This window comes from Lactuca serriola, chromosome 5, assembly GCF_051521515.1.
Source record: "Lactuca serriola cultivar US96UC23 chromosome 5, Lser_US96UC23_V15, whole genome shotgun sequence".
NCBI lineage: Eukaryota > Viridiplantae > Streptophyta > Magnoliopsida > Asterales > Asteraceae > Lactuca > Lactuca serriola.
Window position 1 is genome coordinate 29,513,288 of NC_136412.1, and position 72,089 is coordinate 29,585,376.

Sequence of the window (72,089 nt, forward strand, 5' to 3'; positions counted from 1 at the left end):
TCCAGCAGCTGGGATTGTGTCTACGAGACTTTAGCAACGTGAGGTGAGTTACCTTCCAGTAGAAGTGGGTCTACGGCCATATTGCCGACCCACTAGAAGGAGTTGTTTGTTAGATGATTATCTTTGTGATAATTATCTGGCATGTCGTTATCTGTTATGTTTGTGTGCTAGGATTCTTTGTGATACATGTTACTAGTAATAGGGGTGAAATAGTCCCCGGATACCAGTTGAGAGATACCGAAGGGGTCGTCAGAACCCATGCATGCCTAGTAGTATGTTTATGATATGTTATATGTTATAGTGGTAGTAACAGGGGAATAGTCCCCAAGTTCAGTCATTAGGACCGAAGGGTAGGTCAGGCACCCCAGATATGCCTGACAGTATGATTATGATATGTTATTTGGTGGTAGTGGTAGGGGTGAAATAGTCCCCGTTGCCGGTTAAGATAGACCGGAGGGTAGGTCGACACCCTAGAATGTCCTGACATGAGTAGGTCAGCACCCCAGAATGGCTTGACATGGGTATGTGAGCACCCCAGAACGACTTGACATGGGTAGGTTAGGCACCCCAGAATTGCCCGACAGCATGTATGTTGTGTGGTATGTGGTATGATGGGGGAACTCACTAAGCTTTGTGCTTATGATTTTCAGTTTTGGTTTCTGGTACTTCGTTTTCAAAGGAAAGGAGCCGACTCGATCGCAGCGCATCACACTATGTTTTCGGCACATGAGATCCTTGGGATTACACTCTGATATGGTTTTATGATACTATGTTTTGGATTATTGACACTTGGATTTTGACATGATTCATTATTATGAATGTTTTTATACTGATGGTTTTATGTAATAACATAATTAAAACAAAATTTTTGGCCTGTATTTTTGGGATGTTACAAGTTGGTATCAGAGCCTTGGTTTGAGGGATTCGGGCGCACACTCTCAGGTGTGTCTAAACTCAAAATAAGGATTTGGTATGAAAATTTTCAAAAGAAAATCATTTTATAAAAAGAATTTGAAATGAATTTGGAAGGAGAAAAGAACTTTGAAAAGAAGAAGGTGTGTGATGCATGCAATCAGCCGAGCTCAAGTAAGTTTTCCCCAAGATACCCATACATGTTATCTTATGTTATTCTATGATATGATATGACTATGAGAACTGCATGCTAGATTAGGGTTGAGGATCTAGGAAGGATGCCTTATATGCCTATTGTATGTGCTTGTAGACTTGCATGCTAGTACTAACCAGTCAGTAACAGGATAGCTTGTTTAGGTTATGCCTGATTATATGAGCCTTTGAATTGCATGTACAGATCCCTAAGTAGAGGATAGAAAGGTTTGATTGGAATATGATGGTTAGATTTTCCATTGTCTGAATGTTGCTAGTTTTGTGTTTTGTGGGACTCTTAGTAATGTGAGCTAGCTATATTCATGAGGTAGCTAGTTGGCATTGCTGGTAATCTTTCAGCAGATGAGGACTGGGTGAGTTCGGGAACCTAGGAAAGCATAGGATACTTTTCAGTGGGTTAGTAGTGAGGTTCAGTGAGACTCGGGTGTACCGGTCTGAGGAAGTGACTTGGAGGATTCAGGAAGATTGCTGAGGAAAGTATGGATAGGTGTGGAAGGTACTATTAGGCCCATACTACTGAAAGCACATGATCCATACTCGAATCGGTGAGAGTCTTGGAGAATTCGAGAAGCTTCAGGGGGGAGTTTGTGACCCGGTTTGGGGACAGAGGATGTTCTCGTTGTTGCAGCTTAACCATTGGCAAGTGAGTTAGTGAGCGTGGGGGGGTGTGTGACCTTGAAGGGTATGAGTTCCACGAGGTTGCAAATGTGAGATCGATTTGGATCACTTCGAGAAGAGGGGTTCGTGCTAGGAGCATATAGTAAAGGGTCCCGGGAAGAGACCCATGAGTTCTGATCATTAGGTGAAAGGCCAGCAGGGCCGGAGTCAATGCAACACGTACGAGAAAGTGCACAAGGGAGTTTATCGCTCCAAGGGTTTAGGCTGCTACAAATGTGGCAGGGTTGTTCTTTTCAGCAAAAGGTGATAAGGATTTTTGGGTATATTCGGATCTTTAGAATGTTAGTTTGGTATGGTGTTAAGAACCCAAGAACAAAACTCAGATTCGAGTTTCGGATCAGGAGCAGAGTCTGAAGCAGTCGATGCGCGATCGCAGAAGTTCATCTCATCGGACATTAGTTACGAGTTATGGGAATGGACATTACTGGTCTTTTGTTTAGTCAGGGAAAGGACTTTGGGAGCCCTCTCCCTCGGTAGTCGTCTCGGGGCCTTTTGGGCCCGATTTTTCACCCGGGGGGGGGGGGGGGGAGTTACGGGTTCATTTGGGACCCAAGATCTGTGGATCTTCAGAATCTTTCGGGAAGGAAGATCCTATAGTTGGTCCCTGTCATCAAGATCAAGATTTCGTTAGATGTTCGCGGGTATGTCATCTTTTTCCACTTCAAGTAGATATTAGGAATCTGTACCGCTTCGGAATTTTGATTGAGTTTGGACAAGTTAGATATTAGGTCAGTTTCTGCTACTGTTTGGGTTATTAAGGATTGTCATATGCCAATCTGCATGTTAGAAGTCCTTGATGAACCTACATAGGGGTGTATCTTGCAGAGGGGATTCCGCGTGTACCGTTCTCATCCCGGATCTTTGTTGGGATCTGTGCTAGAGTATTATTCAGAGAATATTGGGTCTGGATTAGAGCGATAGTTCTACAGTGAATTCAGGGTTCAATGGTTCTATCATTGTTTGGGTATGGTCGTTAACTGTCTATGGAAGAACTTTGGAGTTCAAGGCACCACCGTTGCTAAGGAAGGATTGGTAGCATGAAGATTGTGGAGTCAGTTGCGAGTGTTAGACACATGGGTGTTCGGTCATTGGATGTTCAAGAGAATTGCATTTCTCGCATGGGTTGTGTTCAGTTAGAGTTTAGTGGTGCTGCAAGATTGGAAGTGAGAACGAGGATTCGTCAGCCAGGGTGAGAATTAAGGCCTCCAATGGTCAGCATGAGAGGTGGACTGAGGTGTCAGACTTGACCAGATTTCAAGAGTACTCTTCAAGATTTCAGAGGATGGGCGATCTTAGGGTGTAACAGGTGATTGATCGCTAGCATTAGTAAGCACATGTTATCACTAATGGGATATTAGAAACAAAGAAGGATTGGGAATCCTTCAATTCTTGCGTGCCGTGAAGACTTAGTTGAATCTAAGTGGGGGAGATACTTTTTATAAAGTTCTCCAAATATGAGTTCTGGTTGCACGAGGTGCAATCTCTTGGTCACCTTGTTAACCGAAAGGGTATCCTGGTCGAACCAGCCAAGATAGAGGCCGTGATGCAAAAGGAGATTTCAAGGTCTCCAATTGAGATTCAGAATTTCCTGGGTCTAGAGGGTTATTACCGGAGATTTATACGGGACTTCTTCGAGATTGCAGTCCCTATGACCCGACTGACCAAGAAGTTGGTGGCCTTTCTGTGGGGGCCTGAGCAGCAGATAACCTTCGAGACTCTCAGATAGCAGGTTTCAGGAACCAGTGTAGAGCTCCAGTTAGGATTCAAATTCAGTTGTGTGTTAGGTCGAGTGCGTGTTTGACCCAATATGGAATGTGTTGTAAGTCTGTGGGTGTAGCCGTAGCATTCACTAGCAGCCAAATAGTGTTAGAGTGTTGTAAGTCTACGGGTGTAGCCGTAGCATTCACTAGCTTCCAGATAGTGTTAGAGTGTTGTAAGTTTGCGGGTGTAGCCGTAGCATTCACTAGCAGCCAGATAGTGTTAGCGTGTTGTAAGTCTGTGGGTGTAGCCGTAGCATTCACTAGCTGCTAGATAGTGTTAGAGTGTTTTAAGTCTGCGGGTGTAGTCATACATTCACTAGCAGCCATATAGTGTTAGGGTTTTGTAAGTCTACGGGTGTAGCCGTAGCATTCACTAGCATCCAGATAGTGTTAGAGTGTTGTAAGTCTATGGGTGTAGCCGTAGCATTCACTAGCAGTCAGATAGTGTTAGAGTGTTGTAAGTCTGCGGGTGTAGTCGTAGCACTCACTAGCAACCCGATAGTGATAGAGTGTTGTAAGTCTGCGGGTATAGCCGTAGAATTCACTAGGTTGGTAGATAGCATGATTGCGTTGTTAGGACGCGGAAGGAATAGTAGTACCCACCAGTTCGGGTGTAGCAGTGAGGATATGGAAATCCACGGATTGGGTTTCAGAATTATCCAGATGGATTAGATCTGGTTGAGCCAGTGATAGGACTGTAGGAACGCCACTACAGTTCTGAGATCAAGAAGCAAGGAATGAATTAAGGTTGTTTGTGATATAAGTCTACCGTTGGTTGTCACAACTAGCATTCTAGCTTGTCGAATCACCCTTTAGTATAGTGAGGATAACTCACTTCACAATTCTCGAAATGAAGTGATAATCTCAAACTTGTCGAATCATAGCCATGAACTCCACCACCTATATTTATCATAAGACAATTTCCATAAGTTTCCAATTTACCAAAATACCCCCAGAAGTCAAACTGGTCAACCCTTGGTCAAAGTTAAAGTCAACGGTCAAGGTCAACAGTCCATGTTGACCCGACTCGTCAAGTGCAGATTACTGATTCGTCGAGTCCTTCCAGAAACCGAGAAGCCGTGAAAACCCTAATTGACTCGTCGAATTTCCAGGCAAATTGTCGAGTCCATGCATGTCCAAAAGTTGAGAAAACACTAAATGACTCGTCGAGTCATAATGCCGACTCGCCGAGTTCATGTAGAAACCCTCAAGGCAAATCTTCATCGGCCTCGTAGAGTTGGCCATGCAACTCGTTGAGTCCCTTTGGTCCTTTCTCTATTCAGATGCTCTTATGCCACCCCAAAGCTCTATATTGCATATCAAGGCATGTTTATTCCATAAAGAGTGCAAAATTTAGGTGCATGCAAGGCTCTAAATGCTTAGAATACCAAATCTAAGCTTATAATGAGGTTTAACTTAAAAGGGAAGGCATATACTTGCTAAAGCTGGAGACTTTATAGCTGTAGAGACCAAGATGAGTTTAGATCTGAAGTTGCAACTTCAAATCCTATCCCATACCCGAAAATCGTTAACATACATGCTAGAAAGCCGTAATCTTAAACATGGAGAGATCTAGATGGAGGAAAGTCAAGGTAGCGACTTCTTACCTTTAATATGATAACAATAAGCAGAAGAATCAGATCCACCAACTCCTCTATGCTCCAATCTTCTTATACTTCAATTCTTCTTCTCACAAATCACTTTCCAATCTTGAAAATCATACAAAATGGAGAGCACGTGTGAATTAGGGTTTCAGAGCTCAAGGGGACGGTGAGGGGAGGCCAAGGGAGGATAATGTTCTTTTAAATAGGGTGTTAGACCCTAGAAATTAGGGTTTCATCTACCAGCTCCAACTCGTCAATTCATGTCCTCCGAGTCATCGAGTTGGTCACTTAAGTTATGTGGCCAAATCAGTTCCTATTCGAAGAGTTAGGGTATCCAACTTGTCGAGTCAACCTTTCAAATGAAAAAAAATATAACTATACAATTTATACCTGAGAGCCGGGGTGTCACAATTCTCCCCCACTTGAACTATCCTCGAAGTCCGCTGTGATGAATAACTTTGGATAATGCTCCCGCATATCAGCCTACGGCTCCGAAGTCCATTCAGACCTTCTTTAGTGCTCCCCTTATACCTTCACCAAAGGCACCTCCTTGTTCCGTAGAACCTTCACTTTCCTCTCTAGTACGGCCACTGGCCTCTCTATGTAATTCAGACGCTCATCGACCTGTATGTCCTCCAAGGACACTATTGGTGCCTCATTTAATACGCACGTTCGCAATTGTGACACATGGAAAGTGATGTGGATGTGACTAAGATCCTATGGTAGCTCTAGTCTGTATGCCACCTTGCCAACCTTGGAAATGATCCTAAACGATCTGATGTATCGGGGACCCAATTTCCCCCTCTTCCTGAAGCGGATCACACCCTTCTAGGGCAAGAACTTCAGGGGCACCATGTTCGCCGACCTGAAACTCCAACTCAGAGCGGTGTCTATCGTCGTAACTCTTCTGCCAACTCTATGCGGTTTGTAACCCCTGTCTAATCTGATTACTCCTCTTGGTAGTTTGCAGGACTGCCTCGGTCCGACCCATCATCCTATGGCCGACCTCCCCCCAACAGACTGGGGTGCGACATATCTGTCTGTACAACAACTCATATGGTGGGGACCCAATACTGGTATGGATGCTATTATTGTAGGAGAACTCTACTAGAGTTAGGTAGGAGTCCCAACTCCCACTAAAATCAATGACGCAAGCTCTCAACATATCCTCGAGAGTCTGTATGGTCTGCTCACTCTGGCCATCAGTCCGCGGACGGTAAGCTGTACTAAAGTGTAGACAAGTGCCCAGTTCCTCATGGAACTTCTGCCAGAAACGGGAGGTGAACCGAACATCACGGTCTGAAACAATAGATATCGGTAGCCCATGGGGGGCAACAATCTCGCGAATATACAAGTCGGCCAGCTTCTCGACCAACGAACTCTCCCATATCGCTAATAAAGTGGGCGCTCTTGGTCAATCGATCCACAATGACCCAAATAGCGTCGAAGCCCTTCGTCGGCCTCGACAACTTGGTGATAAAATCCATCGTGATCTGTTCCCACTTCTACATGGGAATCTCCAGGGGCTATAGCTTACCATGTGGCCTCTAATGCTCGGCCACCATCCGCCACGTCAAACACCTCTCAACTTACCATGCGATCTCCCTCTTCATGCATGGCCACCAATAATTCTAACGCAAAGCGTGATACATCTTGGTAGCCCCCGAGATGAATAGAGAAACGAGACTTATTATCCTCCTCCAATACAATCTATCTGACCCCACCAGACATCGGAACCCAAACCCAACCGTAACGGGTCAATAGTCCCCGACTATCCTGCATGAACTAGGTGTCCTCACCATAAATATTCTGAAGCTTCCAATTCTCTTGATGCATACCCTCAACTTGAGCTTCTCTGATCCACCAACTAGTGGAGAATCCACTGATATCCTCATATATATTGCCGGAGTGTAGGATCCAGCTGACTTATGGCTTAGAGCGTCCGCCACCACGTTCGCTTTATCTGGGTGGTAAAGGATCTCACAGTCATAGTCCTTGACTAGATCTATCCACCTGCGCTGTCTCATGTTCAGATTCAACTGATCCATGATGTGTCCCAGGATCATGCAGGATGAGATTTCGGTGGATCCGGCCAAGGTAGAGGCCATCATGAGGTGGGAGGTTCCGAAGTCTTCATCCGAGATTCAGAGTTTTATGGGGTTAGAAAGGTACTATCGGAGATTCATCCAGGATTTCTCCAAGATAGTTGTACCCTTGACGCGGCTAACAAGGAAGGTCGTAGTCTTCCGATGGGGGCCTGAGCAGCAGAAGACGTTTGAGACGTTGAGACAGAGATTGTGTGAGGTGCCAATCTTAGCCCTGATAGAGGGCATAGAGGATTTTTTGTGTATTGCGATGCGTCCATCTCAGGTTTGGGTGCGGTGTTGATGCAGAGAGGACACGTTATTGCTTACGCGTCGAGGCAGCTGAAGCCTCACGAGGCGAATTACCCGACGCATGATTTGGAACTGGGGGCTGTGGTGTTCGCCCTCAAGATTTGGCGTCATTACCTCTATGGGGTTCGCTGTATGATTTACACGGACCACAAGAGCTTGAGGTACCTTATGGATCAGCCGAATCTGAACATGAGACAACGTCGGTGGCTTAATGTGGTAAAGGATTATGATTGTGAGATCCTTTACCATCTGGGGAAATCCAATGTGGTGGCTGACACGCTTAGCCGTAAGGTAGCGCCGATCCGAGATATTTGCCTGAGGATGACAGTGGTGACTCCGCTGTTGGAGCGGATTCGGGAGGCTCAGCAGGAGGCTATGAAGGAGGAACATCGGAAGAGTGAGCGGATTGTTGGGCAGGTTTCCTCCTTCGACTATGATAGCTGAGGGTTATTAACTCTTCACCGTAGGGTGTGGGTCCCTTATCATGGAGGCGTGCGTCAGGTTCTGATGGAGGAGGCGCAAAAATCCCGGTTCTCCATTCATCCCGGGGCGATGAAGATGTATAGGGATCTTCGTCTGGACTATTGGTGGCCCTGCATGAAGCAGGATGTGGCATGGTACGTGGAGCGGTGCTTGACCTGCAGGAAGTTCAAGGCCAAGCATCAGAGACCGCACGGTAATATGCAGCCGTTGGATATTCCGCTTTGGAAATGGGAAGACATCACGATGGATTTTATCACCAAGCTTCCCATGACCGCGCGGGGGGTGGATTCGATCTGGGTCATTGTCGATCGATTAACCAAGAGCGCCTACTTTATCCCGATTCAGGAGAGCATCTCGACCAAGAAATTGGCCGATATCTATATCATGGAGGTGGTGGCGCGGCACAGAGTGCCAGTTTCGGTGATTTCGGATAGGGATGTGCGGTTCACATCCAGATTTTGGAAGAAATTCCACGACGAGTTGGGTACTCGTCTGCATTTCAGCATCGCCTTTCACCCACAGACGGATGGCCAGAGCGAGCGGACCATCCAGACTATGGAGGACATGTTGCGGGCATGTGTTTTAGACTTCGTAGGTAGCTGGGATACCTACCTTCCGTTGGCGGAGTTCTCGTATAATAACAACTATCATGCGAGTATCGACCGTCCTCCCTTTGAGATGTTGTATGGGAGGAGGTGCAGGACCCCGATATGCTGGGGCGAGGTCCGGAGCAGGCTTCAGACTGCTCAGAGTCGGTAGAAAAGTTATGCCGATAAGCACCGATCAGACCTGGAGTTCCAGGTCGGGGATATGGTTCTCCTAAAGGTGTCGCCTTGGAAGGGCGTCATCTGATTCAGGAAGCGGGGTAAGTTGGGTCCCAGGTTTATTGGACCGTTTAGGGTTGTACCCCGGGTGGGAAACGTGGCGTACCGGCTAGATCTTCCAGCCGAACTATGTTAGATCCACAACACATTCCACGTCTCCCAGCTGCGGAAGTGCCTGGTGGACGACTCAGCGGTGATACCCTTGGAGGACATTCAGGTTGATGACAGCCTGAATTACATCAAGCGGCCTGTGGCTATCCTCGACAGGAAGTCGAAGGATCTGAGGAACAAGAGAGTGGAGTTGGTGAAAGTGCAATGGCAACACCAGAAGGGCTCAGAATGGACTTGGGAGCCGGTGGATGAAATGATGGAGCATTACCCGGAATTGTTCCAGGAATGGGCAGCAGACTTCGAGGACAAAGTCTAAGATAAGTGGGGGAGATTTGTAACACCGGATTCCTGGTACGATTCCTGTTTATGTATTTCTTTCATTTTGCCTTGGACTCGGCGAGCTGGAGGCCCGAATCGCCGAGTAGGAGCGATTTTTGGCACGGGATTTAAGTGAGGGACTCGGCGAGTCCATGCTGGATGAGTAAAACCCTAACACGGGTGTTTGCACCCTATTTAAACACTCTAACTCGGCCTCCCTTGTCCCTAACATTTCCAGAGAGCTGTAGAGCGAAACCCTAGCCCCCATATTGTTCTTGTGAGTGATTTTTGCTTGGTGAAGAAGTTTGGAGCTTAGAAGAAGAAGGAGGAGGTTGAAGAGTGAAAGGAGGGGAAGTAGATCCAAAATCTACACTGTGAGAAGCTTCCATTTAGGTAGAAAAGTTCCTACCTTGATCACTAATTCATTAGATCCACTTTTTGTCCCTAATTGATGGTTTTCAAGCCCCAAAACCTCAAACTCCATGGAGCTATGCTCTATGTTCTGAAAGGACTTCAGATCTGGACCTTATGGACACCTTATAAGTATAAATTCTCTGTGGTTGAAGTGATTGAGGTCCCTATTGAGTGTATGACCTCCTAAAGATCTTGGAACTGCCTTTTGGAGCTCTTAGGGCCATGCATGCACGTAAAGTTTGCAACTTTACGTGATAAGCATACCCTAGGATCTTAGATCTATGGTTTGGAACCGTTGCATGTCTCAGATTTGGTTTGTATGGGAGGAGGGTTGTAGGGACTCGGCGAGTTCTATGAAGATGGTCTTAGACTCGACGAGTTGGATGAACAACTCGGCGAGTCCTTTGAAGATTGCCTGGTACTCGACGAGTTGTTCTTCAAACTCGGTGAGTCATATGAACTGTTACTGAGTTAAGAGGGGTTTAAGTGTAGAAGGTTCAACCCTTCGTAGCTGCACGCGGGATGAGCAATTTAACGTGTAACAATCGTCCCAGAAACCCAATTCCTCGAGATGGATGCTCTGGTGAGGATTTGGAAGCGAGTAGGAGAGGGACTCGGCGAGTCTGTGCCATGACTCGGCGAGTCCAGTCAACTGGAAGTTGACTTTGACCAAGGAGTTGACCTTGGACCAGGGGTAGGTCAGTCATTTGACCTAAGGGTATTTAGGAGTAACTAATCTATCTTTATGGATTTATAGCCGGAGGATTTTGTGACAACCCAAAATTTATTCCGTTGTTATAACCCGTTTCCATTAATAGAATATTCTATTTTATAAAAGTTCCGTTAATTTGGGGTCGACAAATCAATAAATGTTTTATTTTATTTTCATTTTATGTTATTATCGTCGTAATGAAATAAATAAAAACACGTAAATTACCTTTCCATTTAGTTGGAAAAAGATTATTTTTAATTACGACCATTTAACCGGGTAAAACTTTAAACCTCGTTTAACATAAGTATCGGGTAGTCGTATACCGGGTACAACACCCAAGCCCTATATAAGGGTGGGTGGACACTCCTTAGGACTTTTTTACCACACTAGACACTCTTTCTCTCTCTACTCTCTCTCCTCAACTTCGATTTCATCCCAAAACCGCAAGTTTCCGCCTCCAAAACGTAAGTTCCCTTACCCTAACTTGTTCTAAACATCATTGCTTGTTGTTATAGCTGAAAAATCATTCAAGAAAGCCAAAGAAAAGAAGTCTACGGCCTAAGAACCTCCTTAGGCCGTAAACCCCTAAAAAGGTGCCAAAATGCCCAAATTCACCCCTTTAGGCTTAGAAACTAGTTTTGGCTTTAACCTAGGAGTGTTTGAGTCATGAATCAACAAGTTTGAGGGCTTGAAAGAGGGTTTACGGCCCAAGCATATGCTTAGACCGTAAAATCTCTCTAAACATGCAAATCAAGCCCAAAACCTTTCCAAACCACATTTAGGCTTAGATATGACTTAGGGACTTACAATTTCGGACTTAGAGCACCTAAATCTTGTTATTTGAAGGGTAAACTAGAGTTTACGGCCCAAGCATATGCTTAGACCGTAAACTCCCTTAAAACATGCCAAATGAACCTTTAACCCCCTAAAAAGCCTTATACCCTCACTAGAACTTGTTAGGAATGAGCCAAGGACCTCAAAATCGAAGATTTCAGGGTGTCCAAGAGTTCACGGCCTAAGCCATGGGGCTTACGACCGTAAACTCCCAAGGAGTGGTCCTAGGACCGTAAACTCCAAGGGAGTGCTCTTTTGGAACCTTAAGCACCCCTATAGCCTTGTATATTGCCTTGGAATCCCTTCTAGAACCACAAGAGGCTTGAAATCACTCAATTTCACTCCTCCCATGAGTTTACGGCCGTAAACTCATGGGGGAGGTGATCTCCTAGCCATAAACTCACCCAAGGTGGGTTTGTGAGGAGTAAACTCCATAGTGAGGCCTAAAACTCCTTCCTTGAAACCCATTAACCTTCTAGCACTCAACCATAGAGATTTTATTCACATTAGGATGTCTATATGTGTTTAATTAGAGTTTAAATAACTAATTACTTGTAAACATATGTCTTCATATGTTACTAGGGTCATAAAGGGTGTACAAGTCTTTACTTGACACCAAACGCTCATCCGACACTTCCACCCGATCTACTCATTTCAGGTGAGTTCATACCCCTTAATGAACCTTTTTAAATGTTTTTACATGTTTTAAGGGGGGGGGGGGGTAAAAGTATAATGCTACAAGTTTTATTATCAAATCATATGTGATTCATAACTTACCATCAAAAAGGGATTTTTCTATACTTTTAGCTACTTATCAATAAAACTGTTTTAAATAATTATCAAATGTGTTTTTAAGATTAAATTGTTGTTAAACTATTTTCAACTGTGTTTAAACTACTTTTCTTTAAAATATATCTACACTAATATATTTATATAAGTAAGACTTGAAGGACTTAGGACCGATAGCCCGCCTTATTTCCTGTTCTTGTTTGATGTGGTCTTAGGGTATCTGTTATCCGTCCGACTGTCGTTGATTTCTTAGTTATATATCATATATATTTGTGTTAGATATGTAAGTCTTCATCTTATTCAATACCTTTGTTATTCAAAGGCAGGAAATCATACACTCTAGTTAACTATAATAGGTATAGTTAAGACTACTGCTCGTTACCTCTATTGCTACTATACTCACTATAACTGCTATTATTACAAGTTAATACACGTATAAGAGAACACTCTATGAACTATACTAAAAGTCTACTATACTATAACACAAGAGAATACACTAATCCAGAGTATAACACACTATCCCTCTATAAGGCACTCTACCGCGCTTACACCATGTGACCAGGGCTTCCCGGAAGGAAAGCAACACTACATGTATAGATCTATATAGGACGGATGCTATTACATCCCGACTGTTAACTACAGTCCGAGCCGACTAGGCCCAGGGGTGGCACTACATCACTACACTACGCATGACCGGGAAGGTCATCGGGCACTCTATTATCATGCAGTTGGTTACATGAGGGGTTACACCTATATACAAATAAATACACTAATACTTAAAGTCTAAAATAACATCCCGAAGTAATTAAATATCTATTACTAACTGAAGTTGCACCACTACTACTGTTAGCAGGCATAACATTTCTTCAACTATGTTACTCAAATGAGATTTATTACTGTACTTTTATAACTGAAGGTTTCAATGATAATACTTTTACACACTCAAAAGATTTAACTTACAAATGTACATTTCTGAAAAATATAGGATTTTCTAGGGATTTCTACTACTCACAAACATAAGTTTCAGTTTTTATATTACATATTCGTAAAACTCTTTTACACAAACAACGACACTAAATTCTTATGAACTCACCAGCTTTATGCTGATACTCGTTTTCAAAATAACTTGTATCCTCAGGTCAAAGATAGACAGGTACTGGTGCAACTTTTGGAGAAGATGGAGCATATACAAGACCCATCTTTTATTTTTGTTATACTTTTGGTGTCTATTAAACTATACAGAACACGCTTGTAATTAAATTTACTATATAAATGCAATGGTTGTTGTCGCTTGTTTTTACTATTATGCAATTGTTATGATACTGTACATGACGTCCTCCACCCCAGAACGTATTCCGCCGTTCTCAGTTTTGGGGTGTGACAGATTGGTATCAGAGCATTTTTTATAGTGAATCAAGTATATCAACCTATAAAAGATATACGAACTATAAACACTTCGGGACAAAAACACTCTGACCAAGAATATATACTTATAAATACTAAAATATTTAATTAAGTGTATATATATATATATATATATATATATATATATATACATTCACCACTACAAAAGGGTCAGTATCATACTAGAACAAAACAAAAGTATTAAGATTGTTGAACAACACAATTAAGCTTAGAGACATATAGTAACATCTGGGGGGATGTAGCCTGATCAACTACATTTTTCCAGGAGTGACTAGCATGTGGCTAAGAGTGATTGTGGTGTTGCAACAAGTCTAAAACCTTACCAACACAACCACAAGAACGTTAGAACAAGAATACTATAGGAGTATTCTGCATTCTACTAACTACATATGTGATAACTAAAAGGGTCGTTACTGGTAGAACAATAGTTGTAAAGTGGATACACCACGGTTACATGTGACTAGGGCACTATAGACTCAAAATCTGTGACCTTTGCTTCATTTCCTGTTCTTGTTTGATTGGAGATCTGAAGTTAGGGTTGCTTATTCGAAGGACTATCTTGCTTCGGTTACATGTAATTGGTATGCACTACGCAAGTATTGGGTCGACTAATAACGATCTATCTCATAAGTATCCTAGATAAGTACGTCTATTAACCTTTCTTTCCCCATTCTCGCGTAGATAACATGGTTGGCTTCCACCATCCCGACGATCCGGATTATCCAAACCAAGGCAATGGAGGATGGCTCGATGAGGAGCCAGAAGATGATCACCCGATCCTTTTGGATGATCACCATGCAGAAGGCTTCTAGGATAGCTCCAGCTCCGAGCCAGAAGTTAACAACCTACCCCCTGTAGCTCCAAACCCCAACCCCCGTCCGACATTTCAAGGTCCTACTCCCATGTGGGCAATAACCTTGAATCGATGGAGCGAGGAGCAGGGTAAGCCTTTACCTTACAATGGAGACCGAAGCTTCTACAACATAAGTGAGGGAGGATCAGCGGACCGAGTTCTGCCCATCATGGTCCGAAGGATTGCCAGGAACGTCGAGCAAGGTCAAGTAGCCATTAGCTGAGTTGTAGAAGTGGATGCCAAATCAAATCTCAACACTGTTCGCATCCGCCAACTTGAAGAAGCTATGGTTAGGACGAGGAGGACCAACGAGGCTCTGCAGCAACAGCTAGCTGCATCCCAAGCCGAAGTTAGGGAACTCCGAGCACATCAGAGGGCTCATGAACGACATCTTCAAGAAGTTATGTGCCAACTAGCTGATCTGAGGGTTCGCCCAATGGGGACCCGTCGCCAGTAGAAGATGTCGAAACATCTCACTCTTTCGTTTAAGGACTAGCCTTTTCTTTTCTATGCTCAGTAGAGCACTTGTCTATAAACATTCCTAACTTTGAAAGTACTCTAATTAGGCCTCTAGACTGCCAACATTTTCCTTATGGTTTGATGTAAGACCTACTGTTAGGTTACTTTTCCCGAACTTGTATTACATCATTAATACCAGTAAATTGGCAGTTAACTACTCTTTTGCTATGACTCTCTCTCTCTCTCTCTCTCTCTCTCTCTGATTATAGGTCTATGTTGATTTAGTCCATGAAACACTCTTATCATACTTGCAATAGACTCTTACTATTGTCATCATCTCTATGAAATTTCAGTGAAAGATGCCTCCTCGCAAGCGCCCAAATAGAGGCAGACCGGCAACTCAAACTCCACCTCCACCGACTCCTCCTCCGCAGTTCGATCCAGTGCTACTTCAAATAGCTGTGACCGCAGCTGTGACGACAGCCATGGCACAAATGAATTTTGGCGATGCTAGTAGAGCCTTTGGGCCCAATTTGGAAAATTGGGCCATATGTTGGGCTTTGATTCGTATTTTAAGTTTTGGGCCTTAAGTTGAATCATGCTAAGATAAGGGTAAAGTAGTCTTTTACCCCGAGCTTGGACTTATGATTTTTGCGTTGGAACCCAATTATCAATTGGGTGATATTTTGATATTGACAGTTCGGGAATCTGTCATCCAGCAGTTGGGATTGTGTATGCGGGACTTCAGCAGTGCCAGGTGAGTCTCCTTACCATACCAATGGGTATAAGGCACCAATGTCGACCAATTTTATGATATGTGATACACTAGCTGAAGTTGTATTATGTGGCATGTTAACTGGTTATGTGATAGGGAGTATGCTAGTGATTATGTGGTATGCTAATTTATTTTGTGGTGTGTGATATGCTAATGGTCTTTGTGATACTTGCATGGAAGACCTCGGTGGGTTCCCGGGGAACTTAGGTGTAAGACCTTGGAGGGTTTCCTTGGCATCCTAGGTCAAGACCTCGGGGGGTTCCCAAGGCACTTAGGTGTAAGAGCTTGGAGGGTTTCCTTGGCATCCTAGGTCAGAGACATTTAGGGGTTCCCGAGGCATTGGGCTAAGACCATGTGGGGGTTCCCATGGTACCTGGTGTAAGATCCTGGGGGGGTTCCAAGGCTTCCCTATATGTTTATATGCATAGATGGTGTAGTTGATATGATTTACGTGAGTATGTGAATAAGACCTTAGAGGATTTCCATGGCATCTTTATATGTGTATATGCATGCTTATGTGATTATTACTGTTTATGTAGTTGTTATAGCTAATATGGGTTATGTGGATTGTGTGGGGTATGCTCTGGGGAACACTAAGCTTCGTGCTTACAGTTTTGTTTATGGTTTCAGGTACTTCATTTTCAAAGGAAAGGAGCTAGCTCGATCGCAGCGCATCACACTATGTTTTCTGTACGAGAGGTCTTTGGGATTAAACTCTGATATTATTTTATGACGACATGCTTAATTATTGATAAATTGGTTTTGACATGAGATATTTTTATGAATGTTTTATACTGATGGTTTTATGTAATAACTTAACTAAAACAAAAATTTTGGTTTGAAAATTTGGGTCGTTACAAGTTGGTATCAGAGCCTTGGTTTGAGGGATTCAGACACACTCTCGGGTGTATCTGAACTCAGACCGAGGACTTGGTATGAAATTTTCCAAAAGAAAATCATTTTTATAAAAAGGAATTTAAAGAAGAGGCTAAAAAGGGAAAAGAACTTTGAAAAGAACGATGTGTGTGATGCGTGCAATCAGCCGAGCTCAAGTAAGTTTCCCCAGAATACCCACATATGTTGTCTGTTATCACTTGGTTTATGAATATGTGACTCACATGCTAGTTAGGGCTAGGAGAGATGCCTGTATATGTTATATGAGCTGGTAGACTTGCATGCTAGTGTTGAGTAGTCAGTAATAGGTTGGCCTGATATGTGATGCTTGTAGCCTTGGAATATTGGATGCCATGATGGAATGAGAATGATAATTGGTATTTGTAACTGCTATGTGTATGCTTTTAAAATTGTATACGTTTAGGATCTTATAGCCTTAGAACAATAGATTTGGCCTTATTTCATGTTCCTTGTTTGGTTGTGGTCCTAGGGTAGAGTATTATTCGACAGTCTATCGGATCCTGTTCTGTGTATAATTTGCATGCATAAGGAAGCTGATGGTGAGGATTGATGGATGTGGATAGCGCGAGCTGCGATATGTGGACTGAATGTTTTATGGCGGTTCTTTGGGTCGGAGTGTAACTGCAGGAATGCTACTTGCTTTGTGCTTTGTGGAACTCTTATGTGATGGGAGTCACCTAATAAGTGGATGTGATGATATCCAGGACGTAAATGGTTGGCATCATGGGGAGTTCTTCAGCAGGTGATGGCAGGGCGAGGTTGGGAACCTAGGAAAGCCTAGGATATGCTCCAGTGAGTTAGTGGGACGATTTAGTGAGGTTAGAAACCTAGGGGGAGCCTAGGAGTTGCTTCGGTGAGTATCGTCCTGCTGTTTAGTGGATATTCGGTGTACCAATGGGGTAGGTGACTTAGAGGACTCAGGAGGATTGCTAAGGAAAGTATGGAGAGGTGTGGAAGGTAGTATGAGTCCGTACTACTGGAAGCCCATGATCCATACTCGAATAAGTGAGATTCTTGGAGAATCTAAGAAGCCTGGGAAGGAGAATCCTTGATTATGATTGGACCGTGAGGATAGCTGCTATGCATAATGCGGATGAGCACGCAAGGAGAAGGACCAGGGTTTGGTCCCGACTCCGGTGGTGAGCCCGACATCGGAAGGACTGCCAGGAGTTTGAGTTCGCCTTGGATCTCTTGTATCAAGCGGAAAGGATTGATTATGCGATCTATTTCACTTTCGATATTGGATACTATGTCTTGGGGATAGTTAGTATCCAGATGTAGAGCAGAGGTTGCTCTAACTATTGAAGTTCAGCCATTGACATATGATATGGTGAGTATGCCAGGGTGTGAGACCCTGATTGACATGCTTTCTAGAGCTCGAGAGCAGGGATCGGTTTGGAGCACGTCAGGAAGAGGGGACCAGATCGGGTGCATATATTGGAGGGTCTCGGGAAGAGACCCAAGAGTTTGAGTTAGTTTTGATGGGCCAGCATGGCCAGATTTTGTGCGGTACTTGCGGGAAACTGCACAATGGAGTTTTTGTTTCGAGGATTTTAGTGAGTGCATCTCTGGGTTGTTTCCCTACTTGTGTTTGGACCATCTATTTAAGCATTCTTCGTATGCCGATTACATACCGTGAGTTATGGGGTGGTTAGTAAAAGTTGCTTCCCTCTTTGCTAGCTTGGAGCATTCAGGGTAATCTGGGTCTAGGGTCGAGATCGGTTCACGAACATGATGCGGAAGGCCTACGGATAGGATTGATGACTCGGCCATTATGCTCGAGTCAGTTTTTAGAAGCGCCAGGGGAATTGGTTTACTGTTGAGGCCTTGGCCTGGACATCGGTTAGTCGAACCTCAAGATGTAGGTGGAGCATCATTTCAAGGCGTTTGAGATTATTAGTCTCACTGGGATTCAGGAAGTTTTGTCTGGTCTTTAGGAGTATATGGTCCTTGGGGATTTGGACCCGTAATAGAGCACTCGCACAGACGAGAAACAGGTTGTCAGCAATTGGTTATTAAAGAGTAAGGAGGATCGGGAATCCTTCAAATCTCATGTATTGCGAAAACTTAGTCGAATCTAAGTGGAGGAGAACCACGTAGGTATTCAGGACAGGGACAGATATGTGAGATCGGGATGGGCTTCTTGTCCTCATCGAGGGAAAATAGCATCCCAAGTGGCTATTTGGTTGAGGTTTGTGCGAGTTGGAGTCCGATAAGACTCCCCGTCATGTGAATCGCATCTTCTTGGGGGGTTGATAACAAAATTTGGGGAGACGAGTTGGGGCTCCAGTCACAAATTGAGTTCAGTTTGGGTGTTCGGTCGAGTGTGTGATTCACTCTGCATGCGTTTTGAATTGATAGATTAGGGGTAAGGTATTGGGCTACGGTTGTGTTAGGATGGAAGTGTTGTAAGACTATGGGGGAGTCGTAGCATTCACTAATGGTCAGTTAGTATGGAAGAGTTGTAAGACTACGGGGGAGTCATAGCATTCACTAATGGTCAGTTGGTATGGAAGTGTTGTAAGACTACGCGGGAGCCGTAGCATTCACTAATGGTTAGTTAGGGTGAAAGTGTTGTAAGACTACGGCGGAGCTGTAGCGTCCACAACGGCCATATAGTGTGAGAGATACAGACAAACGGCAGGGTAGCTGTGACATTCACAGATTTTTTCGGAGGACTTAGGCCAGTGTGGGCCATTTCACAAGGTTGTAATTAGGTCACAACATAATTAAATCAGGAAACGGTAGGTCGAAGGAAACCGGGTATGATGTAAGACTACAGTTATTCTGGTAGCATCCACATTTTCGTGCGTCAGATTCAGGGGCAACAAATTGTCAGCCTATCATGATCAGATGGATCAGAAGGATTAGATGAGCCATGAGTGGCGGTATAGTTAGGGTAGTTATTGGCAAACGAGGTATCCTTCAGAGGTCGCGTGGGACTGTTGAGTGTGTTTTGGCTCAGCAATCGGTTAGATGTCCGTTGTTTCGAGGGATTATCTGAGCTTCAGTTAGATATAAGTGTACTGCAGGGAAATTTGGTCTGTGACTCTATTCTCTAGTGGGAACCTCAGGTTATCAGAAGTTGCATATCTAGTTGGGAGATAAGTGTAATAAATTCGACGACAGTTCGGTGCGGACGGTCTGTTAGGGAGACAGACCCTCTCGAGACTGCGGAAATTCGTTCATCTTCAGGTTCTAGAACCTTGCGAAGGTTGGTCATGGTTACCCTGGGTAGGCTAGGGTGTACCCAGTATTGTGACCATGTCACCAAAGTTTTCGGGCGTGTAACGGATGGTAAGGAATGATTTTAAGGACGCAATCTAATTTAAGTGGGGGAGAGTTGTAACATCATGTTTAATTAATAAATAAATAGATAAAATTTGATGAACGAATAGTCGCAATAAATTCATATTATTTAGCGGGGGCGTAGGTTTCTGGGAGCCAAATGAATTAATTTTACATGTTGGGGGTTAAAAGCGTAAGTTTTGGATTTAATTTGAAAACGATTTTAAAAGTCATGGCCTGCTTGGTAATTATTGGACTTAGATTGAAAGGATTTTGGTATGTTGGTGGTCAAGTGGTAACTTCTGGGACTAGAATTGTAATGAACTATTATAGAAGGGGTTTAATTGGTAAATAATGTATTGAAGTTGAAAAGAATATAGGGGGGCTGGAAGTCGATGAAGGATAATGTTTGCATATGGAATGGTATATACCCGTCACTTTGTTCGTAACCCTAACCCTAGACTTTCATATCCTCAACCGCCACCTTCATGTATCCTTCCTCCAGCCGCTGCCATCTCTTCCATAGTCACCTTGCACCACCAAGACATTGTGGTGCCGTCTGGTTGAAGACAAAATCCGATGTTAGACATCATGGAAGCGGATGATCGAATGGAGCACACCCGAGATGTCGCTGCTTCTGTTTTCGGTGGAAGCCGACACCCTCTTCGCATCTTCTTCCGTTCCGCCACCTCCCCGTCATGTTCTTCTCTTCCCCGTTCTCCTGTAGCTCCTTCTCAGTCATGACCATTGCCGTTTGGATCGTTGCTGCTGCTCCAACGTGATTCACTTGTAGAGATCGGGAGACCCACTGCTGCATCTTTGTCGATAGTCGTTGCTGCCTTATCTCGTCACCACCTGCCAACATGGGAGGTTGCTGTGAGTTTGTGTGGGTGTACAGTTCTGTTTCAAGTTCTTGTGGTGTGGGGATGCCTGACCGAGAACCGAAAGAAATCACCGCCACCACTGTGAGGTGGTGGCTGCCATCATGAAACCGTTGCTACCGCCACTTTGCGCCACCAGGTGGGTGGTTGGATCCGTTTACAAGAAAGAAAGCATGTGGGTGTTATTTTGCTTTAGTGTGTGTATGTGTGTAGTTTGGTTGGCTGGAAAATCAAGAACAACCACCACTACCACCGTGAGGTGGTGGCTGCCGCCACGTACGACCGCCGGCCACCACTAGGGTGATTGTGTGTGTATGTGTGTTTATCTTAGTGTAGTGTGTGTGTTTATTTTTGGGATTTCATTGTAAAAAATGTAATCATGACAGATAATGAAAAAGGAAACTCAAACCACCACCATAGGGTGGTGGCTGCCGCCTCCTGCTGCCATCGGCCGCCGTGTCGGGTGGCGGTGTACCCCATTGTGTTGTGAGTCGCTGGGATGTTTGGACAAGAGACTAAAACCCTAATGGGCCTTGTAAGCCCTAATGGGCCCAATGAAGCTTAATGGACCTAAAAGCCCAAGCATGTGACTAATGGGGTTAGTGAAACCCTAATGGGTCTAATAGACCCTAATTGACCTAAGGAAAACCTTAATGGGTTTAAGGACTTGGTTTTGGACCCATTGGGCTAAGATGGGTTGGAAAACCCTAATGTCATGAAACCCTAATTTGGGACATATTGGGAGCGCATCGGGATTATTTAATTAACTTGAAATATTAATTAACAAATAATGACAAATTAACTTAAAGGAAATATCAGACCTATTGGATTAAGTCCTTAATGGGTTAAGTAGGGACGCTTAACCCTAATCGACATATATATGAAAAACCTTAATTGGAATTGGGTTCTTATTGAGCCACTTATTGAACTAAGTTGTTGTGGGCCTTAATGGGCCACTTGGGAACATGTTATGGACTTAGGAAATCATTGGGCCTTAGAATAAGATCCGTTAGAGAGGCTTGGGCCCAATTGGGAAAATTAGGCCATAAGTGGGCCACAACTGAGCCCTAAGGATTATGAGAGGTTGGGCCACAGGAATGCCTAATGTTTGGACTAGAATGATTGGTTGGGCCTTAAATCAGTCCATATGGAGGTTTGAGCCCAATTTGGAAAATTGGGCCATATGTTGGGCTTTGATTCGTAATTTAACTTTCGGGGATTTGGATTTGGGCCTTGAGTTGAATCAAGCTAAGATAAGGGTAAAACAGTCTTTTACCCTAAGCTTGGACTTATGATTTTTGCGTTGGAACCCAATTATTAAGTTGGAGATATTTTTATATTGACAGTTTGGGAATCTGTCATCCAACAGTTGGGATTATGTATGCGGGACTTCAGCAGTGCCAGGTTAGTCTCCTCACCATACCAATGGGTCTAAGGCACCAATGCCTGCCCATTTTATGATATGTAATATACTAGCTGAAGTTGTATTATGTGGCATGTTAGCTAGTTATGTGATAGGGAGTATGCTAGTGATTATGTGGTATGCTAATTGATTTTGTGGTACGTGATATGTTAGTGGTCTTTGTGATACTTGCATGGAAGACCTCGGAGGTTTCCCGAGGCACTTAGGTGTAAGACTTTGGAGGGATTCCTTGGCATCCTAGGTCAAGACCTCGAGGGGTTCCCGAGGCACTTAGGTGTAAGACCTTGGAGGGTTTCCTTGGCATCCTAGGTCAAAGACCTCGGGGGGTTCCCGAGGCATTGGACTAAGACCATGTGGGGGTTCCCATGGCACCCGGTGTAAGACCTTGGAGGGTTTCCAGGGCTTCCCTATATGTTTATATGCAAGCCTAGTGCAGCTGATATGATTTACGTGAGTATGTGAATAAGACCTTGTAGGATTTCCATGGAATCTTTATATGTGTATATGCATGCTTATGCGATTGTTACGGTTTATGTAGCTGTTATAGCTGATATGGGCTGTGTGGTTACGTGGATTGTGTAGGGTATGCTCTGGGGAACTCACTAAGCTTCGTGCTTACAGTTTTGTTTATGGTTTCAGGTACTTCATTTTCAAAGGAAATGAGCCGGCTCGATCGCAGCGCATCACATTATGTTTTCCGTACAGGAGGTTTTTGGGATTAAACTCTGATATTATTTTATGACGATATGCTTAATTATTGATACACTGGTTTTGACATGAGATATTATTATGAATGTTTTATACTAATGGTTTTATGTAATAACTTAATGAGTAAATTACACAAATCGTCCCTCATGCAGGTGTTAAAAAGCACGTTCAATCCCTATTTTTCATAATTAACTCGGACCGTCCCTCGTTTGGTCAAATGTTACGTGTTTTATCCCTCGTTAGTTTAAATATACATGCTTAATCCCTTGCAGGACATAAAATGACAATAATGCCCTTTTTAATTTTATTTTTCATTTATTTTTAACATTTCTGATTATTTTTAATTATTAAAAAATATATTTTAATTGAAAAAAAGTATACCCATACCCTTCCCTCCCAGCATATCTATCTCTCTATCACTTTTGTTTCTCTCTCATTCACAAACAAGAACAAAACTCAAGAACTCATGTTTTTATTTTTCTTTTTTCTCTTTCCTTTATTCTTTTCATAACCAATAACATAAGAACTCAATAATTAAACCTCAAGACATCGATCTATATTTAACCCTAGAACTCGAGGTCTGAAAATCACTTTTTAGGAAAGGGTTTGTTCTTTCTCTCTGATGAAAAACACAAAAATGAGAGATTTTTTCTCGAGTCTAGAAACAAACACACACTTTTCTGGGAATCTTTTATTTTTTCTTTCCTTCCTAGATCGAATCCATTTCCAGCGACGTATGAAGTCGCTGCCTTGCCGGAGAAGGTGATTCCCAGATCTGCACTCCGTCGCCTCGTCTTCTTAGTATTTTTGGGTAAATTGCACAAATCAAACCTCTACAGGACCACCACTGATTTGTTCTGAATCAAAACTGAAGTTGTAGGTGAAGAAGATGGCCGAAATCTGACGCTGATTCCACTTCTTCTCCCATATGAATCTTCTTCTTCTCTAATTTCCATATCTATAGTAATCCCTACTCTGACGAAATATCAGTTTGAGTTTCAGATCTAAATGCAGATCTGATATGGTGGTGGTGGTGGTGGTAGAGATCATGTCTATTCTGCCTAAACTACCAACACTATTTTTATGATTGACCCCTGAAGCATTTTTGTGGCGTAGTGAGTTTTGAAAGAAACCCTCTATGATTTTGGTTTACCGATTTAGGGTGAAGGTGAAGAGGGCATGATGGAGGCTCGCCGGTGTTGGGAATGGTTGATAATAAGGAAGACAAAAGTAGAGGAAGTCGGGGAAAGGGAAGGGGGTTATGGATATTTATTGTTTTTTTCTTTTCTTTTAAATCTAAAAATAATAAACAAATAAAATAAAAATAAAAAATAAATAAATGAGGGAAAAATGGTATTTTTATGTCTGGAGTGATGAAGCGTGTAAATTTTAAAATAACGAGGGACGGTCCGAGTAAATTTTTGAAAAATAAGAACTAAACGTGCATTTTGGTCCCCACACGAGGGACGATTCGTGTAATTTACTCTAACTTAATTAAAACGAAATTTTTGGTCTGAAATTTTGGGTCGTTACAAAGTTGGTCCCCCGACTCGTCGAGTAGATCACTAAAGTTCCCGTGAAATGTCGAGTCTAATCGGCGAGTTGGGCCTCCAACTCACCAAGTCCTAGAGTAAAACACAAATTTCTGAATTTAAATACGTACCAGGAACCGGGTGTTACATCTTGAAAGGCCAACAACTACAAGCTAAAAATAAGAGGTATTCTTCTAACTAGTTTTATGTTTCATGTACCAAATTTGTATGCTAGTTAGAGGTTTCATGCTTTGGATAATTTTTTGTTGCATGTATAACTAGAGAAAACTTACATCCAAAGCATTACGGTTGTATGTGCACCATAGGAGTGTTATAGTACACAAAACCCAAGAGTGTAGTACCCATTTCTTGCTTGCATGAGCTAGTTAGCTGTTGACTACGTTGTGAGGTGATTTCTTTCACTATACTATGTATGATGCTAGTTTTCTTTGTGATACTTAAATGTAAGATCAAGGTTAAACCGTTGGCATTTATATGAAAGACCAAGGTTTGGCCCCTGGTATTTGCATGTAAGATCAGGGTTTGGCCCCTAACGATTGTTTGGAAGACCAGGATATGGTCCTTGGAACTTGTACAAGTAAGGAAAATGATTTGGTCCATGGAAGGGGGTAAGACTATGATTTTCCCCATCACTACTAGAAAACAACCCTTTAATGACGAGGAAACAATGACACGCGGTGATTTACGATACTCAAAAGCTTGTGCCCTAAAAATAATATCATATCTTCTAAAATCTGAAGGATAGAGGACACGCTTTTGTACATGCCCTACAATTAATGTCCAACAAAAAAAAGAAAAAAAAACGGAGGGCACTTATTTAAAAATGGGTGTCGTCTAGAAATGTCGCTTTATATTTTTTTTTAATAAAAGGCGTGTTCTCTTCTTTTGCATCGGGGGAAACGAAAATCCCAAAAGTTTGAAAGGCCGCCATTGTTATCCTCTACCTTATTTCCACCGTTCCTTTCTATATATCTCTCTCTCTATATATATATTTCTCTCACTCTAATACCCAAAAAAACCCTAATATCATCACCAATCCTCTTTTCTCCCACAACAAAATCGCAATATCACCAAACTCTGATCTCGTCTTTTGAACAGATCAAACCCTCAGGGTTATCGATTTCTCTATGCTGATGTGTGGTGACACAAACAAAGAGTGTAGCGCCTCTACCTTTCAATTTCATTTGTCGGTTGCTACTTCACCTTCTTGCTCCGCCGTCCTTTCGTTCAAAACTGTGTGCTCACCGGAAACCCCGCAAACGTTCATCATATCCTCAAGACTAAATTCTCAACATACCAAAAAGGCGATATTTTCCGGTCAACCCCCTTCGATCTGCTTGGAGATGGAATCTTTAACGTTGATGTGGACGAATGGAAGTTCCAGAGACAACTTTCCATCCATGAAGTTAACACAAAGTCTCTTCGCCATTTTGTCGAAAATGTTGTCGATGATCAACTCAACAAATGTTTAATCCCAATATTAACCACTGTTGCTACTAATGATACGATTCTTGATCTCCAAGACATTCTTCAAAGATTTGCACTGGATAATATTTGCAGAATCGCTTTTAGGTATGATCCTGCTTACTTAACTCCATCGCTTCCAAAAGACAAATTTGCAGTTGCTCCAAATCGACTCTTGCTTTCTCTCTCACGGGGGGTTTCTTTGTGCGTTCCCTTCACCTCCGTTGATGTTGTTTTTCAAGGCCAGTCTGGATAATCAGCATCATCAGTGGAGATCTCAATGTAAAAAGGTAGCGACTTTTTTGGGTTCCTGTTTGTAAGTAACTTATTTGGCAACAATAAGGTCAACAAGTGATATTATCTCAAAATGGTCAAATTTTGCATTTGCTTTGGTGAGGGTTCATGGATTTGAGTATTTTTGCTTCATGTTTTCTTGGATTTACCTTTTAAATTTGTAAATTTCAAAGCTTACTAAGATATTTGCTATCTATATTTCTATCAGGAACATGGTGGAGATCTCAATGTAGCTTTTAATGCACATTTCACTGAAGGAGATAGAAACATGTTAGTTTTCTTCACCATTTAATAAGCTCTCAACTTCCATCTTACTTTCTGACTCATATTTCACTTATATTGTTATAGTAGACAGGAAACCTCCATTGGTGCTCCACCTGAGGATTTCATGGACATAGATGATCCGACTCTTCCATCTCTGAGACCTCCTCTCTCCCTCTTTCCTTCTGCAAGAGATATCAACATCAACCCATTCTCTCTTCTTAATCCAAACTTCACAAGAAGTATATTCGATAGTGAGTCAGGGTTCAGGGGCAGTGAACCATTTGTGTCTCATCCAAGAGAAGTGAGGCAGATTCTAATTGAGGTCAAGGATGGTCCAAGTACAGAATCAAATCATTCTGGACATGCTCCAAGAATCGAAGATGTCACAGAGACAACAACAAAAAATGTCCCAGAAACTCGTGCACATGTGATAATCGATGATGATGATGATGATGAAGACTTTCCAACTTCTCTTCCATCACATGCAGGTGTAAACACTCATTTGACAGCAACTGTTCATTGAAGAAGAGATGATTCGAGCTGCAATTGAGGCTTCCAAACAGGATTCCCAGATGAGTCAAAGGGATGTTGTTGTACCTAATCTATGGCAATTGGAAGATCCTGATTTAGCACAAGTAGTTTCTCTATCTTTAAAGGTTTGTTTCTAATCTAATCTCATTTTATGTTCTTTCCTTCATCCTTAACATTGATCTTTTCCCCTTTGCAGACTGCTGAGCAAGAAAAAGCCTTACGCCAGCTAGGATCTGAAGTGGGACCATTAGAACCTCTTCTAAGTTTGAGCTGGAAGAAGTGGATACATTGGCAGCATCAAATGGAAGGTAAGTAATAAGTTTCTGAACTAGTGTTTGGTATGTAGTAACCGAAAAGGGAATGGAATGGAATGGAACATTGTGTTGGGACCCACAAATAGTTTATTTGAAACATATTGGAATGTAAAATATGTATCCAGATGAAGTTGAAGATGTAGAAGATCAACCTTTGGTTAGAAACAGGATTTTCTTTAATTTTAACAAGAATATAAATATTTGAAATATTTTATAACTATAAAACATATTTTCTTTAATTTTAACAAGAATATAAATAAGATAAAGGTACAAATTTTGTAACTGTTAGAAATATATAAAATGTATTTTTATTTGTTGTTCTGTAGTAAAAAAATATACTATCTATTTAGTTTAATCTAATCTCAACTCCCAAGTATGTGTATTTTTACAATAAGAATAATTAGATTAAAATTAAAATTTGTATGTACTAATTTTCTTGTCTATAATGAGAAACTACATAGTTATTTACATTTGATTTCAGTTATATGGATTCATATCAAAAAATGATATAACTTGAAATTGAGAGATGAAGCTAGAAATATTATTTGAACACTATAACCCCCACATCGGATGCCAATGCTACCGACACAAACGCCTTTCACATTGCTTAGCCTAAGAAATCCACCATATCATTATCAGAAGTAAACACGTTGTTGATTGATACACATATCCTCTTCACACAATTCATCTTTCTAAAATATTAGTAATTTATACGTTTCTTGCTGATATAGGTGTAAAATCAGAGCATAAACAGAGCAAAAATGTAAGCCGTTTTGAAATGTCCTGCTATTGTAATGCATACCATTTCCTGGTGATATAGGTGTCAAATCAGAGCATAAATAGAGCAAACATGAATACCATAATGACTTTGAGGTTTTTGAGACGAGAATTTAATATATAAATGTTTAGTAATGTGAAATATGTGCCCCGCCCATTCGTTGTTCTTCGGTAATTTATCAAATATTCCTTATTCCATTTCCAAATTTTTTTGATACAGAGGCGAGCTTTATGTCATATATCAAAGGCTTTTACTAGTGCAGGCTCAAGATTGGAGAAGATTGGGCATGGTAAGCTTAGCATATAAATAAGACATTTTCATATTTGAGGCATTTTTTTACCATATTTATTGTGATAATTTGCTTACTAATGTGTATGATGTATTAGACTCGGAGAAGGAGAGTATTCCCCTTGAACCGAAGGTTGCGGAGGAGCCTATTGATACCATTCTTGCCTCGTTACAACGCAAGGCAAACCACACTCTTTTTTATCTTTATTTTTCTACATAAGTATGTCTTTTCAAAAGGCTCCTTTTTGTTAATCTTTACTTGTTCCTTCCAAATATTATTGCTCTAATGGTGTTCACTTAGATCATGTTTCCTTTTCTTCCCTGAAAATGTAATCATATTCAATTACACAGCAAAAGGAAATGTTACAATCGGTCGTTTTACCAAATTATTGACATTAAGACCTTTCAACCCTTCATTTTTCGTTGCTTTTATATTGTTATTGTTAAATTGACAATTTTGCCCTTACTTTTATATTTTTGCTGCAAATGAACTTTTTTCACCTACTTTTATATATTTAGTTTTATTTTAAAATAACCATTTTGTCTTTGCTACCTGTGTAGATAAAGAACCCGAAGTTGATTAAAGAATTACCCTTGCATGCACAACCCAAAGCTGATGAAATCCACGGGGTGATGTTCTAATCAGAAAAATAAACTTCAGTATTCTAAGAAGTAAAATAAACTTCAGTATTCCAGAGAAGATATATATATATATATATATATATATATATATATATATATATATATATATATATAAATTACTCTCATCCACTGACTATTTACTCATTCACTCTCCAAAGGGAAAGCTCTCATTAAGACGCATTGACCGGATTTACGTTGTTGGTCAACGGGTTTGACCTATATCTTTCCTTCGCTTTTTTCCATCTGTATATTTATTTAAAATGTGTAATGTAAATAGGAGCCTCACATGGAGGTGATGTCCCCTGTATCAAAAGGTGTTCAGATGTATAATATGAATAGGCTTCTGGTGTTCATGTATCGTGAGTTTCGTGCTCTTCAAAAACGTGGCTTGACATCTGCCATTCGTGCCAATGAGTAATCTGCATAGTTTGCAAATGTAGCTGAAGTTTCTTTAAGAAAGAGGTTAAAGTTATTTTGTGATTTTCAGGTGAAATTTTACTCTTTACTTTACCTTTTTACCCATAATACCAATATATTAACAGTTTGTTTTATATTTATGGAACCAATCACCAGAGGGGTTCATGGGTTATGAAGCGAAATTTTCGTATTCCATTAGAGGAGGAGCTTAGAAGAATGGTGACACTAGAAAATGTATGTTTTTCACTTTTCTTCATTCTTTATCTTTATCTTCCTTTTCTTTTATCTTATTTTTTTTGTGTGTTAGGCGTGTGCTTTTGAAAGCATGCTAGCTGGAATGTACAGAGTGAAACTTCTAGGAATCAACATGACTCATCCATGTGGTCTCTCCTCTGCAATGAATCAGCTCCCTAGCTACTGAAGCAATAGCTTTAGCTGCTGCTTCCCACATCGAGCGAGAATTACAAATAACTCCCTGGAATTTAAGCAACAACTTTGTTGTACAAATCAGGTAAAAAAACAAAACAGGGACTTAATACTTAACTGGATATGATTTATTGGTTTGGAGTCTTAAATATTGTTGTTTAGGATAGAGGAAACATTGAAAGATTGGAGATTAATGGTGTTGGTGATCCATCTGGTAGAGGAATATGATTTAGCTATGTTTGAACTGCTCCCCAAGGCTCCAGTTTCAAATAACATTGCAAAGAAAAAAAGTTGTTATAAATCTCAAGGCTCCAGTTTCAAATAACATTGCAAAAAAAAAGTTGCTATAAATCTTGTTTACATTGAGACACACATTAGGCTATTAGAACTATTAGTTTGTAAATTTCTATTACAACTTCTATTGATTTGTTTTATCTTTCCATGGAACGATTATTTTTATGACATTAAATTTTATGTAATGGATTGAATTTTTCGTATATGATATTTTATTTTCTATTATGAGACATTGAATCCAAACTTAATTTGAAAATTAGTAAATCTATAAATAATATTTTTTTTAAACATTTAAAATTACGATACGCAAAAATGTGTGTCATCTTCATTTATGACATGGCCTTTCTTGACAGGGGCTTTAATGATACGTAATGCGTGTCGTAAACACGCGCGTCGTAAGGTTACGACACACGAATGCGAGTCGTCTTCCTTTATGACAGAGCCTTCCTTGATACGCATTTGCGCGTCGTCTGAGCCTTTTACGACGCGCAATGAGCGTCGTAAGAGCCTGTTTTTCTAGTAGTGCATAACACCTTCTAGAGGTTGAAATAGATTTGTTATGTATGTATGATATGTTTTATTTTGGGGAACTCACTAAGCTTTGTGCTTACAATTTTGTGTTTTAAATATTTCAGGTACTTCTGGTTCCTAGAGGAAGAGTCTAACATGATTACATCGCATCCACAATCGATTTCATACTATGATTTTTGTTGCCACTCTGATGTTATTGGAAATACTTTTGATAATCTCTATTTTTGAAAGTAATGAATGAATCTTTTGGTTGATTTAAAAACAAATTTTTTTTCTAGTACTTTTGGTATGTTACAAACACTGTTCCATAAACTCAACATGCGAGTTCGGTGGCCTAACTCGACAAGTGTGTACCGATGAGAGAGGAAGAGAAAAAAAATTCAAATTTAAAAAAAAAATATATCATTTTTTAACTTATTTTCGTTTCTTATTAAAGGATTCAAAATCTTAACCATTTTTCAACCTTTATAAATACTAACAACTACCTTATTTTATAACACACAACAACCTTCAATCTCTCACTCAAACACTCTCCATATTTTATGGAAAAAATGGGTACTATCTATTCTCAATCCAACCCAAAACACAACCACTTCAAACCCTCCATCACATACCTTTTTCCCAAATCAAATTGATTGTCCTATATATTGAACTAATAGTTTTCATTATCTCGGTACATACTACACTTAATATCCTATTCATACCCAACCCTAATTCCAATCTCAATCTCAATCTCAACCCCAATTCCAATTCCAATCTTAAGTGTAATCCCAACCTAAAGATGACTTCAACCCATTTGACAACCTTTTTGACTCTCAATTCCAATTCCAACCCCCAATCCAAAGCCAATTCTAAACTCACTCTCAACCCGAAACCGTACCTGAAACGGAGTTTGAGCATGAAGAGATTTCAACCTCAATCAGAACCCAATAAAAAAAAGGAAAAGCACCTTCTAAGAATTGAACAATGGAGGAAGAAGTAGTGTTGGCTCGTGCTTAGGTAGATGTTTCTGAAAACCCAAAAGTCGGGAACAACCAAGATGCCCCAACTTTTAACACAACATTACTAGGTGTTTTCTCTTAGAAATGAAGCTTGGAGATTACATAAAAAAAAAAAGATCAAGTTTGCTTGAAGTGGAGAAACACCAACAAAGTTGTAATGAAATTTAACATGATATTTGTGAGCATTAAATGGCAGACAAAATGGTGCAAACGAATAAACAATATTGCATACATCTACGGTACTTTACCGGACTGATAAGGGGCACCTTTCAATTTTCTTTATTTTTGGAATATTAGGAAGTAGTCGAAAAATGTAGCAAGATATCTAAATGTACTTCGGAGTTATTCACAGGTGGTTCTTAAAAAACTAAAACTTCTAAAACCTCTTATAGCCGATCATCAGATGTGCATGTCGAGATTGACCTCAACGAATATGAGTCTATTAAGGTTCCATGAGATAATCATCCGCTGGGAGGAGGCCATGCAATGAAAGGGTGAAAAGGTTGCAAGTTGTTCGAGTGATATTGAAAAAATGATGACCGAGATGAACAACTTGAAAACTACTTTGGAGCAATACTTGAGTGTTGCAAAAGAGAAGGAAAAAACCATGACACGGAAATCTTAATGAAATATACTAGTAATTTTACTCGGCGTGGAAAAAATTAGCGTTTAAGGCCAAAGACGTAATTGCAAATAAATATATTATGTTCATATTTTTAATATCTATGTTTCGTGTTTTTTATGTCTACGTTTTATTTTTCATTATTTTAAGTGTTATTGTAATTTTCCTTTGAAGTTAATTGAATTTCAGTATTATAAAAATTAATTTGTTTAAATTGATTATTTTTCATATAAATTAATTTTAGTTTAAAAAAATATAACATGATAAAAGTAACAAAGGTGCCTTCTAAATAGCATGGCCTATATCAGAAAAAATTTACTACCGCAAAAAAGACCACTCTCTACCTAACAAATAACAAAAGAGACAGGAAGCAAAAATAACAAATACGTGTATTAAAAGAGACAGGAAGCATCGTGCTTTAGAGATGCAGCAAAAACCGACCTAAAAAAGGTAATTGTAAGACTTGGCTATTTATGACCAAGCAAATAAATCTCCTCCTCCGATGAATCATCACCTTTACGTCATCGTTTAGAGAATAATACTCCATGTCAATATTGGAGTGGATGTCTCTTGAAGAATCTAACCAATGGCAATGTGAATGATGAGGGTAACTTAACTTGTACAAATCCTTTATCCTATGCCTCACATTTCCATCTCTTGCAGTCTCTTAATATTTTCTTTATAAATTGCTTTTTTAGAGTGATTTTGACACCTCGTGTTTCTTATGCCACACATTCGAAAAATTCTTTCTTTCGGAGGCAGAGCATCATCATTCGTCAATATGTCACTGATAAAGTTTCAACTTAATTTTTATCTTTCACTTAAAAATTCATTTAAACCTTGATTAATGTTTTGTGAGACAGACAATCAAATGAAGAAAAAGGGTAAGGTTTATATTTATATATCTTTCAAAATAAAGTGGTTTTGGTTTTATGTAGCAAATATGTTTTGAACTTGCTTTTATTATTATTATTATTATTTTAGTTTTCCAGCTTAAACGTTGTTTCTTATCTTCTTTAAGAACATATAGAAATGAAGCAAACTTGAAAAAGAAGATGTTAGTTATAAAATGACCTTTTGTATGGGAGAAAATATCATTTTTTTTCTTAATCGTTTTACAAGAAGTATTTAATATGGGTGATGATCCATTGATCCATACACAATATTTTTTTAGGTACAACCATGTAATCCATATTGTATACAAATCTTTACCGATTAGTATCTACAAATTACCGAAATTTCATAAATAACCGTATATTTCGCAGCTGGTCACTACAAAAAGGTGGAAGGCACCTTAAAATGGTGATTTGTCCCTAAATAATATCGTTTTTGCATTTTGCACTTTGTAAATGGGCTCACTCTACAAACATAGTGCTAACTATGGAAAGACGCACCATATAAAATCTTCGTGCAAAAGTGAACGTTGTAGTATGGGGTGATTTCGTAGTAAATCGTTTGGGGGGCAAATCGTCATTTACAGTGCCCACCAACAATATTTCGCAACAATCTAACGACGTAATATATGACTCTGTGAAATTTCATTAATTTTTTAATTATTTCTTGTATTATGATTATGATTAAGGCTGTTTTTGGGATTTGCCTAAACACGAATGAGATCCAGCACTCGAACAGGATGGTAACCATTTGTCTAAATTCTTAGAAGTTTAAGAACAAATATTTTTTCTCTTAGAACTATATGCCCCACTCAAATATTGATGTAGATATTTGATGTTTCTATCAACATTTTTGTTTGTAAAAACTTAAAAAATATTGAAGTTTTAAATGAAGCTAAAGTTTGAATGCTAAACAAAACATTTATTATTTATTATAATTATCTTGTTTGGTAATTCATTTTTTAATGCTTAATTAGTTTTGATCAAAGATAATGAGATTTAAAATGAAATTACAGGATAAAATTTTATAGATTTGAATATTTTACGAACTAGCAGAGTTTTTTTTAATAAGAACAAAATAAGACATGTCATATAGTAAACAATTAATGGGAAGCCTTATCATCGAATGAAAAAAAAATGTATATAGTAACAATTTAACTTTTGTTAACATCCGATCATTTTCTTATAGATCATTAATTTATCAGTTAACTTGATTTCGATGTTTAAAAAATACTTATACATTCAGTAATAACTTATGTTTAAACAGTGAGTTTCTCAAATGAAAGTTCATGAAGTCTTTTAGAAAATATTTTTAAACAAAAAATAATAACCTATCGTAATTTTTAAATACGAAAAACAAATTTAGTAGTAATTCATATATATAAAAAATAATAATTAAATACAAATAGCAAAAATCATTCCCTGGCTATATTATCAACCTTTCGTTTAATTATTCATTTGTTATCTGCAAATATTATTTGATGGTAAAAACCATCCATTCCGTCAGGTATCTCATAAACGCAGGAACCGTACAACAAAGCAATAGGAACCCAAGGAAGCCGCTTACTGGTCCACGTGTCCATCGACCGACTGCCTTTTCCACCATATGCCTAACCCGACCCGAGCCCCGAATTCCACTAACCAAGAAACCCGAGATATTCCGTGTTACACGAACCTACATGTGCAGTCACTTACGTGTCCTCGTCAAGGACACTTCTCACGATTTTATTGGTTGAAAATTTTGAACGATGGGTCCCACAGCACACTTCGCTGCCATCCACAGAACAAGAGTGACTGCTACTTTAGGTGGACACGTGTAAGTCTCCACCAATCAGATTTTTTGTGTGTCGAGTTGGTTCGCGGGCACGGGTTATTATATAATATTTCGCCGGTTCAAACCAAACAAAAAGAAAAGAGAGAAAGTTTGAACCGTTAACTTCACACGTGTTAGATCCTTCTTGTACACGCGGCCATTATCTAGGGCGTCCCTTATCACCAATGATAACATCAGAATATTTTCAGATCTTGTGTGAAGATGTCGCATCTTTGCCATTTTAAAGATAAGTCACTAAAATAACTTATGATTAATAAACAAACTATTTGCTTTCAAACAAGCAATGTGGATATTTTGACAAAAACAGTGAAACACCTACTGTTTTAGTATGCAGATATTTATTTAATTAAAAGAAAATTTAATCTAACAATATATATATATATATATATATATATATATATATATATATATATATATATATATATATATATATATATATATATATATATATATATATATATATATATATATAAAAGTTTGAAGTGTGAAGTGTGATATTCCAATTTCATTTTGGATTCCTAAATGATCATCATAATGTTATCTTAGCGGTGGTTTTTGTTAAAAATGATTTAACTAATAACAATTTGATTATCTCTACTCCCCTAAGTCCGATTTTTTTTTTTCGAACACGTATATTCAAACACCCGATGTATTATTTCGTTAAGGGAGTGTTTGGATAAATTATTTTTAACTTATTAACTTATTGTTTATTTGCTTATTGCTGTGGGAATAGACATTTTTTTAAAATGTGTTTAATTTAGCTTATTGTGGTGAGAATAAGCAATAAGCAATAAACATTTTAAGTGTTTGACAAAAAAAAAAAAAAACCAGCTTATATGAATAAAATAACCAATAAGCAATAAACAATAAACAATAAACATTCTCTCCCTTGCTTATTAAAATCAGTTTATTTGGCTTATTACAATAAGTTGTTTTTTAAAGACTCATATCCAAACACTAAAATTTGTTTATTGCGGTGAGATTAAGCAATAAACAATAAGCAACCTATTTTTTCCCTATCCAAACACCCCTAAGAATTAATTTAGATTTATTTGAATTTGTTCATCAATAACTAATTTAAGATATTTATAATATATATTATTCTTGTTTTATAGGACTTTCTAGCTTTTTTCATTAAATGTATTTTAAGTATTTAATGTTAAATAAGAAAGTCTTCATTCACTACTAGAAATTTGGGTTTCAGAGACGGAAAAATCCGTCGCTATTCTGTCGCTAAAGGACGTTTGCGATGGATAAGCGATAAACATACTCTCTAACCAATTAAAGTGTGGCTAAAACCTAGCGACAGATTTAGCAACGGATTACTTTTTCATTGCGACGACCTTAGCGACGGATCAACCATTGCAAATTCGTCACTTAATACAATTATTTAGGACATCGGCGACAAAACTCAGCACCATTAATCTGTCGCTAATCCGTCGCAAAACTCTATTCTATGTTTTTGTATTCTGTCGCTGATCCCTCTCAAATTTAATATATGTTTTTGTTTCTTTTCGATTGCTGATCCGTCGCAAATGAGTAATATCAACTCTTTTTTTTGTATTACAAATCTAAAACAAAAAATAATTATACAATCCCAAATCAAACATTATCATTTCAATACCAAAAATATCAATTAAATATAGAATCCAAAACCAAATATTAACATTGAAATACCAAAGTTAAACACTCATTGCTATTTGATTTCAAAGTATAATATAACCATATTTATGTATTTCCTCTCATATTTTGCATTTCCGAATACATCTTTTCTATTGTTTCATATCTTGCATCCGAAAGAAGGATTGAAATGGAATTGGATTCCGATTCCTGTTAAATCTCATTGAATTAGGCGAACCAAGTGCCACTTACTTATTCCTGCAATGAAAGGAGACTTTGTTGGAAGCATTTGAAAGCAAGTGTTGGACCAGAATGGAATTGAATTCCCATTCCTACCAAAAAGTAAATGGTCATACATGTTGGTGAAAGATAATACTATGTTTGCATACTGGTCTTCGGAAATTGTGTTCTCTCCTGACATTTGATTCTTTGAACTGCCCTTCTTTAGCATTTATTAAAAAAGATGCAATATTAACAACATTTTTACCATTTATTAAAAAGGAGGCAATCCTTTTAATTAAGAAGGAAATTATAGAACTAACCTTCATGGTTTCTAGATTTTGCCAAATACCACCCAACACTACTGCAGGTACCACCCAAGAACTTTGAAAGTTGATATCAATTAAAATTGTGCACATATATTTAAAGTTTTTATCCATGAAAATTATTGATTTACAAATACCACCCAACAAGATGTTTAATTATAATGATTTTTTTATAAAAAAATATTTGGGTTTTTAAAAATTACATACATAAATTTGTTTATATTGCAAATTTTTATTCCATTCTATATGATGTAATGGAGAAAAAAAAGCCCATTTTCAGGAATTCCTGAAAAGTAACAAAATGGAAGGAATCTCATTCCATCTTTGGTAAAAAAACAACATTTTTTCATTCCTATGGAATGAACTATTCCATTCCATTTATGATTCATGCATGCCAAACACTACTTAAGAGAAAATAAATTAAGTAAGGAACTTACTTGTTCTAGTTGGCATCGGCCTTCTCCTTAACTTCCTGTAATTTTTCTTGAGCCACAAGACTTAGTGACTTCTTCCTGTGGTCCCTCCCCTATAATCAATATATTGAAACTCGGACAATGTCTACACATAAAGGACTTGCAACCCTATATGTGACAAGTGTAGAACTTTCTTCCCCTTTTAGCTTCTGTGTTGGCATTTCTCAGAACACAAGGTTCACCACAAGTAAATGCAAGGAATTGGCGTATCTCCTGCATTGCCAAATTACCATATTACCCTTTTTATCCCAAAACTCGAGAGATAAGATAGTGGGCTAAAATTAACCAAAAAAATATTACAAAAAGCAAAATCCCAAATATGTAAATCCTTTTTTAGGGTTCAAAGGAGGTGTCTCGATCTCTTGTCTATGCAAAAGACATAATAAGATGGATACAAAATTTGACATCAAAAAACCCAATAAATACCTCCTGCTGCACCTTCATCTCCTTGTTCAGTTAACCCTTCCTTGGCATCTCTGAATCAGGAATAAGGACATATGCGATTGGAAATGAGTTGCCACTTTAATCACACCATTGGCTTAAAATTAAATGCAACAAGATAGCAACATACTTTGATTTATTTCTGTAGCATAACCAATTGGGTCCTACTAGATGACTTTGGAAGAAAGCCTATTCAGATGCAAGTGTATCATGTATTCCACGATTAAGCTTAATATCCTGTGAAAATAGAAATGATGTTAGAAGATTATTTTCAAATCAAACTTAATTAGGTTTCAAAACACGAAATCCACAAGCTTAAGAGTTACATCTTGACAGCGATTGACAACACCAACATAACTAAGTTTAAGAGGAATTGTTTTGCCAAGCAAAAGATTGCAGGCATCAGTGCCTCTGTCCATGATATCCCACTGTAGTTACAGAGACAAACAACTGCTGCTTATGATATGCCTTACAATGAAACAATACAAAGTTCACAAAAGAAAAGAAGGAGAAAAAGAAGAAGAAGAAGAAAAAGAAGAAGAAGAAGAAGAAGAAGAAGAAGAAGAAAATGTTGACCTTTGTAATTACACCAATGGTACGATAAGTTGAAAAGAAAGGGTATATAAGAGTTTAAGAATTAGAAGAAAAAGAATACATTAACAAAGCATAGTATATTTGATAATTACCATCAGGATCAGCAATCCCTGCCATTTGAAGTGCATCTGAATTTGCCAAATCTGAATTTAATTTTTCATTATTTAACGAAACAAAGAAGTGTTGTACTAGTTTCTTGGAGTGAGTACAATATCAGCAAGAAGAGATCCATGAGGTCCCCAAGTCTTATTGCTAGTAGCATCAAGAACCAATGAAAACAAAGATTAAAATGTTAATAATGTGAGGTAAATGATTCAAAAAAATATAAATGAAAAAGGGAAAGAAAGAAAGAAAGTTACCTTATGTTCCATTGAATGAACTTTAAGAACTTTCTTGTTAACTCCTCTTTTACTGTATGGAATCAATTATAAGATCAAACATCATGAGGGCATAAAAAATTAATTACAATCTACTGGATTAGAAATTGAACTTACATGTCCCAGACAGTTTGATCAAAAGCCATTTTCATTGTCCCCAAGAAGCATGCAAACACTCTTCAACTGAAACTATTCATGGAAATCAAGAGACTACTCATATCATAGTGTACCACTAACCAAGCAAATTGTATTATAAATTAAGATTACAACAATTTATAAGAAAATACCAAAGAGGCATATACTATGAATGTTTAGAACATCAATATATAGCTTATCTAATAATGATTTCTTAAAATACTTAAATATTTGATACCTTTCCTTGGAATACACTTCCTCCCATTGTCCACTACATGAATGCTTAGTCCATAACTGCACTTATAAGTGGATCCTGAAACAAGGAACCAAATTGCTACTTGTCACAGTAGGTATTATCATATTATTCATATACTGAGATGCTCAAAGGTTAATTTATCTCTATGGACTGTGGGTCTAGACATTATGGAAATCATGATTACTGTCGTTTTGAAATTAAGCCCCTTTTTAAATGCCTACACCCAATACAAAATTCATATCACTTTATATCTAAAACAGAATCCATATGATAATTTTTATAATCCAAAATATTACAATCATCAGGAGGTAGAAATTAGGGTTAAGATGATAATCAATATGAAAATTCTTATTGACTAAACACTAAAAAAATCATAGAAATTCATCCAGAGAGACTGAGGGCTTTAAACTCTAATAGAAAAAACAAATCGTGTGTAGACAACGAGAAAACCCTAGAAAAACCAAAATTAAGGAGTTCAGGAATGTAGAACTTAGAAAAACGAGTTGTGATTTGTGCTAAAAATGAAAGAGGGGTATATGGAAATAAAACTTACACACTACTAGAAACCAGTATAGAAGCTGATGAAGACTACTTTAGGTTTGCGCGAGTTTACGATAGAGGATATCCAACTGATCGAATGGCGTTGGCATGGAAATGGCGAGTCAACAATGAAGGTAGACGGACGACATGAAAGCCAACGAGGACGTGATTTCTAAGCTTTTCCTATACATCAAAGAGAGGCGATGCAAGTGGACGGTGGTGGAGCTGATTTTCCGGGCGGAGGAGGGATTCGAGTCGACGGGGGTTTGATTAGGGCTTTGGGAGAAAATTGTGTAGAGTTTTGGAAGAAATCATAGGGAAGGAAAATAAAAGCGTGGAATGAAAATAAAACGATGGAACGAAAATAGAAAGAAAAGCGGGGAATAAAAAAAGGAGTCTTCGATTTTCTGCGACCGATTGGCGAGGGGATAAAAAAAAAGGTCGTGTAATTTTTAGGAATCGGTCGCTGTTCCCTCGCTAAGAGGTTTTAATTTTGCGACGGATTATCGAGGGAAGGCTTTTGTCGATAAATTCTTACCAATCCGTCTTTGATTGCTCGGTAATACCTCTCTAAAATTCTGTAAGGGTTTTGGTTGAAATATTTGCGCGTTCCGTCACTAATCCCTCAGTAAGTCGTCACTGATTACCTGCGGATAGAATCCGTTGCTAATTTCGTTGCTGAAAGTCAGGTTTCTAGTAGTGAGTTAGGTATACGTTAAATTAGATATATCATAATGATAAATTCTTTAAAAAACGAACATCTTTTGTGGGTTCATTATTAAAGCCCGTATTTATGGAAGTTAACAAGATTTATTTTATTTTATTATTATTATTATTATTTTAAATTCAATTTCTAAAAAATGAAAGAATGAATGAAATAAAATATATAGTTTACATTAAACTTAACAATAATGATACTTGGAGCATTATAACATAATATATATTATATTATATGAAGCCAATAATTAAACATTTCAATGACAAAAATAATTGTTTTTAATCTTTTAATAAATGTTAAATTAAATTTTGTAATAAGTGATGTTTTAAAATAAGTTTTATTGACTTCTGGAGTTCAATCGTATGGTTAAAAGAATAACAAATTTATGTAAAGAACAAAATAAAATAATAATATGAAATCTTCAGAAAAAATATTAAAAAAAATATTCACTACTTTTAGATAAACTTTTATAAAAATAATAAAATTATATAAATTACTCATCAATATTTGATTAGCACAAATCATTTAAATGATTCTTAAAACACTGATTTACTGACTGTATATTTTATATGCAATCTTACCTGAAATAGATATTCACTTAATGATTGAATATTTGACTTGGATATTATAAAATGATATAGGTATGTTTTTTCCTTTTTTAAGTTAAAAAGAATAACAGAAAATCTTTGTGACTCCTTTATATGTGTACCATTCCCATCGTCTGATCTTTATGTGCATTGCCAAAGCATACAAAAACTTGGCAGAGACAGACAGAGAGGAGGAGGTGGGGCACGGTGCATTAAATGGACGGTAGAGGTGGTTGTTGTATAGCAAGATGCTCCAGCAGTGGAGGTGGTGGTCGGATGAGCATGAGTTATGGTATGTCGAAGGTGGAGAAAATAATGCTCAAGTTCAGGCCCATCGCACCGAAGCCTCTAGCTGCTGGATCTGGTTCTAGTTGCTCCACGATGGAGGACACCGATGGCTATGGAGGAACTCGACGACGTAAGCGAAAGTACGTTAGGGTTAACGGCAACAAAGCGAAGAAGGATACAAGTACTGTTTCGAAGAAACGAAAGGCTTCAGCGTCTTTGCCTTCAGTAGTTTCTGGTGGTGGAGACGCGGTGGTGACGCTGTCCTTGATGCCGGAGACGCCGGATCGGAAGGAGAAGTCACCGGCCAGGAGTTCATCAACTGAAAATCAAGATCTGGTCATATCTCCGTCCCCCTTAGTAGTAAACCGTAACAAACTTGCACCGATCTATTTTGATGGTCACGTGCGAGGAACGGAGAGCCACTTGGTTCCTGTTACCGATCATTCTGTTGCGATGGCGTCACCTCTACCACTACGATCGCAGGTTGTTTCCTTCGTGACGATGGAAAGCGTGACAGAGAAGTGGCTGAACGGTGACGGAATAGGATTTACAGACGAAGCGAGGGTGATGAGCATGGAGACGGACGCGTGTCCGTCATTCATCACGAGCAGCCGTGACATGGTGGTGTGGACGAATAAGGCGTATAGTGAGATGACGGCCGGTGGTGTTGGAGACGAGACGGTGGTGGTGGTGAAGAAATATAATCGGGTACCGATGCCGGTGTCTCTTCCGTCGTTCACGTGCAAGGTGAAGGTCACGTGGGGTACTGAAAAAACTTCGTCTTCTTCGAACCTCACGGCGCCGTGCGACGTGTGGCGGTTGCAGCACGGTGGTTATGCATGGCGGTTAGACGTTAAAGCAGCGCTGTCTTTGGGCCGCTAAATTAGCTGAAGTTGTGTTAGTTATACTTCGTCGATAAGCCTAGTTTTTTGCTTTTAAAAAAAAATCCAATGAAGATAAAGGGTGTAGATTAAAAGACAATTAATCCATATCATTTGTACATGTTCTAATGTTCCTTATTTGATCCTTAATTACGTTACTAACATTTATTTTAATGTTTGTTATATTGTATTATTAATATCTCCCTTGTCTGGAAGGGTGTGCTTGTCGAGCAAATTAGTTTATCCCACATGAGCTCGATATGTTACAATTACTTCAGGACTCTTCTTGGTGCCGTGGGCAAAAAAAAAAAAAACGAAACAATACGAAAAACTAAAAATAATTGAAAAACAAGCAATTTGGTGGTAGGTTCTGTACAAAAACCAAATACAGATGGAAAAACTTATTCAAGAAAAGTAGGCATCCAGATTTTCGATGGGTTCCCACATGTGTCATCTTCAAACAAATCCCCTACAAATAGTTAGTTATTTCCAAAATATTAGGGTTAACCATACTATCCAAACTACATCCCCTAACTCTTACGTTTTTCCTGTTGATGCACAATGATCCATATAACAAATTCAGGGCCACAATCATTTTGAAAAACTTTGATTTTTTAGAAATTAAATTGAGTTTGCACAAGTTTGATAAAGGCTGTTAATACCGAGTAGAAACCTGATTTGGTTTTTAATGGGTAAAACCATGTGAAACGTGAGTAATCATCAACAAAAACTACATAATATAGATAGCCATTTAAGTAAACAAGTACTGGTCCCCACAAGTCATAATGAATTAAATCTAAAGGAAATAGAGAACGTTTAGAATTTAATTCAAATGGTAATGAGTGTCCCTTAAAAAGCTGACAAGGTTTGCAAATGTTTGGTTTAGGTAAAACTAAAATAACATGTAAAGCACCTAATTTATTCAAATTAGAAATAACATCAAATAAAACATGTCCAAGGCAATTATGCCATAATTCAAAAGATGCCTTCTTAGAAACACTAGAAACTGCAACCAAAGCGGTTGGATGATCACGAAGCACATAGAGTCCCTCTTCACATATTCCTTGAGCTATCACTTGCTTGCTTTCCCTGTCTTGAATATGAGAAAATGGTTGCGAGAAGAGAACATCAACCAGATGATCCATGGTGAGTTTGCTAATAAACAAGAGATTTTTAGTGAGCTTAGGAATAACCAATACATCACATAATTCAAGTTTATTAGAAAGAATAGAACGGCCCATATGAGCAATAAGGATTTTAGCACCATTACCAACAGTGATATGCCTAGTACTCGAATAAGGAGTTGAAGAAGAAACATTTTCTGATGAAGGTGTCATATGAGTTGTGGCACCGAGGTCAACATACCAGTCTGGGTTTCCTTGAGTGACATAACATTTGGAGTGAAAGGCCTGTGCAAGATTATCATCCGAGTTTGACGCATTTGAAGCATACGTATGTAGGTTAGGACATGAGGATGCATAATGATCATTGGTACGACATAGTTGACAATGTGGGGGACGCCTACCCCCCACGACCCCTACCACCATTATAAGAACCACGAAAACCTCCTCCTCTTGAGTAGGATTGCTGATGGCCTCGAGAGGTAGTAGAACGAGACTGTTGATAGACAAAAGCAGCAGGAGGGGTGGTGCTGTCATGTATGGACTGAATAAAAATCTAATGACTATCCGCCTGAGAGAGTAGATCACGAAAAACCGGTGCATGTTTGGTTGTGCGAATAGCTGTGGAAATTTTTTCAAAAAAAGCACCTAACCCACAAAGGAACCAATGAAGTTTATCCATTTCATCAACTGGCTGTCCTATGGCAGTAAGTTGATCACACACACTCTTGAACTTCCTACCATATTCAGAGACAGAGGAAGTACCTTTTGACATTTTTCGAAGAGAATCCCTTAGAGAATGGATTCTTCCAACAGTAGAATTGTTGTAGGCTTTTCCGAGAGCAGTCCAGATGTCACAAGATGTTGTGAGACCAAGAATTCCAGCCGCTGCCTCCTCTGTGAGAGAAGAGTCGAGAAGAATCACAACTTTTTGATCAAGTTCATGCCATGAAGTATAAGCAGGGTTTGGAGCATGCTTATCATCAACGAGAATGGTAGTTAGAGGGGCAACAGAGTCTCTTGTGATGTGAGACATTAGTTCTTGACAGGAAAGAAGAGGAGGAATTTGATTGTTTCACAAGAGATAATTTGTGGAACACAACTTGATTGGAATCATGTGAAGAAGCGTGTTCATGGAGAAGGTTCCTGTTGGATTAGTGTCTAAGCCCGTAAATATATTTGGTAAGTACTTGACCCGGTTGTGCATGGTCCTTTTGGGTTGCCTTCACCAAAGCAACTTGACAGGGTGATTTATGAATAGAGAGGTTAATATGGTTTATTAATATATTATATGAATAATATATTATAGGAGAAATTATATAGTTTAATTAATATTAGACAAGAATTAATTTTGTGGCTAAAAGACATTAATTAAATATCGGGGACTTAAACTGTCAAATGTGTGATAGTTGAATATTGGGTTGAGGAGCCTCATGGACTAGGCATGGATGAAATTAGGGATGTCTCCATCCTAATTTTGTCCATAAGGGGCATATTCCAGAAGCTTCCTTGGATTGCTTAAGGCCTAAGTTGTCCATTAGGGTTTTAACTGAAACCTTAGTAGCACCAGTATAAATAAGTGTTGGGTTTTGAGCATTCTAACACTCCTAAGGTGTTCATGCAACCCTAAATTGTAATCTCCCTAAAATATGACCTAATTTTTTTTTTGTTTTAATAATACTAAAAATCACATCATCGATAACATATCAACAAAACTGTGGAACAAGTATCCCAAAAGGTCATAACAAATGTAACATAATAACTGTATCAAAACATATCATAGTTTCCGATGAAACCTCCGAGGATAAAAAGCTAAAGCTTTGGTGTGTGCAATGCTATCATCCCGAACTCTTCCCCTTACTAGCGGAAGTACCTGAAACCAAAAACTGAAACTGTAAGTACGAAGATTTGTGAGCTCCCCCAAACTACCACATACCATACAATGACATATAAGCAAATACTGGGCCCCGCCCGTCATCAGACTGAATTCCGGAACTAACTTGGGCCTCGCCCACTACATCTGGCCCCACCCGACATCGAACTAAAGTCCAGAATAACTTGGGTCCCGCCCACTGCATCAGGCCCCGCCCGACATCAGACCGAAGTCCGAAACTATCTAACATAGAATAATCATATATCTTAAAACATATACTGTATCGGGCCCCGCCTAACATCAGACCGAAGTCTGGAACATATAGCACATAACATAACCAAACATAACAGGCATGAATCATGAAGAGATCAAGCATACATATCTACTTCTCGGGACCCTCCCGGTATCGGACCGAAGTCCGAAACTACTATCTAAACAGGCCGACATTGTGGCCATATACCCGTTACTACTGGAAGGAAACTCACCTCGTAACTCTGGCTGCTGAGATGCTAAATCCAAAACTGGATGTCTGCCGCTCCGGAACTCTCCGAATACAATTCCCATAAACACTAAATCAGATACCGATAACTGAACTGAGGGTAAAATGACTATTTTACTCCTGATCAAACTCAAAGTCCTTAGTCAAGGTCAACAGTCCATGTTGACCTTAACTCGCCGAGTACCCTAGGCTACTCGCCGAGTTCCTTGAAACTCTTTCCCACTCGCCGAGTCACCGAGGTGACTCGCCGATTTCTTACGATTTTTCGATCGAAACCCTAAGGCCACCCGTCGAGTTTCCTTCTAGCAACACGACGGATACACACGCATTCATAACTTGGGGAAAACTCACCCGAATCGCCGGTTTGTTCATACAACTCGTCGAGACTATGGCAATCTTCATCGGACTCGCCGAGTTGCTCATCCAACTCGTCGAGTTCACGACCATCTTCATATGAATCTCCGAGTCAACCTTGCGACTCGCCGAGTCCATTTAGTCCTTTTTCCATACAGACTTGTTTTGAGCCATGCAGCGGCTCCAAATCACAGATACAAGCTTCTAGGGCATGCTTTTCACGTAAAGTTGCAAACTTTACGTGCATGCATGGTTATAAAGGCTCTAAATGCCTATTTTAAGTTCTTCATGGAGCTTCATGCTCAAGAGGGTACTCAATCATGATCAAGACTGCCACTTTATGCTTCTAGAATCCAAGGAGGGTCCACATCTGAAGTTACAGCTTCAGATCTAGCCCATAGCTCATCTTATCAACTTAATATTCCATGAAAACCCTAGAACTTAACCAATAAAAGGGATCTACAAGGAAATGGCGATTTGGGTACCTCTGGAAGATGATAACTGAGATAAGTGTTGATTCCCACACTCTACTTGCTCTAATCTCCTTCTCCTCCAAGCCTTCTCCCTCCAAAGATCCTCTTTTCAAGCTTTAACACATAAAGGGGCACACACACACACACGTATTAGGGTTTCACAAGAGCTCTCTAGAACTGTAAAAAGGCCCAAAGGAGGCTGAGGTTCCTTTAAATAGGGTGCAAAACCCCGAGGTTTAGGTTTTCATCTGCCCGCTCCTGCTCGCCGACTCCCAATATGGACTCGTCGAGTAGGTCACTTAACACACGATCCCATCCCACTGCTACTCGACGAGTAGGGCAACCAACTCGTCGAGTAGGGCTTAACCCAATAAATCTTATTTAAAACCATACCTGAAATCGTGGCGTTACATAAATACCTTGGATCTATGTTTTCACTAATTATACATGCAAAGGTGTTTCCAAGGTATTAAACCTATAACTAGCATACAAAGATGTAAACTACACAAGATACTAGTTAGTGTAACATACCTTTTCATATGGCTGGAAGCCTTGATGCATTTGGACTTAAGAGCTTAGCACCAATAGTGTGGAAGCCTCAAGTGGAATCACAACACATCAAAGAGAAAGGCAGAACTTGAGAAAGAATCTCCATGAACTCTAAAACCTTCATGAACTCCAAGAACATGCACCCACACACTAGTGTTAGCCGTTTTTAGGTCATCATATATGTATTTATATGTTTTGAATTCTAAGAGTCACAGGTAAAACCCAAACCCATACCCATGGGTTTTATGATCCATGGTTCATGTGGCCCAACTCTTTATGTATCAATACATAAACTTGGTCCAACATGGATCATAAGCCCAACACATATAAATATAACTAATTAACATAATTAGTCCCCATATATTTAATTAGTCTCTTTTTGATGACTAAATCAATTCTAAATTAATTCTTGATCAATACTAATTAAAACCATATGATTTCATATTAATATATTAGTACTTATAATATATTAATAAATCATATATAACCTTCTCTCAAGAGTCCATCCTAACAAATTGTCCTGATGATATGCAACCCAAATGGACCATGTTACTATCAGGTCAAGTACATACCAATAATAGTTATGGGCTTAGACATCTAATCCAATAATAACACCTCAGGGCATCCAATTTCCGGCCACTTGAACCTAAGAGTCTTCATATCCTAAATTATGCCTCTCCCCTCTCTCCAATATCATCCTCTTGCTTGTTTGGTGTTTGTAAGCCATTAGAGGAGTGACATCTATGACTCTAAGCTACAAGACAAGAAGATTCAAGCCATTGTTGAAGAGGTAATCATCTAGATTTGATTTCTTGTGATGATGTCAAAATATGTATCCTAGATCTAGGGTTTATAAGTCTTGGATGAATTGCATGTACAATAAAGAAACCTAGATCCACGCTTTAGGGTTTGCATGCACACATAGGATGTTCTTTTGTGTAAAACCCATCAGTGGTATCTTGTGATGTGGATATTGGAGGTACCAAGAAGAAGACTACAATAATTAGGGTTAAGGAGGGAGGACAGAAAGAATAGTGATATTAGGTTGATACCATATAAGAAGGTTATTATGAACCACACATAATAACGTGTGCGTGTTTGTGTATTTAATTTAAGATACACTCCTATAACAAATGAGTTGATAAATACAATAATATAAAGTCGTAATTATCTAATACATAAGTCGAAAATTTGTTCATCACTTTAGAAATCATGTATCTCTTACATTTTTATTATGCCGTAATGTACCACTTGAAGATAAACTTGATCATGGGGAACAGAAGATAGTCGCCTGTCACCAAGATTGGAGTTTATTCTTTAGTGCTTAGTAATGGATTAGGATTAGATTCAAATAATTGTTGCTATTCGCCAGATATGGCAAGAAACATCATTTCTTTTCATGGTTTATATAGACAAGGATTTAGATATTCATTTGATAATGAAAAGGGTTCTATTTATGCTTATCTTAATGATGTTTTCTACTTTGAAGCATTGCCTTGTAATGGAATATATGAAACTATGATGATTGTAGAAGATTTAGGAAATGATTTATTGTGTATCGATTCTTCCAATAGTCAGGATAAAGCATGCTTATGGTATTGTCGTCTTGGATATGTTAACAAGAAACGTATAGCCAAACTCCAAAAGGATGGAGTGTTGGAGTCATTCGACCTTAGGGACGATGACGTGTGCGAGTCTTGTTTACTTGGAAAGATGACCAAGTTACCCTTCACTGGAACTTGTGAAAGGGGTGAGGGTTTATTAGATCTCATACACACCGATATGTGTGGGGCCCTTTAGATCCACCACAAAGGATGTGAACCGCTTCTATGTGACTTTCACCAATGATTATAGCAGATATGGGTATATCTACTTAATCAAGCAGAAGTCAAAAACTTTTGAAAAGTTCAAAGAGTTTAAACAAGAAGTGGAGAATCAGTTGGGCAGGAAAATCAAGATGCTTCGATCCGATCGAGGTGGAGAGTACCTAAGTCTTGAATTCCACGACTACCTCAAGGAATGTGAAATCGTTTCGCAATTGACGCCACCTAGGACACCACAGTTGAACGATGTGGATGAGAGGCGTAATCAAACCTTGTTAGACATGGTTCGTTCCATAATGAGTCGTTCTTCGCTATCTATCTCATTTTGGGGGTATGCCTTAGAGACTGTCACCCATATCCTTAACTTAGTCCCTACCAAGAAGGTTTCCAAAACACCTCACAAGATGTGGACAAGGAAGGCTCCCTCGTTGGCACATATCAAGGCTTAGGGTTGCGAGGCTTTTGTAAGAAGAGAGACTCACGACTAGCTCGAACCTCGTAGTGAGCGGTGTATTTTCATCGGCTACCCGCATAAGTCTTTTGGATATCTCTTCTATAGACCAAGTGACAATGTTGTCTTCCTTGTGAGGAGAGGGGTTTTCCGAGAGCGAGAACTCATAAGCCAAGGGGATAGTGGGATGCAAATTGATCTTAAAGAGATTCAAGAGTCGAGCGATGAAGGAACCTCTAACGCTGGCACTCAACCCAAGGAGGAAACTCCGGTTGAACCGATTGACGAGTCCTTACCTCTTAGACGTTCTGAAAGAGTTAAGGATCAGCCCCGGTTTTATGGTTTTCATATTACTACAGAAGGGGATACGTTCATTATTGATAGTACACTAGTGAATTTGGACAAACCTAACAGCTATAAGGAAGCCATGGCAGGCCCGGAGTCTGCGATGTGGAAAGAGGCGATGGACAGCGATTCCATGTATGATAACCAAGTTTGGAGCTTGGTTGATGATGTGTCAGGTCGTAAGACGGTCGGGTGCAAGTGGATCTTTAAGAAGAAGACCAACATGGATGGGAATCTGCACACTTATAAGGCGTGATTGGTTGCAAAGGTATTTACTCAAACTCCCGGAGTTGACTATGATGAGACCTTCTCACCAGTTGCGAAGATAAAGTCTATTAGGGTGATGTTCGCCATTGCTGCATTTCATGACTATGAGATATGGCAGATGGATGTCAAAACTGCTTTCCTTAATGGAAAGTTAGCTGAGGATGTTTACATGAATCAACCAGAGGGTTTTGTCAATGCGAAGCATCCAAATAGAATGTGTAAGCTTGAGAAGTCCATTTATGGACTGAAACAAGTGTCTCGCAGATGGAATCATTGTTTCAATGAGAACGTCAAAGAGTTTGGTTTTCTGTGAAGGTAGGATGAATCATGTGTATATGTCAAAGCCAGTGGGAGTATAGTAAGCTTCCTCGTATTGTATGTCGATGACATACTACTCATAGGAATCGACGTCCCGACCCTACAGGAAGTCAAGTCCTGGCTTGGGAAATGTTTTGCTATGAAGGACCTCGGAGAAGCTGCCTATATTTTGGGAATAAGGATAGTGAGAAACATAAGTAAAAGACTAATAGTACTTAGTCAGAATACTTACTTGGACAAGGTACTAAAGCGTTTTAGTATGGGGAATTCCAAGAAAGGGGAGTTACCAATCCAAGGTAATGCCAAGTTGAGTAAGACTCAAAGTCCGAGTACCGAAGTTGAGATAGCAGAGATGAGCCGAATATCATACGCTTACGCAGTTGGCTCGATTATATATGCTATGACTTGTACTTGCCCTGATGTGGCCTTCACTTTGAGCATGGTCAGCGGATATCAAGGGAACCCTGGCAAAGCACATTGGAACGCAGTCAAGAATATTCTTAAGTACCTTCGGAGGACCAAGGAATGGTTTCTAGTCCTCGGTGGGAGTGATGACTTAAAGGTGCGAGGGGACAATGCCACAAGTTTTCAGACTGACAGGGACAACTACCGTTCGCAGTTGGATTGGGTCTTTACCCTTAATGGAGGAGCATTGACTTGGAAAAGTTTCAAGAAGGAGACTGTAGTTGATTAAACGTGCGAATCAGAGTATATTGCAGCGAGAGAAGCGTTAAAGGAGGCAATATGGTTGAAGAACTTCATTGGAGACCTTGGAGTTGTGCCACCCATACAGGAGCCTACGGAAATTTTATGTGATAATGAAGGAGGAGTTGCCTTGACCAAGGAACCAAGGATCATGGTAGATCTCGACATATCGACAGAAAATATCACTTTATTCGACATCGGGTAGAAGAAGGACTCCTCGTAGTGAAGAGGGTATCGTCGGAGGATAACCCAGTAGATCCGCTTACGAAGGGACTGAGTAGGGTTAAGCACTTGCAGCACACTAGGAGCATTGGGCTAAAGGACGATATTAGTTTAGATTAGATAGTTTGAAACATGTAATAGATAAATGTAATTGACATTTGATGATTAAATAAATAGTATTATTTATAAGTAAAGTTACTGTCTTATGTTGATTATTTACCTATTGTTTCATTTTGCATGTTTTGACTTCCTGAATAATTAAATTATTCAAACGGTCCACAGTCGTTCATATGTTGGAAGTAGGTATGAAAGAAGACTATCATGAATTGGTATGTGGATTTGCATAAAATGTATTAGACATAGCAAAAGTTTGCTACAACGTTCATGAGTGCTTATGAATAAGATTTGAGCATTGGAATAAAATCGTGCTTGTTGGTATCACTTCATGGAAGTCATCTCGAGTGATCGCAAGACGATAATATCATATGGTCTTAAAACCTAGATATATGTTTTATTGTTTGCAAATTGGTTGTGCATTGATAATGCATAAATGCATTAGTAACTTGATGTTATAAAACGCATTGTTGTGTATGATTTGATTAATGAATAGTAAATGCATATAAGTCAAAGTTTATCTGTTCCTTTTATCCTAGGAGGGTAAAAGCGATATTAGGGCCCCTCGATGATTTGGTTTGACTTATGTGTCGGCCCGGTCAAGACTGAATTGATGTGTTCAATTATGTTCTATGTCAGACGAATCAGAGATCGAGAAACAAACTGTTGGACAATAAGTATGACTATGTTCCATATAATTGTCCGCACGATATCTAGAACAGAGGACTATTCGGTCCCTTATCTAAAGGACAGGTTATTAATGAGATCAGAGTTTGACAGCGTCTTTGAGAGCAACGATTTCTAATCGGATTGTATTTGCATTTATAGTTACTAGACTTATCCAAGTGGGAGACTGTTCGATTAGTGTCTAAGCCCATAACTATATTTGGTAAGTACTTGACCCGGTTGTGCATGGTCCTTTTAGGTTGCCTTCACCAAAGCAACTTGACAGAGTTATTTATGAATAGAGAGGTTAATATGGTTTATTAATATATTATATGAATAATATATTATAGGAGAAATCATTTAGTTTAATTAATATTAGACAAGAATTAATTAAGAATTAATTCTGTGGCTAAAAGACATTAATTAAATATCGGGGACTTAAACTATAAAATGTGTGATAGTTGAATCTTGGGCTGAGGAGCCTCATGGACTAGGCATGGATGAAATTAGGGATGTGTCCATCCTAATTTTGGCCATAAGGGGCCTATTCCAGAAGCTTCCTTGGATTTCTTAAGGCCTAAGTTGTCCATTAGGGGTTTGACTGAAACCCTAGCAGCACTAGTATAAATAAGATTCCAGGGCATCCAATTTTCGGCCAATTGAAACCTAAGAGTCTTCAGAGCCGAAATTATGCCTCTCCCTTCTCTCCGATATCATCCTCTTGCTTGTGTGGTGTTTGTAAGCCATTAGAGGAGTGACATTTGTGACTCTAAGCTCCAAGACAAGAAGATTCTAGCCGTTGTTGAAGAGGTAATCATATAGATCTGATTTCTTATGATAATTTCGAAATATGTATGCTAGATCTAGGGTTTATAAGTCTTGGATGAATTGCATGTACAATAGACAAACCTAGATCCAAGCTTTAGGTTTTGCATGTGCACATAGGATGTTCTTTTGTGTAAAACCCATTAGTTCCATCTTGTGATGTAGACGTTGGTGGTACCAAGAAGAAAACTACAATAATTAGGGTTAAGGAGGGAGGATAGAAAGAATAGTGATATTAGGTTGATACCATATAAGAAGGTTATTATGAACCACACATAATAACGTGTGCGTGTTTGTGTATTTAATTTAAGATAACAACAAATTATACAAGATACACTCCTATAACAAAGGAGTTGATAAATACAATAATATAAAGCTGTAATTATCTAATACATAAGTCGAAAATTTGTTCATCACTTTAGAAACCATGTATCTCTTACGTTTTTATTATGCCTTAACGTACCACTTGAATTTGGTATGTTCATATTTAACTCTTCTTATTTAAAAGCATGATAATTTTGGTCCATTTTGGCTAGTATGCGGGGCGTACTATAGAGTAAACTTGGCGTACTAGCTGATGTTTGATCAATAGGCATCGACCACATATGCTGGGTGTACATGGGTTACGTTGGGCGTACGCTAGCCAAAGGCAACCCCTAATTTTTTGGGTTTGTGCCCTATTTGAGCAAAATTAACCCACCTCTTGGACATTTTAGACCAGCCTCCACATCCTCAAACCCTAATTTCGTCCTTTAGCCTTTGTGTGGTGCTTTTTAACTCATGTGGAGCATTTTTAGTGTGTTTTGTGTTAGGTCTAATAATGTGTTGTGTCAAATGTATGCTTTTATAGTTTCGTTTATTCCGAAGTGGGCATGTCCGGGTTCGGAACTGCTATGTAATGTAGTCTATATATAATGTGCATGTAACATATTAGGGTTACGCTTAACCCTAACTCCTTTTGTAAGCTCTCACAGAAAAGTTCCATTTTCAAGAACTCTTCTAGAGCTATTTTAATCCAAGCATTAGGCATGCTTTTTATCATTGCTTCTTATTATAATTCGTCTCTTAAATATAGAATCTATCGATCTTTATTATTTTCACAATTGGTATCAGAGAGGGAGATAGTGTAATCAATTCGCTATTCTTTTGTTGAGTAAAGGTTTTTGTTAGGGTTTTACATTTTTCGCGGATATGTTCTTGTTGTCTCAACTGTCTCAATCGATTGTGTATCCCAGATCTAGATCTCTAGATTACCCTTGAACTCGATTCAAGGTTTACACATTTGGTTCTATATTTGCTTAAGTGAACTCTTGATATTATGCCTAAGGACAATCCTCACTCTCTTTCATTCAATCTCTCAAGTAGCATTGGATCCACAACAATGATTCCAATTCTTTTTCCAGAGGATTATGAGGTCTGGGCTCTTCACTTTTAAGATTATGTTCTTGGAATCGAAGAACATAGTTCCACGATATGTCAAGCAATGACGAAGGAAACTTTCATGCATACGGGTACTAGAAAAGTAATCAAAACTCTGAATGATTACAATGAGCTTATTGTTGAACACACTAACATTCCACATGATGAGAAGGATAAGTTGGTGAGTAATATAAAGGCAATGAGAATCATTCGATTTGATCTTCCTCCAGACACTTTTCGTCTTGTTAGTGCATGCGATACTACAAAAGGTATTTGGGATAGGCTGAAGGAGTTATATTCAAGAGATGCTGATTTAGAACATTCTTTGCAAACGACTCTATTATCGCAGTTTGGATCGTTTTTACAAAAAACTTGATGAGAAGTTAGATTAAATGTCCAATCGCTTTAATCATTTACTAAGAAAAATGCTCAAACACAATCTTGAGTAACGTGTCATTGAACAGAAGGTCACGCTCATGAATACTCTCAGATCCAAATGAAAGTCTATAGTTTCAACAGTGAAGGAACATGAACAATTCAAAAGCTATACATTAGCAAAACTCGTGGGTATTCTGAGGTCTCATGAAGATGAAGGTAATAAGGAAGTGAAGCTTGTTTCTAGTGTTGGATCCTTAGGATTGGTTGCGAAAGCTAAGAAATCAGAAGAAGTTGATTCCAATGTTGATTTTTCAGATGATGAACTCTCAAAAGAGGCCAAAGCATTAATGGAATCTAATCCAAAGAATTTCTATAAGAAGAATTTGTCTTGCTTCTAAAACAACTACAAGCAGGGTAATTCAAGTTCTGAAAAGCCAAGAGAAGAGAGTTATAAGAACTCTCAGAATGACGAAAAAAAGAAGGGAAAGAAGTTGTTGGGTGATTCTGGCTATGAATGTAATTATTGTCATGGAAAGAATCATTTTCCAAAGGAATGATTGCTTCGAAAGCAGAATGAGAAGAAAGCAAAGGAAAAAAGATGAGGCCTATTACGCTCAGAAGATATAAGAGCTTCGGAAGAAAAATTCATTGGCTGCGAAACTAGTGTTTATAGTGCAAGAGGAAAGTGATGATGTTTGAGTCGAAGTGTGGACTATAGACTTTGAGGACGATAAGGTAAGGAAACCCACCCATGGCAGGTGTTTTTTGGTGAATCCATAAAATCAAGGCTATGAAGGCAAGTGTTTGATGGTTCAGAACGGCTATTCGGAACCAAGAGGATATACAACTGATGGTGGAAAGGATTTGAAGAGCTGCTTTGCTACGAAGATAGTCTCGGAGTAAGTGAAGGAGTGTGAGAAGGTGGTTGACAAGGTACATTCTATTTTCAAATATCTTAATATTTCTACGTCCCGTTTTGATTATGAATTAGAGGACTTATAATATACTATTTCTAATTTTAGTGATAGTTTAAAAAGAACTCGTGTCAATAATTCTAATATGAATGATCAACTTAACAGGGTAACATTGAAGAGTGAAAAGACTGTTGGATTAGTGTCTAAGTCCATAACTATATTTGGTATGTACTTGACCCGATTGACATGGTCTATTTGGGTTGCATGGCATCATGCATTTGGATAGACTAAAATGAGAGAAATAACACTTAAGGTTTATTAATATATTATAACTTGTAATATATTAATAATATTATTTAATTAGTGTTGATCAAGAATTAATTTGGAATTAATTAAGTGATCAAAAGGAGACTAATTAAATATATGGGTTGATTGTGTAAATCATCCATACTTGTATAGTGGGCTAATGCTCCATGGATTATCAAGTTGGGCTAAAATCCATAGGATGCTCCATGGATGCTCCATGGTGTTTTGTACCCATGGATCATGGAAATGAAAGGCCATGACAATTAGGGTTTACATGGTGTAACCCGAATTGTGACACACTATGTAAGCATCTTATTCTTAGGGAAAATTTGCCACTATGAGTGAATGGTGAGGGCTAGTCGATTTCATGAAGTGTCTCATTTCTCTCAAGTTATTCTAAGTGTATTTGATGTTGTGTGAACAATTTGAGGTGTCACACTTGGGGCACTAGGCTCTTAAGATCTATGGAATCAAGCTACATCAAAAGGTATGTCTTCTAACTTATATTATTCCATATCAATCAATGTTTTGTATGCTAGTTAGGATAATACCTTGGAATATTCATATTTGCATGTATAATAGAGAAAACATAGATCCAAGGTATTTAGGGTTGCATGTACACTTAGGAGTGTTAGAATGCTCAAAACCCAATAGTGGTATCAAAGCCTAGACTTGTTTTCTTGTTATACTTGCAAAATTGGCTGAAAAATCGAAGTTTGTTACTGTCTTCTCAGCAGACTCGCCGAGTCCATGAAGGGACTCGACGAGTCCAAGGCTAAACTCATCCAACTCGCCGATTTGGACCCCCAGACAGCATATCTTTGACTGTTTTGGCTGGAATTGGACTAGGAACATTACCCTAAGCTATTTTTCAACTTATAAATCTATTTTTGATGTGGTAATGTTCATGCTAATCCAATTTCAAAGATAATTGTCAATAGACTCATGTTTTGTATTAGTTTAAAGATTAGGCTAATTACATGAAAAAGTTTGATTTGAATTATCTTGTTCTTATGAGTTGCTTAGATTAATAGAAAAGTTATGTGAAATTGCTGTTTTCAATCCAAATTAATCTAAGAGTTGGTTCTAAAATGTGTTTTTTGTAACTTGTCCTCAATTTATATGAAAAGTCGCATTTAAGATTCATAAAACTCATAAATATTTCCATAGGTTATGAATAAAGAAAATTCATATTCTTTTAATAGTTTAAAGTCTTCCATAACTTGTCCTCAAGTTATGGAACTTGAAGAGTTTTTGAATTAAAACTACTTTAAACACATAAGTTATGGAATTGAATAGTTTCAAAACTTGCCCTCAAGTTTTGGAATTTGTAAAGTTTTCCCTTGTGAATACTTTAATTCCAAGCTAAGCCCTTAGAATTTAAAAGTTAAAATTCAACCATTATACTTTATAGTATTATAAGTTAATATATATATATATATATATATATATATACATATATATATATATATATATATATATATATATATATATATATATATATATATATATCTGTGTGTGTGTGTTTAAGAGCAATTCAGTCTTACCATTAGTAGACCTCATTCACGAAGCCGGACTATAAGGGGGTATAAGGTTACTGCCTATAAAATGGCAGTTTAATGGGTGTCCACTCTCACCCACCGCTTCCTTGACTGGTGGAGGGTTGTTAGCCGAACGTGTAGGACAAGGACTAGAATTCTCCCTTCATTAAAAGTATTAATGATAAATATTAAGTAACTAAACTTCTATAAATTCTGAATCTTAGTTACTTAGGAAAATGCGAATTCGGTGCTAACCCATGAAATTACACTTTGCACTTTGCTTAAGTCGGTTACTGGAGCGTGTGTGGTTAACCGGCACACTAGCTTGATTTAACAAGGTAGGCAAAGGGTAACTTAATGTTTATCATAGTATCGGTGGAGCGCGTGTGGCTAACCGACACATCGATTGAGGGGTAAATATTAAGGGTACCAAGTATATTTGCATGGTTATTCACACCTTCTTTTGTGATCCTCCGCATCCCAGTCACAAAACTTGAGAGGTCACAATCGAGATTGAAACATGCCATTGAAAAGTTCAATGAATCTCAAAAGATCTAGGAGTTTCAAATCCAAGTAAAATCTAATAAATTATTCTATTTTCATGGGGGAAATTGGTGAATCGTCATTCGCCTACCTTCAAATATTTTATAGCTTGGATTACGACATCCCTCTTCCAAGTTATAAAATATTGTGTTTGGTCCTAGCCTTAATATTTCAGATTGGGTGTTATATTAAGGACTTAAATCAACTAACTTGAATATATCTCCCATTGTAGTTGTCTAGTTCAGACAACTATGATCTTCCCAAATCTCTTGGAACAAGCTTTCCTAATGAATAAGATGTCCCGAAAATCGTTCATTACTCTCTCCACCTCCTCCAATTATTCTCCCTATCCCACAAGTTCAAGGTCACTCAAGCCCTATTGGCAAGCAAAGTCTATGTGTGATCACATCTTGGAGATGAAGTCACATATTGACAAGCCGGGAGAGTTGGGTGTTAAAGTCTTGAGAAAGTTGGATGTTCAATCACTTTCTAAGTCACATAGTGAGTTCCTTTGGGACTACTTTGAAACACAATATGACATGACCCTTAATGATCTTATCTATTTGCTTGGTGCTGCTGAATTAGCAATGATTTGGAGGACTAGTAAAGCAAACTTGATTAGAATATCAACTTCCCATGGACATTGACAATGGTAACATTGGATACCCAGAAAAGCTTTCTCTTCCCAATGGAAAGGGATCGGCCATAGTCAACTTGGTTGACCAAATGGTAAAGAGAAAGGCTAAGTTTGAGATTATCCCATGTACCATTACCAAAGAGTCCATATCTTTCTATTTCCAAAAGGAAGGGGCATTGGTTATGAAGCTACCCTATTTACTTGAAGGATCATGAGGATGGTAAAGTCAAAAAGTTTGAGTCTACTTCGGGTAAAGTCCACTATCTAACTCTGTTAAGTTCCTATTCCGAGATGCTTGTTACATGATGGGACTGAGTCACATGTTGATGTTTTAAGAATCAAAGAAAAGTGAAGAAATTTAAAGGAAGTATATGTTGATTCTGATTACGAAGTTGGATTTCGATCCCATAGTTTGGTGATCAGAATTTTGAGTTGTTGCTGAAGAGTTATGATATTTTGCTTAGGAATAGATAACAACAAGTTTTCATATGCATTTTCATTATAAGGATAAGTTTTTCCACAAAGTTTTAAAAATAAAAGAAAAGGTTTTAGTTATAATTTATTTTTTTTAAATATCCTTACAAGTGGCATTTGTGAAAAATGGTTGTTTATATGATTCCATTGATAACAATATTGGAAAATGGATTTGATTCTTTCATTTGTGGTAGTGTCCAAATTTACCAAATAAGGAAAGATTCTCATCACCCAAGGTTTCAGATGGATAGAAACTTGGAAATCATGCAAGTTGTATAGTATGATGAATGAGAACTTTCAGCTTTGGAAAATTAAGACTAATTCCTTGTTCACATGTATATGTGAGTCAAGTGAAGGACAAAGGGATTGAATACACGTGGGTGTGCACTGATCAGGTCCACCACAAAGACCATTCTTCATGATTTACTAAAGTTTAGTAAATATGGTTATGCTTACAAGTTTAAGTGTAATTCTGAAACATTGAAAATTTTAATGTATGGCAGAACGAATGAGAAGAATCAAATTAGGCAGTAAGATAAAAGTTTCTCCAATTTGAAAAGATGGGAGAGTACTTTAGTATCATGTTTTGTGATCATCTTAATGATTAAGAAACCATATCATAAGTAGTTCTCTAAGGACATATTAGTGCATTCCTATGGCTAAGAAGCGGAGTCATGAATTGTTGAAATGGTTAAATCAAGAAGATGAGTCATACTTCGTTCCAAAACAAGTCTTAGAGTCATACTCCAAGATTGTAATTTGAGTGAAACATCTTAAGGAAGGTTTATTAACATTTGTCAAATGTAGGAGTAAAATGTTTTCTACTCTTGTACGTTTGAAATTGGTAAGTTGTAATGTTTTGGATAAAACAAAGACCAACTAAGGCCAAGTGTTTGTCTTGATAAAGAATCTGCATTATCTATTGAATATTTGGCAAGATAGTCTTATATGTCAAGAGGACAGTGGGAATTTTAAAGATCCTAAAAGGATTTCAAGATCTAATGAAGAATAAAAACCTGAAGTTCTTCACTAGCACATGACTTGAGGTTTATATCCTATCGTTTTGACATTTCTGTGCTCATTCCAGTTAAACTTGGCTTTGCATATGAGTTTTGAGAGTTCTCAATTGGTTGCATAACAACTTGGAAGCAATGGCAGGCCCTTGTGCTGCCAGGAGGCAAGAATTCAAGATTGTAAAAGTTCAATCCATATGAGTTTGGATTTGTCACTAACCTTGTCATGTGATTATGGTTTTGACAAATTCACATGGATAGGAACACATACACCATAAAATCTAAGTGTCATAAGGTTTCTCTCTAATTCATGAAAATGATGGTGAGGAAACACTTTCACTAAGTAGGTTTGAAGTATGTAGCAAGTGTGATATTTCCATTCCCAAAGTCGGTAGTGGAGCGTGTGTGGTTAACCGTCACACTAACATGGACTTATGAGAAATGACAAAGGTCTAAACAACTGAAACTATGATTACGCCATACCTTTTCATAGTTCTGAAATTGTTTATGTAGGGTCTGAAAGGTGTTGCGTCTTGGGCTCGCTATTTAGTCCATTTTGTCTCCGGATTGGGCCTGTCCATCCGTGAGTTATATCTAGGGTTTTGTATTTATAGGTGCTTGCATGCATCTTAGTACGCAGGATTTGGAAGTCAATCATTCTGAAAGATTTGATTCTTATTTGTTTTGTAACCCTAACAACCTCTACAACAGAAGTTATTTATCGAGCTATGCTGAGGCTTGAATCTATTAAATCATTCGACATATTTTGATTCATTCTTGTGTTTTATATTGCTGTTTTTCGTTTTTGTGATTAACCTATTAGAAGATCTAAACGATCAAAGAGTTTCTTAACTCATCAATTGGTATCAGAGCAGGAAAGAAGTGATTAGGGTTTATTCCGCATTCACTGATATTTATTGAGCCGTCACTCCATAATTGACGTATCTCATTATTTATTCATCTTGCCCTAATATTATGTATTACAAGTCTAATCTTACAACATGTTAAACGATCAAGCATGGAAGATTCTCAATCCAATCCTATCAACATCTCAAACAGTATAGGATCTACAACTAAGATTCCAATTCTCTACACTCAAGATTACGAGGTTTGGGCGCATCACTTTGAAGACTACGTCATTGGATCTGAAGATAATGGGTATTTGATATGGGAAGCTATTGTGTCTGGACCATTTGCTCATTCAGAAACATCCAAAATTATTAAAACTCAAAAGGAGTATAATGATTTGTTAAAAGATGTGAAAGATGTTGCTCAGGACGAAAAGGAGAAGTTTCAGTGCAACATCAAGGCATTGAGACTGATTCGATTCACTATTCAATCTGACACGTTTAGATTGGTAAGTTCCTGTAGTACAACTAAAGAAATCTGGGATCGGCTGCGAGAGCTGTATTCTACAGATGAAGATCTGGAGCACTCGATTCAGACCTTGCTTCTGTCTGAATTTGGAGAGTTCAAGCAAAATCCTGATGAGTCTGTTACACAGACGTTTGATCGCTTCAATCATCTTCTCAGCAAGATGATCAAACATGATATTGAAAGGAAGCTTATTGAACAGAAGGTCACTTTTCTGAATGGTCTAAGATCCGAATGGAGAGTTGTTGTGTCAACAGTTAAAGCACACGAGCAGTTCAAATCGTACTCGCTGGCGAAACTAGTGGGAATTCTGAAATTCCAAGAAAACATTGTGCTGCAAGAGAAATGCATGGTTTCTAGTCTGGGGTCTCTGGCACTTCTGTCCAAGGGTAAAAGTGTAGAAGAAGATGAAGAGGATCTTAATCTGGGAGATCACGATCTGACAGCCGAAGACTATGCTTTAATGGTGTCAAATCCTAGAAGGTTTATCAAGAAAATTTTCCTTCCAACAAAAATCGTAATTGGCAGGGAAGCTATAGTTCCGAAAGAGTGAAAGATGAACTGAAGGTTGAGGAGTCGAAAAAGGAAGCAAAGGGTGAAGCTGACTCTAGTGTCAGTTGCTTCTACTGTGGGGGAAAGAATCACTACACAAAGGATTGCGTGTTGAAGAAGATGGCAGAGAAAGACGAAGAGAAAGATGAAGAAGCAAGTCTTATGAAAAGACAGGAAGAGATAAAAAGGAAGAAGGCTGCTACTAATTCTTCTATGAATGCTCTTATTGTGCAGGGTTCGGCAGAGGATGACGAGTTCGGTGGCGTACAGGTGTGTTCGACCGACTCAGAAGATGATGAGGTGAGAAAGCCTTCTCATGGAAAGGCTTATGTCGCAAAAGGTGGTGAAACCGGTGGAAGATGTCTGAGGGTGACCGATGTATCTCAGATGAGGGGATACAACACTGATGGTGGAAATGAAGAGGCCAAGGAGCGAGAGGACTTATGCTTTACAGCAAAACCTCTCAGTGTGCAGATCAGTGAACTTGATGAACTGATCAAGAAGGTACAATCTGTTTTTCTTTCCTTTAAAATTCCACAAAAATCATATGAAAAGGAATTAAATAACTTGAATTCAAGAATTTCAAATCTAGATAGTTATTTAACTCAAACACGGGTCACAAATTCTAATCTGACTGACCAAATAAGCAGGGTGTCATCCAAGAGCGAGGAGCGAAGGATGTGGATTGAGCAGAAGAAGTTGGAGCTAATTAAGTCTAGGGATGAAAACATTTATTTGCAAAGAGACAATATGAAATTGTTAAAACAAAGGAATGTTTTTTGTTTGATCGCTAAAAGGCTTTATGCTAACATTACTCAACTGCATCTAAATTGTGAAATAGGGCAGAAGATACATCGCATGATTCTACCCTTCCTTGAGTTTAAGGAGGATGAAATCAATGCCGAAGCATACAACTGTGAAAGTGTTGTATCTTCCGATGATGTTAATCCTACGTATATGTATGGTCTGGACAAAATAGAATCTTTTATAAAGTCCAAAGACCATAAGGACATGCTTAAAAATCTTTTGGATGAAAATGATAAGATGAAACTCAGGACCGAAACCATACAAAAATTCGACTCATTGAGTACCAATTTAAGTTCAGAAAACAAAATTGATGTTGAAAACGCATCTGAACTTAATGAGGACGATGATATGAGTGAAATTTCTGTAGAGGATGAAGTCGACTGTTCTGAGTTTGTCAAGAGCGAACCCGAAAACCACAAAAACCTGATTTCTGAAAATTCTGTGGAATTCGCTCGTTTGTCCAAAACTAAGTCCCCAACCATTAAAGAAAAGGCCGTTGTGTTTCAGAAGGTTAGAACTACTCCCAATCAGGTGTATAAGGTCACAGGATTAACCGAACATCAAACAGCCGAACTCACTGCTATAGTGAACGAAGATAATGCAGATGGCTGTGATGAGTTTTTCTGGTCAGCACCTATAGACAATGCAGACGAAACGGTTGGTCTGTCGGAGCGAACATCCTGGAAGACCAAAGGTAGATATGTGCCCGAACCGCTGAATAAGCCTACCAACTTTGACGTACCAAGTACAAGTGGCACAAAAGAAATTCTTGTAGAAGAAGTCACCTCCACAAGAGAAACCTCATCTATGAAGAGTGAACCGGTTGCCAAAAAGCTGAAACAAAAAGCTAATATCCACAGACAACCGAAACAGGTGAAAAATCAAAAGCAGCAGAGAAACCTAAGATACAAGAAAATTCTCTCAGAGTGAAAGCAGTTTTGGCGCTCTCAAAACCCTCATTACTCTTACCATGATAAAGATTCTAAGTCAGAGAGAACGACTTTCGGGCCACACGAAGAACATAACCGAAAGGATAGGTTCAGTCCCGAAAGCAACAGCAACCGAAAAGCTAGTTTCGGTCCGCCAAATAATAACAAGCAAAGACCTGATTTTAGTCCATCAAGCTTTTATAATAAAAGACCAAGTTTTGGACCACCAACCAACAACACCCAAAAATCCAACTTCGGCTCATCATCAAGCGGCTACCGAAGGTCCAGGTTCGGTCCCTCTAATGACCACAAACGAAAGGGTCATTTTGAACCCCACGTCAGGAAAGACTCTCATTCTAATTTCTTTTCCTCTAATTCTTCTCATTCTCAATCTTCTTCTAAACCCAATTCTATTCCTACACAAAATTCAAGATCATCAACAAACTTGAAAGGAAAAAGGAAGATTTCCTCAGCCAAGGAAGACCGGAAGCAGACTAAAGTCCATACCCCAAAATCTGAATCCAAAAAGCATGCAACTAATCCTAATAAAATCAAAGTGTTTACCATTAAAAGAAAAGATGAAACAACCTTAATAAAACGAACATATCTTGTTGATGTTTCTCTTACTACTCCTGTTCCTGTGAAAGGCTCACGTGGACCCAAGAAACTTTGGGTTCCTAAATCTGCTCAATTTTTGCAGGTTATTAGTGATGAGCAGTTTGACGAAGAATGGTATATTGACAGTGGCTGCTCACGTCACATGACAGGAAGGAAGGAAGAGCTAAGGGAGTTTCGATCACTTCAAAATGGTGGCAATGTCAAGTTCGGTAACAACTCCTATGGAACAATAAAGGGTTATGGGATGATAACCAATGGAGACTTCACAATAAGAAAGGTGGCATACATAGAAGGATTGCAGCATAACCTCATCAGTGTATCTCAACTGGTGGGAGGTACCGGTCTCAAAGTTTCATTCGACGACGAAGGCTCAGAAATTATAGAGAAGAAATCCAACAAGGTCATTCTCAAATCAGATCGAAAAGGAGAAATGTTTCCTCTGAATCTCAGACCAATCAAAGGGAATCCAACCATATGTCTTTTATCCAAAGCTCATTCAGACGAAAGTTGGTTATGGCATCGAAGGATCTCACATCTCAACTTCAAAGACATCAACAAACTTGTCACCGGAGGTCTTGTTCGGGGTCTTCCATTGCTCAAATTTGATCGAGAACACTTGTGCGCTGCATGTGAAATGGGGAAACAAAGTCGTCAAAGTCACCCATCAATTATAAACACGAAAGTTATTGAACAACTTGAGTTACTTCACATAGACTTGTGTGGTCCATCATCAATAAAGAGCATTGGCGGTAGCAAGTATATTCTTGTTATTGTTGATGATTTCTCACGTTTTACATGGGTATTCTTTCTGAAGCACAAATCTGAGGCCACTCCTAAGCTGAAGATGTTTATCAAGCAGGTCGAAGTACAACTGAGAAAAGTCGTTCGAAACATTAGGAGCAACAATGGACTGGAATTCAAGAACAAAGAATTCGAAGACTTCTTGGCAGAAAAAGGAACCAGTCATAACTTCTCAGCCCCTTATATGCCTCAACAGAATGGTATTGTCGAAAGGAGAAACCGATCCTTGTGTGAGGCGGTGATGTGTGTGAAACGAACTAGTTTTAATCCTACTAACTTAGACACAAAATAAACACACGAAAGGCAGTGTACCTATCGATTAGTAATATAGTTCAAACAAGTAGGGTATCGAACACAGGGAACGGTAAACAATTAAAATAAATGCTAATATTATCTAAATAAAACAAGTAATATAAAATGGGTTTTCTCCAGTTTTTCAAGACTAGAAACTTAAACAATTAACTAAAACATAAACTAAGAAACTAAGAGCTAAGCAAATAAAAATCAACTAAATTCAATAATAAAGAGGACTTCTGTTTTGGTTCGACTCATTTGTTCCCATGGATGATTTCAATGTATCAAATTAATTCTTCATTGGCTACCGACTAAGATGATTAGTTTCACGTTCGATATTACTAATCCTTAGGAAACAAATTAACTCAAGCAGTGGCCAGTTGTCTAAATTAACGGATTTCCTAGTTATTGATTCGGGTTAAACAAGACTTGTAATGGTTAATTAAATTGGCCCTTCAATTAACCTCTTGCTGATGTTCATCAAACAAGCTCACACATTAACTTACGGATCTTCTAGTTAATTCTAGTTTCACATTCGTTATTCGTAGACATACAACTATGTGGTCACAATAAATCATATGGAATTAATAACTAAGAGATGTTCATACAACTTAATTACTAATTTATTAACAGAAGAATAGTTATTGTTAACACATAAGGTTCTTTAACAAGCTTAATAAAACATAATCACCAATTAAAATTAATCCTAATCAAATAATCAATCCATGTTCACAAATTCATCTACCTAAACAGAAGTTATGAGTTTTAGCTCATGATTACAGCAAAAACAAGCTAAAAAATGAAATCAATTGGTAAAAACATAGTTCAAACAAGAGATTAGGTAAAGAGTAAACTTGATTTTGCCTTTATTCTCCTTAAAATTGAATGTAGGGTTGATTCCCTTGCTTCCCACGCTCCAGCAGCACCTTTAGTCGACAATTGGCCTCCAAGGGTTTCTCTATATGCTAGGGTATCGATCTGAAAGTCTCTTTATATAGATTTTCACAAAACAGAGGCTACTCGGCGAGTCCAGTGACCTACTCGGCGAGTCCGTCACTTAAAACCCGTGTACGGCAAGTCAGCGCTTCCAGAATCGCGAAACTTCAGACCAACTCGGCGAGTTGATGGCCTACTCGCCGAGTCCGTTTGGAATCAGCATTTTCTCAAAACATGAAAGTCGTCCGAAATTTTGTCTAGTTTTCAGAAGATTTTGAATCTTGTCAATCGGAGTTAAGGTTCATGAGATATGGCCAAAACACTGACGAGGGGTCAAGTTGTCCAGCAACATCCTTCTTTCTTCAAAATCCAAGATCCAAGCCTCCAATCGCTAGTTCCGCTTCCTTTTCCATCCGAGCATGTATTTGTTACTGAAAATGAAATATTTAAGCTAATTAAGCACCTTTGGTTAATTATTTGAGATAAAATTAACATAAAGTATGAAGATCATGCATGATTCTTATGACCAAATATGCCCATATCAAAATACCCCACACTTGACCTTTGCTTGCCCCCAAGAGAAACTGAATTTTAACATACTAATATCACATACGATAATCCCAATCAAACCCAACCATTATGCCAAGACCGCAACGCATGCATTTGTGTCTAAATTTTCCTAATAACCCCCCGTACTCCAAATACTCACAATCCTCATAAACATTCGCCCACTTTTTCCGAACAATGCTCATTTTATGCATCCCTCCGAATCCATCCTCAGAAAACCTCTTAACCTCAAGGTATTTTTTGTTGAGCAACCCAAGCATACATAATCTAGACAATTACAATTTATGATACCACTATGGAGCTCTTTTGGAATTTTTCACTTCTTTGACATTTGATCTTTAATTTTTGGGTATCTTCAACTTTTGAATTTCTTCAGAATTTTGATCTTTGAACTTCATACTTTAACTTTGATGCTCCAAAAATTCTTCAACTTTTCTTGTAATTCTTTTTTTATTTTTATATTTATTTATTTTTTTATTTTACATGTAACTCACTTTTTCCACTCAAAACCCTACATACTTAAGCAGGGGCGCTCAACTTCAACCTTTATTGGTTAACGATAATAATTTTCCTGGATACATTTCTGGTACACGATGCTAAACATATTGCATCCTTCAAACTAAGCGAGGTCGTGTTTTTGTCCCATGATTTCACTAGAATAAGGAAGCCACAAATGCACTAGAACGTATATAGGCTCAACTAAACATTTGGGTTTTCATAAAATCATCAAATATAATACTAGCATGATAGGGATGAGCAACGGGCAAGACCCGGACCGGACCGGCCCGAAGTCCGAAAACCCGAAGACCGAAAATCGTGAATTACCTTACCCGAAAACCGGACCGTTTTTGTGTGTATCGGGTCCGGGTTCGGTCCAGTCCGGTTCCGGGTATTAAACCGGGTTTTGGGTTTTGGATCGAATTGGACCGTTTTTTTTGTAACGGTGGAATGCGATGGAGAGTTGGAGGGTCGAACCCAAAAAATAACTGTCACTGCCGTGAACTATGGAAGAGCCGCACAAAGGTTTTTTTTAGTTTTCGCTCGTATGGACGAGCCTCACAATTTCTAAAAACACTAATAGTAAATAAATGTTCATGTTTTTTTAGAAAAAACGTCTAATAAATAATATTACGATAGATACATTACGGAATATTCAATTTGGTGAGACATGTGGTACTTAATTTTATTACGCAATCACATTAGATACATTCTTTTTTGCAGCAATAATTTATAATTCAATAAAAGCTTTATAGCATTAACTAATAAGTCAATATTATTATTTATGTATTCTAAAATATGTACAAAAGGAATTAAGGCGAAAAAGTTTTTCGGTCCGGTCCGGGTTAAATCTCATATTCCGGGTACGGTCCGGTCCAAACCCGAAGCCCGAATAATGGTAAAAACAAAACCTGAAAATCGGCCCACTAACCTAAATATACGGTCCAGTCCGGGTCCGTTCCCGGTTTTTTTTCCGGTCCGGTCCGGTCCAATGGGTCATATGCTCATCCCTATAGCATGATCCCTAATTGCTTTACCAAAATTTTGTAAATTAGCCCTAGAAATTTTATGCAAATTTTTAAAATTAATCTAAATTTTAACTAAATGTAACCAACCCCCTACCCCACACTTAATTTATGCAATGTCCCCATTGCATATTATGTATGAATAAGAAAACATCAAAATAAAGAGGGAATTGGAACAGACTCCCCTGGGATAGTAGTTGCGAGGGTGATCTTTCTTCTTTTGAGCTCCATCTTCAGATGACTTTGGCATGGGAACAGCTCATCCATGCCTTGGGTGTCAAAATCTCGTGTGGTACAGCTCCAATTACAAGGGACAAACTCTTGGAAATGCTCGGAAAACGATCTTCAAAGAATAGAACCAACGCCCATATCAATGTCATCAAATCTTCAGCTCAAAAGTAAGAAGAATGAGCGACTCGTCGAGTAAGTATGTAGACTCGCCGAGTTGAAGCGTAAATGGAAGAAGACTCGTGAATTTTCACATGGACTCGGCGAGTCCATAAGATGCGCTCGGCGAGTAGACCGCTGTGTGACAAAAATTTTATTATGTCCAAGTCCGTTTCTGATGTATGGGGGTTATATAAACTAATAATTTCCCTCATTTTTCTTTAGGGAATAAACACTCTATAACCCTTCTATCAATTGGACTCATAGCTTGACTCAAAACTTCGTTTCCTCTCTCGCCTAGACTCGATTTCTCGCTTCGTCAGCCTTGACTCTAGACCCTCACAGGCAATCCTAAGCTTCAAACTGAAAAGATCAAAACAACACAAAAGTAATAGAAAAAGGAAAACAAACATCAAAATTAAATTCCTAAATTACCCTAATAAACTAGAAGTTTAAAAAGAAAAAGAAAATCAAACTCTAATAACGGGTTGCCTCCCACAAGCGCTTCTTTTTGTGAGAGTCTTGAGCTGGACTCCCAACTTAATAAACTTCCAATAAAATCAATGCCAATCCATCCATTGCATTAAATATTTTCTTTGGACCAATTTGTAAAATTTGGCTCTTTTCTTCTAAAATTGGCCAAACGAGCTTGAATACATAAAACCCAAGAATTCTGACAAGGGTTGGGACCAGTCGGGTACTAATCAAAAATGGATCGCGCTTCAGAACTTTCTCCAAAGTTGGAATCGTCACCCCATGCTTCGAAACACAAACCGGAAGAACAGGGGACCATGTCATGGTAATGGTCAAACCACAACTTGGTTCCTGCAATTCAGCTTGTTCTTGTTCTTCGTCTGACATCTCTGCTAGCAACCTTTCCAGCTCCTCCAAATCTTTTTCTGGATTAAATTCTTCATATTGTAACTTTAGCTCTTGTGACTCAAATTGTTCTTGATCGTTAGACAAGATGTTATCTAACCATCTTCCAAATTTATTCAAATCATCATCTGAGTCATACTTCACATCTTCTTGCTCATTTACCTGCACTACTTCCTCAAGAAAAGCATCAAAAGCATCGATGTAACACCGAAAATTTCAAATAATTTTTCATTTAAAAAAATAATCGTTTAATTCTTAGAAACACTTGTTTAAAATCTCATTCATAATCGAATTACAAAACATGACTCCATTTTCACTTGTATAGAAAACCAGGATCCTCAAAACATGACTCTTTCTCTGGTGTGTACAATCAAGCCGGTGCCGTCCCGTGATCCTGAAAGAAACCTGAAACACATACATAAAACAAAACACTGTAAGCACGAAGCTTAGTGAGTTCCCCAAAATACCACACACAACATATATTAGCCACTCGAGACTATAACTCTGTGGGTCCGTGGACCCTGCTCTGTGAACCCTCTGGTTCTAACTCCGTGAACCTTCTGGTTCTAACTCTAGGAACCCTCCGGTTCCAACTCTGAAAACATGCACAGCATAAATCACATAGAAATAATGCGGTACAACACATAACATACATAGCATACAAATACTCTGTCACATAACTCTGGTTACCTACTCAAGGTAAAGTATAGTGAGAAGACTCACCTGGCAAGCAGAAGCAGATATCCCCACACTTGAATCTCGAACTCGCTGCCGCCTAACACGTAAGGCATATACTCTCATGAATATAACTCTCGAGACTAGAATCAACCCTCTCATGGCACCCTCTTAAGGGTAAAAGACTATTTTACCCCTCTCTTGGCCCAAAGGCCACATCGCTGACCAAGCCCTAAAAGTCAACGGTCAACTCTTGGTCAAAGTCAAAGTCCTCAGTCAAAGTCAACCCTCCTGGTTGACCCTGCTCGTCGAGTCAACCCGTCGACTCGTCGAGTCCCCATGCTCAGAACTTCCCCAATCTGCAACTCAACTCACCGAGTCACCCCGAGACTCGCCGAGTCCCACAACTCTGAGTCCACTCGCACACAACTCACCGAGTCATCCCTTGACTCGCCGATTCTCGACTCAACCAGAAAATATTGGGACTCTTCGACAAGACTCGCCGAGTCCAACAGCAGACTCACCGAGTCTAAGGCTATCTTCAACCTACTCGCCGAGTTGTTCATACAACTCGCCGAGTTCCAGACCATCTTCATCCAACTCGTCGAGTTCCAGCTCATCTTCAAGCAACTCGTCGAGTCCACCCATGTGACTCGCCGAGTACCACCGGTCTGAACCCATACAGAAGCATTCCAGGCCATGCAATTGATCCAAAACATAGATCTAGCCTCCTACAACTCATCCATCACGTAAAGTGGCAAACTTTATGTGAATCCAAAGAGATCTATGCATTTTCACTCTAGGGTTTGGGTTTGGGACAAAATAGCTCCATCAACCACTCACAAACAGGGACTTTCATGCATTCCAACCCTTCTCCATTCCAGATCTGAGGTAGCAACCTCAGATCTAACCTCTAAACTCCAATACATCCAAGGGTATGGTCTCTAACACCCCCAAAATGATGCATCTAAGAAATAGCAGCTCAAAAACGAGATATTACCTCAAAGGAACACCCCAACTGCAAAGAAACTCGAATCCAAGCAAAGCCCCTTTGCTCCAAGCCTCTTAACCTTCATGATTTCCTCAACAATTGCTTCTCCAGGCTTCCAAATGCACTTGATCCACTCACACACGAGGGTTAGGGTTTATGGACTTGAGGATTAGCAAGGAGGCTGGGGGAATGGGTGTTATGTTCTTTATATAGGGCTCAACCCCGAGAATTAGGGTTTTCTCCACTCAGCGCCTACTCGCCGAGTCCATTACTCTGACTCGCCGAGTCGGCCACTTAACACGCGACCAAGTCGCGACTCTACTCGCCGAGTCCGCACATGGACTCGCCAAGTCGCTCTTTCCCAATTTACTCTTTTAGCCCTTCAACTCTACTCTTGATATTTCAGGATGTTACAATTCTCCCCCACTTAAATTAGGCTTCGTCCTCGAAGCCTATGTCAACTCAACTCCAAAATACTCCCACGACGCGCCACCTGGCCCTAACTGGACCAGGTTCCTCAAAGCATAACCATCGAACTCGAACTCACTTC

The 72,089-nt window shown here is 38.8% G+C and overlaps 1 protein-coding gene, 1 long non-coding RNA gene and 1 pseudogene across 4 annotated transcripts; all 3 read left to right on the top strand.

Moving 5' to 3' along the window:
• The first annotated feature begins 20,626 nt into the window (after positions 1 to 20,626).
• On the top strand, positions 20,627 to 28,498 carry LOC145049409 (uncharacterized; annotated as a pseudogene). The gene is made up of 8 exons (XR_013683275.1): positions 20,627 to 20,733; positions 21,991 to 22,048; positions 25,491 to 25,988; positions 26,295 to 26,356; positions 26,435 to 27,006; positions 27,078 to 27,189; positions 28,193 to 28,262; positions 28,360 to 28,498. The product of XR_013683275.1 is annotated as an uncharacterized LOC145049409 (transcript).
• A 548-nt stretch (positions 28,499 to 29,046) lies between these two features.
• LOC145049517 (uncharacterized) lies at positions 29,047 to 30,234 on the top strand. 2 transcript variants are annotated; one of them, XR_013683297.1, is made up of 5 exons: positions 29,047 to 29,112; positions 29,181 to 29,390; positions 29,477 to 29,554; positions 29,628 to 29,831; positions 29,909 to 30,234. It is a non-coding gene; the product is annotated as an uncharacterized LOC145049517 (long non-coding RNA). The 2 variants fall into 2 exon arrangements; XR_013683296.1 differs by having other exon boundaries at positions 29,628 to 30,234.
• Positions 30,235 to 41,307: 11,073 nt separating this feature from the next.
• LOC145052271 (AtIII18x5-like protein) lies at positions 41,308 to 42,534 on the top strand. The gene has a single exon (XM_079000064.1). The coding sequence runs from the start codon at positions 41,424 to 41,426 to the stop codon at positions 42,375 to 42,377; it is 954 nt and encodes a 317-aa protein (XP_078856190.1). The 5' UTR covers positions 41,308 to 41,423; the 3' UTR covers positions 42,378 to 42,534.
• The last annotated feature ends 29,555 nt before the right edge of the window (positions 42,535 to 72,089 follow it).

Coding starts and splice junctions, on each gene's coding strand:
- LOC145052271 (XM_079000064.1), top strand. CDS start 41,424: ATGGACGGTAGAGGTGGTTGTTGTATAGCAAGATGCTCCAGCAGTGGA.